This window comes from Vulpes vulpes, chromosome 10, assembly GCF_048418805.1.
Source record: "Vulpes vulpes isolate BD-2025 chromosome 10, VulVul3, whole genome shotgun sequence".
NCBI classification, from domain to species: Eukaryota; Metazoa; Chordata; class Mammalia; order Carnivora; family Canidae; genus Vulpes; species Vulpes vulpes.
This window is the reverse complement of record NC_132789.1, coordinates 89,723,947-89,795,280: the sequence shown is the minus strand read 5'-3', so window position 1 is coordinate 89,795,280 and position 71,334 is coordinate 89,723,947. Positions and strand designations below refer to the sequence as shown.

Below are 71,334 nucleotides of genomic sequence, written 5' to 3'. Positions count from 1 at the left end.
ACAACCCTAAGAAGTAGGCATCCTCATTCTAATTTTACAGACGAGGAGACTAAGGCAGCTTGCCTAAGTTCACTTAGTATATGGTGCAATCATACTACCCAGATTTTCAACAAGATATTTGTAGCATCTTCTTTATGTGCACTGATAATCCACTCTCTCCTTTTGTCCATGCAATTGTGTAATTAGAGGCTTGATGGCAGTTTGGATTTCAAGAAAAATTGGATTCAGTATAAGGAAGGATTTGGACATCTGTCTCCCACTGGAACCACAGAATTTTGGTTGGGAAATGAGAAGATTCATTTGATAAGCACACAGTCGGCCATACCATACGCATTAAGAATACAGCTGGAGGACTGGAACGGCAGAACCAGGTACTGTTCAGAAAGGACTTCTAGTTTTTGTTGTAGAGACAGTCCGGAATGTGCACTCTCTGACTATCAATAGACTGATAGCAAAGACAGCCTGACAAATGCAAAGAGCGCATCCAACCATTTTCCCCCAGAGTCAGTTTGGTTCTTGGGCCGTTCAAAGAGGTAGGTCTCATCCAGGTCGGAGAGTGTTTTGGTACAATCTCCTTGCCCTGGAACCGTATAGACTAATACCTAATGATTACTGAGCGCTTATTATGTACCAGACATTGAACATGAAATCATAATCTAATCAAAATAACTGTTTCATGAGGAAGGTACTATTATTAATCTCATTTTACAGATTACCTTTCCCTAGGTCACATTGCTGGTATATGGTAAAGATTAGATTCGAACTCAGGTAGTTTGACCCTTCAGCCTGTCCTCCTAATGACTACTCTGGTTGAAAAGTGAATCCAGATTTTTTAAACTTCCTGGTGCTTTAATGACAATTCATTCAGTCAATCCATGAGCTACCTTAAAATTAAATCAGCTAGCTCCTTTGGTGAAAGTCCCTTCTCTGGCACAGCTCCCTGGGAGGTTTGAGCACAGCTTTCCTAATTAAAATTCAGGAAAAAAAATCTAATCCTTTTGCTATGTCTATGAAATAATGAAATATTTTTGCCTCCAAACAAGTATTTTTAATTTTTTTTTTAAATCAGAAAGTATCATAGTCAGCAGACCTTCTCCTGTAAGGACACTTCCCAATTTCCAAGTATTGGAGATTAGGGAAGAGGCTAAATATTTTCTGAAAATTTCTATTCATGCACCAAAGCCCATTCTTTCCTGCACCCCATAGATTTCTGGCCCATATTCACAATTTTTTTCCAGGGAAGTATCGCTCTCTGATCCTACAGCTTATATTTTGTGGGCCACACAGGAACCATTTCTTTCATGTGATGCTCTAAGAAACCCTCCTTCTTGTCACTATCATACTGCTTTGGGAAAGAAAAATCCCTTTAGCACCTTATCCTTCATGAATGGCTAATAGGGCTGTAACTCCTTCAAATTTGGTGCATTAATTAATGATCACTCAGTGTGTGCAATGCTAAACACTTAGATAAAGGTGGAAAATACAAAATGAATCAGATTCATCCACACACCTGGATATGATATTAGGACTTTATAGGAAAAATGCATTAAAATGGCTGATATTTTTAGATGTCACTGGGATGCCCTGAAGGCTTCTAGATTTATGGGTGGTGTTGATGAGCTCTGAACTGGCTCACACATCCATTGCCTCTTGCCAGATTTGCTGACAATTAAACTCAGTGAGCACATTTCAGACTTAAGAAGCAAAGTTAAAACATCCAAACAATTTTCCTATAAAAAAGGGAACTTCTGAGATCCCTAATGAGGGTCTAGATATGATGTGTATATTCCCTTCTTTATAGTACTGCAGACTATGCCATGTTCAAGGTAGGACCTGAAGCTGACAAATACCGCATGACGTATGCCTACTATATTGGTGGAGATGCCGGAGATGCCTTTGATGGCTATGATTTTGGCGATGACCCTAGTGATAAATTCTTCACATCCCACAATGGCATGCAGTTCAGTACTTGGGACAATGACAATGATAAGTATGAAGGAAACTGTGCTGAACAGGATGGATCTGGTTGGTGGATGAACAAGTGTCATGCTGGCCACCTCAATGGAGTTTATTACCAAGGTATGGTTTTCTTTCTTACATATATGAATTAGTGTATAGTCTATATTTTTATAAAAGGTTAAACATAGAAAGAAGAAAATTAGAAATAATTAGTGAAGAGATTGGGGGCTTATTATATAGTTCTACACTTTAAACCAGAATTGGATAATACTAAACTTATACCTCAAATCAGCCCCTCTATTAGAAATCCACCCAGTTGACACTTTGTGTTATGGTATCTCATCTAGATTTACCATATATATGATCTGGATGGACAAACATTATCATTTTTTAAAAGATTTTCATTATTTATTCATGAGACACACACAGAGAGAGGCAGAGATGCAGGCAGAGGGAGAAGCAGGCTCCATGCTCGAAGCCTGATGTGGGACTCGATCCTGGGACCCCGGGACCATGCCCTGAGCCAAAGGCAGATGCTCAACCACTGAGCCACCCAGGCACCCCAAAATTATCATATTTATGCTTGTTAACACATTAGCCTGATGCAGCTTCCCATGAGCTATGTGACAGATATAACCAGTGAGCAGTAAGCAGGTGTCTGAAGGACTCGAGTTAAGAGCAGGGAAGTAATGGTAAGGGCATGGTTCCATGGAAGCTTGAGATTCCAACCTACAAAGTGTAGGCACTTATTTTTGAGTGGAAGTAGCAAGCTGTAGTTTGCTCTAAGGCTGGAATACTTCTAAACACTGGATTTAGCTGACAAATTATTATTACTACCCAGAATTATGTGTTGGGGAAGCCCTACTGATACTGAAAGATCCATTACGGTAGACAATCTCACTTCCTCAGGGTATTGGACTAGCCAATAGATAATTCATAACCCTCTTAAAATCTATTTAAATTTACCTTTTGATTTTTGCAACAATCTCCTCCCCCCACCTTTTTAAAAGAAACTTAACATATCTTCGCACCTACAAACCACGTTATTAAAAGACACTCTCGGAGGGTGTTTAATCCACATGACACAGAATAGCTATGTTGATAGCCTGTGGTACAACCCAGTATTGGACTCAGATAATCCTTTACAAAATTGTGTAAGATCTGGTGCCCAAGGACAAGGAGAAGTCAAATCGATAGTCTCCACTGTATAATGGAGATGTAAAATAACTTTCCAGAATTGTTTTTTAAAGTTGTATACTCTCCAGTGAAATTGTGTTCAGATAACCTGAGGTCATCTGATCAGGAATTGTGTTCTGACATTCTAATTGCTTGTAGAAAGATAGCTGATTCCAGGATGGCTAAGCTCAGGAAGAGAGTCTGATCAGGGAAATGGGGGTTCTAGCCCTGTTAGTAGAGAATACACTTAAGTATGGATGTGATCAAGAAGTACAATGTAGATATAAGAGGTTGACTCATAATAAATGTAGTTCAATTGTAAATCAGGATTTTAGGAATCTTTAGGGATTTTTCAGATAATATAACACTATAAATTTGATGTACGTGACAGTATATTTTGTAATATACCATACTTTACGGACTTTCAGAGGTAAGGAAATTCAAGAACAATTATATGTACATCTATGATTTATTTTAGGTGGCGTTTACTCAAAAACATCTACTCCTAATGGTTATGATAATGGCATTATTTGGGCCACTTGGCAATCCCGGTGGTATTCCATGAAGAAAACCACCATGAAGATAATCCCATTCAACAGATTAACCATTGGAGAAGGACAGCAGCACCACCTTGGGGGAGCCAAACAGGTTGGACCAGAACACCATGTTGAAATACACTATGACTAAATCATTTTATCCTGAGAATTAACTTAATTTTTGGTAGTCCGCAACGTTTCAGAAACATTTCTGAAAGTCTCTTACTGTATTTATTAATTTTAAATACTTTATTAAGAGTATTTAGCCTTACTTGGAAACTAAAACTCACTTTGGATTATATTCTCAAATCACTGAACTTGGAGTTCTTTAAAATTTGTTTATTTAAGGAGATAACATTTTAGCTTATCACTTAAATATATAATAATAAAATTATTGACATATTTTGTATTTTAATAATGTCATTTTTGTCTTAGTGATTCATTTGTTTTTATTACTTCTTAAATATTTTGGTTTATACTAATAAAATCAGAATAAATTCTAACATTTCAAATGCCTAAGTATTTTTTCCATGGTTTTTACACCCAAATCATTCATATTTAATCATTCTTTTTAAATGGAGAGGATTATATCTTTTTATTTTTGTTTTGCTCATAGGCTGGCGACATTTAAAAGACCATTTCAAAAGTGATCTGCTTTTTTTAAAGGACTTTACCTGAACAGAAAAATATAATATTTTTCCTTTGGGACAATGGACTTACAAAGCCTCACTTCATTTTAAGAGTAAAAAGAACCCATGTTAAGAACTCCACTATCAGTTTTATGCTGGTGATAATTTATCTACATGCCATTTCAATAAACATTTTGTTTCCTAAAACTAGACACACGGTGCCTTTTACTGATCGTTAAAAACCATCACTTTCCTTCAATTCAATAATTCCAGTTGGACAATCATCAGTAGTTGCTGAATTCTTAGTGTATGCTCAATCTTATGCTTGACTCTGAGGGAGTTATAAAGAAAATGGAAATCATGACTTTTGTCCTCCAAGAGATATAAGACAAATATAGAAGAAAACAGTTTAAGCCTGAGAGACAAAAATTAGTATAAGAACATAAACACAAGTCACATTCACATAACCCAAAGTATAACTGGAAATATAAGGTTGGGAATTCTCTCAGAAAAGCCAAACCCCTGTAACCAGATGTGGACACCCTGAGAGGACTGCACACAACTCAGAGCAGCGAGCTTTAGGGAACGATCTGCTTTGTCTCTCTCTAGCAACTGATGAGGTGAATGGAATGGAGCCATTACATCATTCTAAATCCAGGGATATTGAGGTTTTAGCAGGCACAAAGGAATTGGCAACTCTGGTGAGGAATAGCAGAGTCTATGTAAGTCAGCATAAAGTTGACCATGTAAAGAAACTGACAGATTTCATGGGCAGAGGATCTGGTTGTTTTATAGTCCTTGGCTTTGGCTTCAGATTCTCTTCCTTTTCACAAATTGTTTCCCAACTCTCTCCCTTCCTTGTTGTCACGAGTCCTGTTTTTTAAATATCTGAATGAGGAGTTAAAAGCATTATATCAACTTCAAGGTATACAGCCAAATACCGGTCAGGCTCTAGGATAAGAATATTGATTCATTGTTTGCAGTACTCATCCATTTAAGTATGTGTGAAGCACTCATTAACCAACACTTACTGAGCGCCTTCATTGTACTGGCCACTGCGCTGGACAGTGGGGATATTGCACATAGTAGTATTCTCCTTCCTCCCAAACCTCTTCTATACCATCCAGTTCTCAAGTTGCAAATGACCAAGGGATTCAAGTTGCAAATGACCCAGGGACTCATCTTCCTGTCTTCCTTATTTTTCCTCCCCCATACCATCAAGCCTGCCAAACCCAGCTGCCAAATAGTTGTTATATTCTTCTTCTTCTCTATATCCATGGCCATCATTTTTGTTGGGATATACAACATCTCCTGTCAGGAGAGTGGCAATCATCGCCTTCCTGTCCTCCATGTTGCCTTCAACCTTGCCTCCTCCCACTTCCTCATGCTTCAAACCACTTTAAAACTCAGTCTACCCTTCATGAATCTATAAAAGTCTCTGGGTGAGCAATTTGGTCACAGATAAGAGGAGTTGTATTAATAGTCACAAGTTTTGTTGTGATAATAACACTTCAGTGATATTTACCCAAGAACATTATTTTTGGAAAAGAAAACAGCTATGTAAAGAAATATAATCTAGCCATATATCTAGTAAGTGAAAAATTTAGAAAATATTTAAGAGTGGAAGAATGGATAAACAAGATGATTTATTAGTACAATGGAATTGTATGCAATGATTATGTAATAAGTATAATATCTCTATATGAACATGAAAATATTTACAAAATAATAAGTGAGATTTTAAAATGAAAAACAATTCTATCATGATAATTATGTATAAAGCACCTATGCGGGATCCCTGGGTGGCGCAGTGGTTTGGCGCTTGCCTTTGGCCCGGGGCGCGATCCTGGAGACCTGGGATCGAATCCCACGTCGGGCTCCCGGTGCATGGAGCCTGCTTCTCCCTCTGCCTGTGTCTCTGCCTCTCTCTCTCTCTCTGTGACTATCATAAATAAATAAAAATTAAAAAAAAAAACTAAAAAAAAAAAGTCTTTAAAAAAAAAAAAGCACCTATGCATATATATTCTGAACAAAATTCAATCTTGGCATGTATACAATCTTTATACACATTTATTCTCCCCAACCAATCTAATGTAAGATTTAATACTAAAACATAAAATAAATATAAAGAAATCCAAAATTTTCTGATTTTTCCCATGATCATTTGCCCAGTGCTTCTTCTAAAATATCAATTATAATATTTTTTCAAAAACATTTTAGAGCTCCCTGTTTTTGTGAGTGTTCCCAATATGTATTTGGTCTGTATGTTGGATAATCCAGCATTGATTGCTAAAGGGGGGCTGACTGGTAGAAAGGAACTTCTAACTTTTTCTTTATATACCTCTGTATTTGATTTGCTATACTGAGTGCATACCACATTTAAAATTAATTTTATTTTATTATTTTTTAAAGATTTTATTTATTCATGAGAGACACACACACACACACACAGAGAGAGAGAGAGAGAGAGAGAGAGAGAGGCAGAGACACAGGCAGAGGGAGAAGCAGGCTCCTCCCAGGGAGCCAGCTGTGGAACTTGATCCTGGGACTCCAGGATCACGCCCTGGGCCAAAGGTGGCTCTAAACCGCTGAGCCACTCGAGCTGCCCTGAAATTAATTTTAAAAACCCAATGAGATAGAGAAACACAGATGAACCACAAAATCCTATTTGTTTAGTTACTAACATTCAGTGGTAAATATCAAAGGGCTACAGTTTAAGAAATAAAGCATGAGAAATACTTCCAGATTCAGTTAGATCATGTCTCCATAAATAAAACAGAAATAGAAAAGATTATTTTGCTAAACTTAAAAAATAAATTTACTTTTAAGGTAAACAAAGAGTTTAATATTCATAGAAATAGATTATTTTTCTTCACAGCTCAAGCAATAGATCACTTACTCAACCCTCTCCCAGACATAAAAGAACTAAGGGCACAAAATAGGAAGGCTAAGTGCAAAGCACATGTGCACAGTCTGAAAAACCTACAGAAGTCAGCTTCCAGAAAGGAAGGTCCTGTACAGGTGTCCTGGTGCCATGACTGTAGATCATGCAACCCTCAAGTTTGATCCGGTCAGCAGTGGAATGGGATAGAGAGGCCAGACCAAAGTTGGTCGAGGCAGGCTCCTGGGTGGGGTTCAAGGCCGCAGGGGGAGAGAGTGCGGAAGTCTTACCCAGGGGAGCACTAGCAGGCTTTTGGGGGGGGTAAGGGGTTGGGTCTGTGGGGGGAGTAAGAGGTTGGGTCTGGGGGAGTGAGGGGTTAGGTCTGTGGGGGGGTAAGGGGTTGGGTCTGTGGGGGGAGTAAGGGGTTGGGTCTGTAGGGGGGCTAAGGGGTTGGGTCTGTAGGGGGGATAAGGAGTTGGGTCTGGGGGCGTGAGGGGTTGGGTCTATGGGGGAGTAAGGGGTTGGGTCTGTGGGGGGGTAACAGGCTGGGTCTGTAGGGGGGTAAGGGGTTGGGTCTGTAGGGGGGGTAGGGGGTTGGGTCTGTAAGGGGGTAAGGGGTTGGGTCTGTGGGGGGGTAAGGGGTTGGGTCTGTGGGGGGGTAGGGGGTTGGGTCTGTAGGGGAGGTAAGGGGTTGGGTCTGTGGGGGGGTAAGTGGTTGGGTCTGTGGGGAGGTAAGGGGTTGGGTCTGTGGGGGGGTAAGGGGTTGGGTCTGTGGGGGGGTAAGTGGTTGGGTCTGTCGGGGGGTAAGGGGTTGGGTCTGTGGGGAGGTAAGGGGTTGGGTCTGTGGGGGGTAAGGGGTTGGGTCTGCAGGGGGGTAAGTGGTTGGGTTTGGGGTCGTAAGAGGTTGGGTTTGTGAGGGGGTAAGGGGCTGGGTCTGTGGGGAGGTAAGGGGTTGGGTCTGTGGGGGGGTAAGTGGTTGGGTCTGTGGGGGGGTAAGGGGTTGGGTCTGTGGGGGGGTAAGAGGTCGGGTCTGTGGGGGGTAAGGAGTTGGGTCTGTGGGGGGTAAGGGGCTGGGTCTGTAGGGGGGTAGGGGTTGGGTGTCTGTACGGGGTGGTGGGTGTTAGGGCAGGTCACTGGTGGAATGGGCCTGGGGCGATAACTGCCCATGCCCGTCTATGGGGTCTGGGCGAGGGGCGGCCCCGGTTTCCCCCAGGTCCTGTCTCCCCCAGGACGCGTCCTCCGCGGCCGCAAGATGGAGGACCCGCCGCCATGTTGTTGGTGCCCCCGATGCCCCTGGGTCCCGCGGCCCGACGGCAGCGACAGGCCGAGTTCCCTAGTCAACAGGCTGCAGGGATCATGCACTGAACAGATAGCAAGATTTTAAAATAAACCTCTGAAGTGCTGTAGCTTTTTTTTTTTTTTTTCCAATTCTCTTTAAGCTTAGTAGTTACAAAGATTATGTTTCAGATTTGTAGGTGGGTTGAAAATGAGGGCAAAATGAGGAATATAAGGGTAGACAACACCTTGAGAGCTTTACAAGAGCTAAAAGGTTTTTTGACTCACTCTAAGCAGTATAAACTAGCCACGGTATTTGTGGTTTGTGGTATCTTCTGTTTATTCCGTTGTAAGAGTGAAAAACAAAGTACACACTTAACCCTGGAGAAAATATAGCTCCCTAATAATTTCTTTTCTTTTCTCTTTTCTGTTTAAATATATTTTTTAAAATTTATATATTCATAATAGAGACAGAGAAGCAGGCTCCCTACAGGGAGTCCAATGGGGGACTCGATCCCGGGACTCCAGGATCAGGCCCTGGGCCAAAGGTAGACGCTCAACCACTGAGCCAGCCAGGGATCCCCTCTTTTCTTTTTTTAAAAGGATCTTACTTATTGGAGAGAGAGAGTGAGACAGCACAAGTAGGTGGAGGGGCAGAGGGAGAGAGAGAAGTAGGCTCCCCCTGAGCAGGAACACACACGCACGCACACCCCAACATGGGGCTCCATACCAAGACCCTGGGATCTTGACCTGAGCCAAAGGCAGATGTTTAACCACTGCTGAGCCACCCAAGCACCCCTTCCTGATGATTTCTTATCAGTTAGAGGTAGCTCCAAGAGTACAGGAAAGATAGTAAGAAGAGGTAAAGTAGATGGATGATAATAAGCTGTTGATAAAGGGACCAATAACATGGAACAGACTGGGGCGTGTGTGTGTGTGTGTGTGTGTGTGTGTGTGTGTGTGTGTGTCTCTCCCTTAGAGGCAGAGGTTGAATTAATCATAATCCTGGTAACACCATTCTCACTCATCTGTGCTGGATCACTCTCTTGACGATTGATTCTCTTCTATTCAAACTTCCTTTTCTTCTCTCTCTCTCTCTTTTTAAAAGATTTTATTTATTTATTCATGAGAGACACAGAGAGCGAGAGAGGCAGAGACACAGGCAGAGGGAGAAGTAGGCTCCATGCAGGGAGCCTGAGGTGGGACTCGATCCCAGGACTCCAGGATCATGACCTGGGCCAAAGGCAGATGCTCAACTGCTGAGCCGCCCGGGCGTCCCTTTTCTTTCTACCTCCTTAACAAACAATCATTCCAATGGATCTAACGTGCTTATCGGCATGCATTCCTATAAAGCATGAATTGGTCTGTTGTTTATGTATTTTTAAATTATATAAAAGGCATTGTGTTATAAATCAGTGTTATCTGGCTGGTTCCCAAATTCTTTGTTACTGGTCTATGTTAAGATAGGTAAGAAAATTGAGGATTAGCATGTAGAAACTTTTGTCTTATATTATCTTTGCTCAAATTATATTCACTGAACTGCAATTTTATATCTTTGGGATCTAATAATAAATGTTAGGGCCTATACTTTATACATCCTTACTTTTTAAAAATGTTACTCTTCTAGTAATTTTTAAATTTCATTTTAGGATCTATAGGTCTGTTAATTGTTTAGACATTTAACAAAACTGGTCCTTTACTGCAAATACTTTGAGAAACACTGCCAAGGTCTTCATTGTACTTGCTATCTTTTTCATTCAACACTATGTTAAGATCTACCCCTAATCTAAGTACTTTATAACTTCTCTTGATTTTCTTTTGAAGCCAAGGGTTATAAAATAAATACATTTTTTAAAAAAAGAAAGTGAATATTACTTGGTTTCAAATCTTGTGATTTTATTTATTTATTCATGAGAGACACAGAGAGACAGGCAGAGACACAGGCAGAGATAGAAGGAGGGTCCCTGTGGGGAGCCTGATGTGGAACTTGATCCCAGGACCCCATGATCATGACCCAAGTCAAAGGCAGAGGTTCGACCACTGAGCCACCCACGTGCCCCCTAAATCTATTTTTAATTAATATCTAAATTCGTTGCATTATAGTCAGATAACATAATCTTATAATGGTTTTTCTTTTCTTTTAAGATTTTATTTTTAAGTAATCTCCACACTCAACGTGGGGCTCCAACTTACAACCTCAAGATCAAGAGTAGCAAGCTCTTCCAACTGAGCCAGCCAGGTGCCCCTTGATATTTTGGTTCTGGAGAGAGAGATTTCACAAGTTATTCTGGGACAGAGGAATTATCAGAGATTTAATCGATCCCCTGAAAGTGCACATAAATCATACTCTCCAACAATGATCTACATACCAGAAAACTATTAATATTTTTTTCCCTTAAGAAAGAAAACAAAATAAAGATAAACAGTGATAAACATAAGCTCTGGCCCTGTAGCCATGGCCCTGTAGCCATGGCCCCTTACAAGTACTAAATAGTAGACTTGACCATTGACTTGTAGAACACTTCTCAGTATCGGGTTTGAAAGACTTTTGGGAAGGCTGACTGGCACAATTTCAAGCTTTTGCTTATTCAATTTGATTGGGAAATATCTGAAGGTACAAACTGAGATAAATTCTGAATCGTGACATTTAATCGGGTTTACAACTGTATCAAAAAGGTGTTTCCCAAAAAAAAAAAAAAAAAAAAAGGTGTTTCCCAAATCCAATTCCAGTATTCTTGCCCCACCCCCCCACCTCCACCTTTCCCAGATCCTTACCCAGCTTTTCTTTTACTGGCAACTTCAAAAGCCCAAAACGACCTCTGGTAGAAGGGAAACCTCCCTAAATAAATCTGAATGTTGACTCCCCCTAGATAAACATGGATAGATTCCACTCTTGTGATGAAAGTGGACTCTTCCAAATCATCAGGGGCAAATAGTTAAAGTGTGACTTTAAAAAAATTGACCTAACTTTAAGAGACCTTGGACTGGCAATGTTTTCCTTCCTAATTTGCTCTCCTTACATCACAAAGCTGTGGTAAGAGTCAAATGAGAGAACATGACAATTGCTTCAGAAATAAAAAAAATAAATAAATTGGATTTTGCTGTTAAGATTGGCATTGCTGCATGGGATTTGAATCCAGTGCCAGTTGAGCTTGGCAATATAATTTTAAGACTTTAATAATTCTTGCTTCTATTTTATAATGATATATATATATCATATATATGTGTGTATTTTTGCAAGAAAGTTATAAAGATACTGCAGAGAGTTCCATATACTCATCACCCAGTTTTCTCTCCTGCAAACATATTACCCTGATTCATTTGTCAAGTCCATGAAACTAACTCTAATGTTACTATTTCCTAACTGCCACACTTTATTCCCTTTCATCTGTTTTTACACCAATGTCTTTTTTTCTGTTCTAGGATCCAGTCCAGGATATAACATTACATTTCATTGCCACATCTTCTTCATCAACTTTCTTAACAGTTTCTAAGCCTGTCCTTGTTTTTCCTGACACTGACAGTTTAGAGGAGTATATTCTGCTATAGTAGTCAGATATTTTGTAAAAAGTCCTCCAACTGGTGCTTCTCTGCTGCTATTCTCAATATGTTTTGTTTACCTAAGCAAAACTTTACCCAAATGCATTCCTTAAAATGTCTTGGTTTTACTATGGAATGACCCATTTAAAGTAGGTTCCTGGGACACCTGGGTGGCTCAGTGGTTGAGCATCTGCCTTCCGTTCAGGTCCTGATCCTGGGGTCCTGGGACCGAGTCCCACATCAGCCTCCCAACAGGGAGCCTGCTTCTCCCTCTGCCTATGTCTCAGCCTCTCTCTCTGTGTCTCTCATGAATAAATAAATAAATAAATAAATAAATAAATAAATAAATAAATAAATCTTAAAAAAAAAAATAAAAAGGTTCCCGGGGCACCTGGGTGGCTCAGTCGTTAAGTGTCCAACTGAGTTTCCAGCTCAAAGTCCTGAGATAGAGCCCTGCTTCCAGTCCCATGCTCAGCAGGGAATCTGCTTGAGGTTCTCTCCCTCTGCCCCTCCTGACTTGTATCACCAGTCTCTCTCTCAAAAATAAATAAATATATAAATATTTTTAAAAAATAGTTCCAATAAGAATCACAAAGAAATTTATTTTGATAATTAATTTATTCATACTTTTAATATAATTTCTTGCTGTGAAAAGTCTAAGTTACCTAAAAATGCTATTTCCCCAGACCTTAATATATCATTTTAAATCAGTACCAACTGATATATCTTGTTTGATAATCTTTAATACAACCACAGTGAAACCAGCAAAGAAGTGTACCAAATTTAGTGGACTTAAGTTGTATGATGCTAGAATGAATCCATGTTGTTGATATTAACACATCAATTAATTATTCATCTGTATAATGGTTTTACCTTTCAAAAATAACACATATTTTAATGCATGCTCAAAACAATTTGATAAATTTACTAAAGCACATTGTAAGTATAATTAATTTATCTTGAAAATGAAGTATTTAATGGACAACACAGTTAAAAAATGACAAGAAGTAAAAAAAAAATGACAAGAAGTAAAGCAATGGGAAAAACATAGGGACCTCACTTTTACCCATCTTTCTTCCTCTCCCTCCTTTTTCCTCCCTCCCTCTCTCTTTTTCTCTCACACATACACACATGTCACATACACACATACTCAAAACTACTTGATGGAAACCTGATTAAAAGTGCTTAAGTGGGTCACCTGGCTGGCTCAGTTGGTAGAGCATCCAACTCTTGATCTCAAGGTCGTGAGTTCAAGCTCCATATTGGGCATGAAACCTATATTGAAAAAAAAAAGAAAAAAATATTTAAGCAGAAGACCATGAAAATAATGCATCAGGACAGAGAGGGAGAGAGAGAGAGAGAGAGAGAGAGAGAGAGAGAGAGAGAAAGAACTATTAATATATTTTTGGAATGTTTTAGAATTTGATTTCAAAAATACTAAAAAATCATTCCATTAAATGGCTATTAATTTGGAGACCGTTCAAATGTAACAAAATAGATTTCTTTTCTGCATAAGTAGATTAAAGAGAAAACTGCAGTGTGACAGACACATACGAGATCAAGGAAACCATTTTTTTCTCCCTCCTCAGTTTTGTAAATCCAGTTCAGAATCATTTCTGTATGTGTAAGGAAATTCCCATCTTTTCTCTAGAGCTATAACTTCCAGGGAAACCATCTGGAACCATCAGGGTACTGATGAGTTCTGAAAGTAAAAGTCCCATTAGTTACTCTTACATATATCATCAACCACTCATTCACCTTTCACAGTAAACAGCTTGGTTAAAAAACAACTTTTGCAATACCCTTGAATGCAGCAGACAAATAGAGAAAATCAGATACACAAAACTAAGTAGCCTTCCCATTGTTTCCCAGTGAATCCTTTATAGATTTAGTCTCTGCTGTAAGACCTGAGTCAGAGACCCTGAAAGAGACTGTACCAGAATTGCCGAAATTTTCATAATTGAGGCATCTCAAATTTTAGAAATTAATTTTAGTACTTTCTAACTCTGCATTTAACATTGTTTTGATAAAACATGTCCTGTCAAAGCGCCATTATCTTCTTTTTATTAGGACAATAATAAAATTACAGATTCATATAGATTTATGCTAGATCATAGAGTGAGGGCAGCCCTGGTGGCTCAGTGATTTAGCGCCGCCTTCTTCCCAGGGCCTGGTCCTGGAGACCCAGGATCGAGTCTCACATTGGGCTCCCCACATGAAGGCTTCCCTCTGCCTGTGTCTCTGGCTCTCTCTCTCTCTGTGTGTCTCTCATGAATAAATAAATAAAATCTTAAAAAGAAAAAAGAACATAGAGTGAATATTTTTCAGAAACATCTTGCATTTTTTAGACCTGAATTAAGTGTGATATTTTAAGAAATATTTTATATGAAATGTAATAGAAAGTAATACAGAAAAGATTCTCTGTTCTGTGTTTCAACAGTACTTTGAATATACATCACAGAATTTTTTCTAATGTTTTGCATTAGGTTAAACCATATGAAATTGCAGGTATTCATCATTTGGATCTACAAAAATGCAATTTTATGTGGTTTACCTTCTTGGTGGCATATGTATTTGATTTGCTCACCAATTTTTTAAAGATTTTTTTTTAATTTATTTATTCATAGAGACAGAGAGAGAGAGAGGCAGAGGCACAGGCAGAGGGAGAAGCAGGCACCATACAGAGAGCCCGACGTGGGACTCGATCCGGGGTCTCCAGGATCACGTCCTGTGCTGAAAGCCAGCGCTAAACTGCTGAGCCACCCAGGATCCCTATGTCACATGCTTTTAAAAAATGATACTCCTTGTATTATTTGTCTCCTGTTCATCTCTTGGATTCCTGGCTAGACAAAACCTACTTCTCCATAGGTTATAATACAGCTTGTTCATGGGAGGGAGGGCCCAGCCTGGTAGGGTTCAGTCCTGCAGGGTCAGGCCAAAAGAACGCCTCACAAAAAATTCCTGGTTACAGAATTCTAGCACTGCAGAGAAGACATGGGAACTTTCAATTTTGTAGCACTGGGACATTCTAGGAACAACAAAAATGACCATTTCTGGGTCTTCTAATGTGTATATCCAAGTTATGTGCCATATTATATAATTCTCACAGGAACCCTGCAAGATAAATATTGCCATCCTCATCTCACAGATAAGTAAACTTGCTCAAAGAAACAAGTTTGGCTAAATCTATGTGACTTAGCTAGAATCCAGATCCCATTCTCTGCAAAGGCCATTCTTCTTCCACTGTACTGTGCTGCCACTGTGACAGCCTTTCATTCCTCCAACAAATACTTATTAGTGTTTACTCTAGGCCTGATTTTTTTTTTAAGATCTTATTTATTTATTTGAGAGAGAGAGAGAGAATGTGCGCAAGAGAGCACGAGTTGGGGGAGGGGCAGAGGGAGAAACAGACTTTGCTGGGCAGGGAGCCCCACATGGGGTGGTGACCTGAGCTGAAGGCAAACACTTAACCGACTGAGCCACCCAGATGCCCCTCTATGCCTAATCTTGTACTAGGCAGTGTGCCTTGGCCTCATGAAGCTTAGTTTAGGGGGACACAAACAAATAACTTCCCAAAATATTCATTTTCTTGATAATGTGATAAAATATGAAGGGATAAATACATGAAGTGATAAAATATATGATAAAATATGAAGAGAAACAAAACTTTGTTAATGGTATGGCTGTTCTGTAAGTAAGCTGGTCCAAGAAGGCCTCTCTGAGGAGATACCGTTTGAGAAAACACTTGGATGTACTGATTCTTTTTTTAAAAAAAAAATATTTATTCATGAGACATGCAGAGAGATAGGCAGAGGGAGAAGCAGGTTCCTCGCAGGGAGTCCCATGTGGGACTTGATCCCAGGACCCCAAGATCAGGAGCTGAGCCAAAGGCAGACACTCAACCACTGAGCCACCCAGGTGCCATGGGACAAAACATATTAAACTGTATTTGTCATTTTTCTGAAATTCAAATTTTACTGGGCATCCTGGTTTTTTGATGTACAGATTCTTGAGGGAATCATGGAACAGCAATGAGAAAAGCTAAAGATGGTACCTTGGAAATGCCTTGATGTGGCTCAGAACTGGGGCATTCCACCAAATGAATGCTTTCTGTTCAAACTGTTTTCTGTTAACTTACTTTGAATTCGATTATGTTCAACCGAATCACCTGAAGCCCACCAGGTTACTCTCTAGGAGCATCTTCCATATACTGTGTTCACTTCCCAAGAGGAACACTTCCTGCGAGCAGACAAAGTCACCTGAAGAGGTCAGGCCTCCCTCAAGTTTCTATCCATGCCTGGCATTTTGCCAGTTTAGTCACTGCCGATTGAGAATAACTCAACTTTCCATGGAATCATTGTCTTCCAGAACCTGGATGGGCTCTAGGGTTCCCTTTTGCAGCTGCCTCTAGAAATCCAAGAAAGCAACATTAGGAGTGAGCTTGATCAAAAGAACCTTCCATAGAGCAAGCAGTGAAGGAGGGTGCTGCCTTGTACCAGGACTTTCATGCACTTACAGCAAGCTTCACATGCCTATAGTGCCTGAGGGCATGGCGGGTCAACTTTGCCCTCATGTTTTCTTGCTCAGTGAGGGCCCATGCCTTTTGGGACAACAGAAAGACCAATTAAAATATGTCCATTCTCAACACTGTGATCCAGTGAAGGATAGTACTCCTACAGTGATAAATGCCATGAGTGGTACATGGTCTAAAGAAGTATGGAAGAGCAAGAGATTGCTTTTAATTGGAGAGATGGAATCAGGTATGATGTAAAGTGTCTAGCAAACTCCGTGGCACTTAGCAAACACTCAATAAATATTAGGTATTACTATTATCAGAAATGACTTCACGTAGGGAGCAGAATTTGAGGCAAAGTAGGTTTGCCAGAAAATTACAAAATGCACAGTTAAATACGCATTTCTGATAGCACTTTTTAGTATATGTATGTCCCAAAGATTGCATGGGACAAAACATATTAAAATGTATTTGCCGTTTTTCTGAAATTCAAATTTTACTGGGCATCCTGGTTTTTTGTTTGCTAGATCTGGCCAAGGACAGTTTTCATATGAAGATGAAAAGCAGAGAGAGTAGACTGGCATGTCCAAAGACACAGGCACAGGAAAGAAGTGGTATTTTTTCATGGCACTTTATGTTCTCTAATAGTTGTTAACACTCACTGAGTACTTCCTACGTGGCAATCACTGCTCTGAGGGCTTTACAAAGATCAACTCATTTGTTCTTCATAAAAACATGCAATTTGCCCCAAAGCCCAGAGCTGGGAAATGGTGTAATTGAGATTATGAACATAAGATGTTTGGCTCCAGGGTCTACTGTCTTCATCATATTGGATAGAGGAAAAGAATCCATTCAAGGTAACTTATAGAAGGACTTCAGGGTCAGCCTATCACTACTGTCATTTTTTGAAAATTTATTTATTTATTTATTTATTTGTTTATTTATTTATTTAAGAAGAGGGGGAGGGACAGCGGAAGAGGGAGAAGCAGACTCCCTGCTGAGCAGTGAGCCAGAAGCAGGGCTCCATCCCAGGACCCTGAGATCATGACCTGAGCCGAAAGTAAGAGTCAGATGCTCAGCCACCTGAGCCACCTAGGTGCCCCCACCACAGTCATTTTTAAAAAGTCAGATCATCCAACCATAATTCCTACACAAAGTGAAATATTTGCCAAATCTCTGTTTGCAGTGGGCTACTGCTAGCCTGCCTCAGCCACCCTCCATATTGTCTCAAGTACTCCAAGTACTCGAGCAGAGGTACATCTTCCTATGTTTTCCTCTTGCATTTCTAAAGTCATCCTGTTCCTGGAATGTGAGGTTGTCCTGGAATTGCCCCAAGGTACCTTTGCAACAGCTTATCAAAAGCAAACAAGCATGGGGGAATTGAGCAAGAACTTTGGGACACCATCCATAGAGAAGCAGCAAGGGTTGTAGAGCGCATGTGGACTGTCTAAACAGGACAAAGATAATGATTAATCAAACCTCCTTGCAGATTTAAATAGCATAGGAACTAAGAGTGGAGGCAGTCTTCCTTTCTTTCAGCTGGAGAGCTCCTCAAGTGCGAGCTCCACCCTTAAAAAAGATGTTTTCTGCGAAGATCTTGTGCCTGGTCCTGAGTGTGGTGGGCACAGTCTGGGTATGGCCGCCTTTACTTTCTCTTCTTGCTTTCTCTCTGGTGTTCATTCTGCAAAACGCTTGCAGGTCTGAGTCAGTCTTAAGTTTGTCCTTACACACTGTTGACTTTATAAGCTCTAGGCCATGGAGGCAAGTTCCTAGATGAGTCTGACACCTCAAGAGTAAGAGGGAGACTTAACTGGGCCAATGGATAGAAATTCACAGGGGAAGCTTTGGGATCTGTAATTCAGCCTTACAACATTGTTTATTTGTTTTGAGGGAAGAAATCTTTGCCATCTTTGTTCCAATAAAGCCTTGGGATAGTTCATGCTAGCTAACAGAAAAAAGCATTCTTCTGATGAGAATTTTAGAAATCTAATGATTAATTTATTGCTAGTTGTCCATAATAAGCAGAACAGTGGTTTAATGTAGTTTTCTGAAAGGTTGTTTGTGGGTGTGGGTGTGTGTTTTTAAATAAAAGCAAATTAGTTGTCTTTGAAAACATCTAAAACAATATTTTATTACATAATACATAGTCGGGAGACATTAATTGAGAAGGCAATATCCTTTTTATGGGAAGGAATCTTTTAAAATAATTACTAAATATTGCTATAATTTCTAAAGTTTGACTCCAGAGACCTATAGAAAAGAAGAGAAACTTCATTCAAGATGCTTTTGAAACACTTAGATCTTATAAAAACATGATAAATATGTTTAAGAAACTCAATTACTTTCAGGATATGAATTATTCCAATTTTTTTCTTTCCCTTCACCACTCATAAATCCTACTATCAGAGCAAAAGAACTAAAGAGGATTTCTAACCTAATATTCTTCCTCATAGTAAACTAATAAGTAAAAAATTTGGAAGACTAACATCATTTACTAACATGATATGTTGGATATCTCTCCCTTATTGACATAAATATTGAATTTTGCCTATTTTTATTGTTGTGCCATTTTATTCTGAAGTATGTCTGAGTTTATAATTTTATTTCTTAAAGATATTGTACTTGTTCCTTTAAATAAACTGTCCTTAATTGCTGATTTATTTATTATTATTATTTTTATTATTAGGATACTTTAAAAAATGAGACAGCAAATATTAGGTAATTATAAGAATGAACTAAAAAAAAATTATAAGAATAAACTATTCAAGGGAGTACCTGGTTAGCTCAGTCGGTAGAGGATGTGACTCTTGATCTCTGGCTTGTGAGTTTGAGTCCCTACTGGGCATAGAGAGTACTTAAAAACAAACAAACAAAAAGAATAAACTATCCGAGATTAAAATAGTCATAGCAAAAATCCTTGGTATGTTAGTGATACAAAATAAAAATAGCTAAAACTTAAAACTTATCTTGATTTATTAGGATGTAAAGTCTTATTGGAAGAATATTTTTATGTCCTATTTCACTTCATAGGTCACAATAGAAATTTTTTTAAAAAATCTGTATTTCTGATTAGAGGGTGCTCAAAAAAAGTTGTCAGTCCATTATTTTTCTTTCAGTCTACTCTTTTGCATTGCAAAAGGAAATTATTAAAATTTCCTTTATAATTCCTTTATATTAAAGGAATATTAAAATATTAAAATTCTTTTATAATTAAAATTATAATTATTAAAATTATAAAAGGACATTATTACATGAGCGGGTAACCTCAAAAGCATTTTCCAGTCCTTATTGGCCACATTTGTATCCTTGATATGTTCTTGCTCAAATTACGGACCCATAAGACCAAAGTAGAAACTTGAAGGAGAGAGAAATTAAACTAGGATAGTAAAGATTTTGTCCTACTAAAACAGAAATTATAAGAGAAAGAACTCTGAATTTTCCAAATACCCTTCCATCTCCAGACATTACTGAAAATGAAAAGGTAAATTTTAATTACTTTTGTTGATTCAAATATTTTCTCTTCTATAATAAATCCTTTAAGACACCTAGCTTCATTAAATGCTTGTTTCGTGTCCAACACAGTTAAAAAATGTCTATACCCTGTCTCCTTCAATTCATACAACTCCATGAAGTAGGTATTCGGATTTTCAATCAAAATGTAAGAAAAATGAAGCTTGCAGAGGCCCCAGAGCTGGTGCTCTTAATCTCTGGGAGAACCCTCCCCTCCTTGGGATTTACAGGCTTGACAGTGTCTTCTTATCTGCCTAATGCTGTTCTCTTTCGTGTGTATGAATGAATCCGTAAAGACCACAAATTCCAAGGAAGGTGAATTTATAGCCGAAGGAGGAGGTGTACGTGGCCCAAGAATTGTGGAAAGACATCAATCTGCCTGTAAGGAGACAGACTGGCCCTTCTGTTCCGATGAAGACTGGGTGAGCAATGGGCATGGGGAGGGGGATAATCCTCCCCTGTGGTGCTAGAATTGTGCACAAACTGACCCAGTAGGTCACAGAAAACTTTTCCAATGGGTAATAATCTAATAACTCATTACATGCCAAATTAAAAAAGACAATTGGAAAGTAGCCTCACCATGAGAGCACTATTTAAATTACCTCCCAAACCCTGGGTCATTAGTGGGATTAATAGCTTGGATTTTAGTTGCATGTTCCAGCAAATGCCAGGAACCTGAGTATTATGGCTTCAAGATTTTGTGGAGCCTAATTTATGGTTAAGTGGACCTTCATTCCAGAATTTCTCTATGACCTATGACTAGTTCTCTCAAACCACTTTTAAGTCAATAGATGATCAGAGGATGTTGGGGGAGGGAGGGGCAATGGGAGCCACATGGAAACTTTTAAAATTGTACTGGATTCAAGATAGAGGCTTTAATATAATTTTCCCCTTCCCTTCCAGAACTACAAATGCCCTTCTGGCTGCAGGATGAAAGGGTTAATCGATGAAGTCAACCAAGATTTTACAAACAGAATAAATAAGCTCAAAAACTCACTCTTTGACTATCAGAAGAACAATAAGGACTCTAGTTCATTGACAGCGAATATAATGGAACTTGTGAGAGGGGATTTTGCCACTGCCAACAGTAAGTAGTAACATCTGGGCTTTGACTTTATAGAGCACAACACAGAAACAACCAAGGCCCTAAATAAATACACTGTCTCCTTATGGCAACTTCCAATTGTATTCCAAAGTACTTAAGATAGAAACACATGCCTTCGCGATACCCTGAATTTTAAGGAGGGGCTTGCTTTTTGTAAAAGGAACATTAAAAAGGTCAGTTTAGAATTAAAAACAGTCAGTTTAGAATTGTTTAAAGTCATGGAACTCCTGGGTGGCTCAGAGGTTGAGCATCTGCCTTTGGTTCAGGGTGTGATCCCAGGGTCCTGAGATCGAGTCCCACATCGGGCTCCCCACAGGGAGCCTGCTTCTCCCTCTGCCTGTGTCTCTGCCTCTCTCTCTCTCTCTCTCTCTGTCTCCCAGGAATAAATAATCTTTTTTAAAAAAATTGTTTAAAGTCACAAAATTAAGTCTGAACTTTGTATTGAAGACTAGAATTTATGTATGTTCTTCTTTTAAGAGTATATACTGAAAATAAGATGAGCAAAACCTTTTGAGTAGATCTTGTTTCTGTCTTATAGAGGATGGAGAAAACTGAGAGATCAAGGGACTTACTCGAAGACACAAAGCTATCATGTGATGAGGCTGGGAGTTCAGTTTACAGACTCCATCAGGCTGTCCATGTTTTGTTTTTTTCAATTTAAGATATAGAATCATGCTCTATATTCCTCACAGAACTATGACTAAGTCTCATTAGGACTAGGAAACACTGGATTTGCTCTGGGAATGGGAAGCAAGTTTAGTGATGGCCTAGCTCCAGAAGCTTTGACTCTTTATACCTTTAGGGGACACTTAACTAATTTAAAATCAACAGTGCAACAGCAATGGCAGGAGAGTGATCCTATTGACCTGAAAAAAGAAAATCTCAGGAACAATTTCAGATCTATAGGTAGGAGGGAAAACTCAGAAAATCCAAGACAATGTTTAAGTATGTTATATTATTTAGCAATATGTTTAAGTCCCATGGTTAAGGATATGATGAAATAGTTGAAATGCAATCACATTTAATCTCCTAATTTACCTTTAAAATTCCAAAGAAATTTCTTCCGCATTTATTTGGGTTACTAATTGCTAGTAGACAATCTTAACTGACAGCTATGGATGACTAAAGAATATAACATTGTCCAAACATCAAATGCCTATTAGATTGGGAGCTAACAAATAAAGTGTCCAGAGAGCAAATTGTTATTAAAAGGGAAAGGATATTTGTGAACAAATTTCCTTCTTTTGCTAGCTATTATAAGCAAATCACTTAGCTGTTCCTTCACTATCCATACTCTTTATTTTTTCCAGATAACGATAATACATATAGCCAAGTGTCAGAAGATCTGAGAAGCAAAATTGAGATCCTGAGGCGCAAAGTCCTAGAACAAGTACAACACATCCAGCTTCTACAGAAAAATGTCAGGGATCAGCTGGTAGATATGAAACGACTAGAGGTAAGCAAGTATGTGGCTCTGACATCAGATTTCCTTGTCTTTGAACAGCAGGGTAAAGGAAGGCGATAGTCATTCACTGAAGGCCTACTGTATGTAGAGCAAAGTGTTACATCCATTATGCACCTACAAAGCAGGTATTATTTCCCCCACTCTACAGATGAAGAAAAAAATCTCAGTGATATAAGTAAATTTTTCAAGGATACACAGTTAGTACATTTCAAAAGGAAATATTAGGTCCCCGCTTGTCTTGTTCCAAAGCCCTGACAAGGCCATGCCTCTGGACCTCTAGTCGTAGTCTCACTAAGGATCAATTCATCAGTGCTTCCTTTCAGAGGGAATAGCATCTTACTCTTGATCTATTTTAAGGCTAAGGTGAATCCAAATAGCTCCTATTGCTTATCTGGCCTAACTTTACAAAACCTAATGTCTCTTCCACTGAGGGCATGACATACATGAAAAATAAGAGTATTGATTGGTAGGTCTCCAAGTCAGAGAAATGAACCCAGTTCAGTTCCGCTAAGAACTTAATAGGCATATATTTTTTTAAATTTATATCAACCTCTTTTCTTTACCTTTCTCCCCTTCTCTCTAGGTGGACATTGATATTAAGATCCGATCTTGCCAAGGGTCATGCAGTAGGGCTTTAGAGCGTAGGACAGATCTAAAGTACTATGAAGATCAACAGAAGCAACTTGAACAAGTCATGGCCAAAGACTTACTTCCACCTAAAGACAGGCAATACTTACCACTGCTAAAAACGAGCCCAGCTCCAAATATGCTTCCCGGGGACTACAAGAGCCAGCTTCAGAAGGCCCCTCTAGAGTGGAAGGCACTCATGGAAATGAAGCAGATGAAAATGACTCTAGAGAGGCTTGATAGAGATGGGAATGCCCGAGGAGACACTCCATCTCATGGAACAGGATCAGTGCCTGAAAGCCCTAGGAACCCTGGGAGCTCCACCCCTGGAAGTGCTGGCACTTGGAACCCTGGCAGCATGGGGCCTGGTAGTGCTGGTACTTGGAGCACCAGGCCTGGCAGCACTGGGCCTGGCAGTGCTGGTACTTGGAGCTCCGGGAGCATCGGGCCTGGCAGCACTGGACCAGGCAGTACCGGTACTTGGAGCTCTGGGAGCACTGGGCCTGGCACCACTGGACCGGGCAGTACTGGCACTTGGAGCTCCGGGAGCACCAGGCCTGGCAACACTGGACTGGGCAGTACTGGCACTTGGAGCTCTGGAAGTTCTGACTCCGAAAGCTTTAGGCCAGGTAGCATAGGGCATGGGAACACCAGGCCTACCAACCCAGAGTGGGGGACATTTGAAGAGGTGTCAGGAAGTGTGACTCCAGGGTTAAAGAATGAGTTCCACACAGGTAAATTGGTCACTTCTAAAGGAGAGAAAGAGCTTCTTATTGGTAATGAGAAGGTCACCTCTGGTAGCACAGCCACCACTCGTCACGCATGCTCTAAAACTGTTACTAAGACCGTTATAGGTCCAGATGGTCGCAAAGAAGTGACAAAAGAAGTGGTAAACTCCGAAGATGGTTCTGATTGTGGTGACTTATCCCATGCTTTTGCTGGCAGCCTAGATGATCTCCATGCTAGGCACCCTGATCTAGAGAGTTTCTTTGGCACCTCAATTGTTAAAACACCTCCAGGTATACTTTTACCCTCTCGTAAAGAGTTTGACCATAAGACCCACATTATGGGCTCAGAATCTGACATATTCACAAACATAGGGGCACCTGAGTTCCCTTCCAGTGGTAAAACTTCAAGTCACAGCAAACAATTTGTGACCAGTAGTACGACTTACAACAGAGGAGACTCCGCATTTGAAAGCAAGAGCTATAAAGGGGCAGGTGAGGCCGGAACGGAAGCAGAACGTGAAATCTTCAGAGGAGAATATAGCATCAAAAGAGGCCATGCTAAAGCTCGCCCTGCCAGAGGTATCCGCACTTCTCCTTTGGGGAAGCCTTCCCTGACCCCCTAGACTAAGTTCTCTATTCTTGCAATGCCTCCCATGGCACCTTGAACCTCTTTCCTAGCCCTCTATGACATTTTATAGAAATTACACCTTTTGTTTGTTTGTGTTTGGGGACTAGACTGTAAGTTCCATGAGGGCAAGGGTTTTGTCTATCATGTGTATTCCTAAATGCCCAACAGTGCAGAGAGTCATCACTCAATAAATGCATGTCAAATGAATGAATGAATCCCTCCGAAATTCCATTTCAAGTTTGTCTAACCAAATTCTTTCGCTATTCAAAATGTGTGCTCTTGCAATTGTCACCCAATTCATTAATCGTATTTTTAGTGTGTGTCTCAGTTGACATTGAGATCAGGTTAAAAACAAGTTATATTATGACCAAATGATGCCTAGATATCTTTGGTGGTTACTTGCTCTTATCAGTACCGGCAAGTAAAATTTCAAATCCATTGGAGAAAATCCCCTTTGCAATTTATAGGTATAAATGTCACTCACTTGCATGAGTTTCATCCCAGTGTAAGTGTGTCCTTTCCCCATGGAGAGAAGGAAGGAAGGAAGGAAGGAAGGAAGGAAGGAAGGAAGGAAGGAAGGAAGGAAGGAAGGAAGAAGGAAAAGAAAGCCAGTATCTTCCTGTCTTCATTTAATCTGGGCCATGCCTATCTTTGTAAAGTTAAATGAGAATAAGTTCTTCCAACCAGCTTAATTTTTTTTTTAGACTGTGATGATGTCCTCCAAACACATCCTTCAGGTGCCCAAAGTGGTATTTTCAATATCAAGCTACCGGGATCCAGTAAGCTTTTTTCTGTTTATTGTGATCAAGAGACCAGTCTGGGAGGATGGCTTTTGATCCAGCAGAGAATGGATGGATCACTGAATTTTAACCGGACCTGGCAAGACTACAAGAGAGGTTTCGGCAGCCTGGATGACAAGGGGGAAGGCGAGTTCTGGCTAGGCAATGAACACCTCCACTTACTAACCCTGAGGGCCTCTGTCCTTCGGGTTGAATTAGAGGACTGGGCTGGGAACCAGGCTTATGCGGAATATCACCTGAGGGTAGGCTCTGAGGCAGAGGGCTATGCCCTGCAGGTCTCCTCCTACGAGGGCACAGCAGGGGATGCCCTGGTGGAGGGTTCTGCAGAGGAAGGAACAGAGTATACCTCTCACGCGGGCATGCAGTTCAGCACGTACGACAGGGATGCAGACCAGTGGGAAGAGAACTGCGCAGAAGTCTACGGAGGAGGCTGGTGGTACAACAGCTGCCAAGCGGCCAATCTCAATGGCATCTACTACCCTGGGGGCTCCTATGATCCAAGGAACAACAGTCCTTATGAGATTGAGAATGGAGTGGTCTGGGTCCCCTTCAGAGGTGCAGATTATTCCCTAAGGGCTGTTCGCATGAAAATCAGGCCCCTGGAGACCAGGTAGGAGTAGAAGTGAGAGTAATCTGTTTTCTTTGTTTAGTGAGGTGAAGGAAAAAAAAATGGGGAAGATAAAGTAGTTAAGATTCTTTACAATCCACTAAAAAAATTCACAGGTGCTATTTTATTATTCTTTGTACTGTATCTAAATGTAACTGAGACATATTACTGCTTTAAAGAATAAAGTTATGTGAGCTTTTTTATCTTGAAAGGAACTCTGGGTTTTCAAGTTTCTCTAAGGGTACACCAAGGAACACCAGGAAGAAGAAACTCGATGGATGCTCCTCTCTTTAACCCTTAAGGGTGTTCTTTTGAGCCCTCCTCTCCTCACACCACTCGAAGTCATAGGGCCACTGTAAAGAAAAGAGTTATTGCATCCATTTTGCTTAAATGGGTTGAAACCAATATTTTAAGTGACAAATCACTGAATTGAACAATAGCTGGCCTTGGTAGAGGGACTTAGAGACTACGAAATACATCCATCACTTCTGTTAGCAAGCAAGTCCAGGAAGGCAGGAGAAGCGTTCTTTCCTAATAGAAACAGAGATCTATTCTTTATGCTTTTCGTGAAGACCATAATGCACATTTAATTTTTTCCCCAGAGGCTAACGAGTCTCTTTCAAAAACACATGGCATGAAAAAAAATGCATTTAAAATCCTTTAAACGTTTTTTAAGTATTCAAAAAACACTACTACTGTTAATGAATTCATAAATTCAGTGTATTTACACTGGTCAGTATTTTATTTGATGTATGTCACATCTTTGATCTTGGCAGCCTTGGCTCCTGCCCCCTCATTTTAAACTTATATTCTTTCTAGAGGACTACTTGCCATTTGCACTTGAAAATGTATTAAAATACTCCAAGCACACTGGGCTCCCGGTACATTGCTCTCCTTTGCATAGTCTTTACTCCAGTTTAACTACATCCTTTATCCTAAAAGAGGAAGAAAGAAGGAAAGAAAGAGGAAGCAAGCAGGCAATCTAGGGATAGGGGCCAGAGCCTGGGGAGCAGATGGACGATGGACATAAGGGCTTGCAAATGAGTCACATAGGAAACCCCAGCATTCTTGCAATCCTTATGTGCAATGAAAAATCCTTAATACAAATACACCTCCAAATCTCTGAATAATTGGATAAGAACTTCTTTAGAATTAAAAAAAGTTTCATTTATTTCAGACCTGGGAGTTCCATGTTGATCCTATGCCTGCCTCATTTACTCACACATATGCCTCCACGGAATTTGAGTTGGCAGTAGGAAGTATTTTATTTTCCGGAGTGTCGCACTATTATGGACAGTCAGGTCCCCAAATGAAAGTGACTCTGAATGTGAAAGGCCATTCGTTTCTCATTTATTTTGAAGACTTTGAGTTTATTGGCAAAAAATGGGTAACCCCTTTTAATCTAATAAACCAAAGCCAATATTCACAGAATTGTGATCATTAGAGATATACTTTAGTTGTGAGAAAAGACACCAGACATCTGTTTTCCATTTTACCTTTAACCTATCGCTCCATTTCCCTTCTTCCTGAAGTTAAATATTAAAGTAGCTTCTCTCTCATTCACAATGGAAGCCAACTTTAACTTGGTTTTCACTTGGTTACCACTCTCTTAAAATTTCTCGTTTTAAAGTCAACGGGAACTTCATAGTTTTTGGGGGTTTGTTTGTTGTTTTGAAGATCTTATTTATTTATTCATGAGACACACAGAGAGAGGCAGAGACATAGGCAGAGGGAGAAGCAGGCTCCCTGTGGGGAGCCCTTTGGGGGACTCAGTTGGAGGATCCTGGGATGATGATCCCAGCCAATGGCAGCTGCTCAACCGCTGAGCCACCCAGGCAACCAGAACTTCATAGTTCTAAAATTAATGCCCTACACTCAAGCTGCCCTGTGTGTGACATCTTTTAAACATCTGCTGTTTTTGTTCCCACCCTACCTCTTCAATCTGCATTTTTCTCTTGGTTTTTGGTGTACCATTCTCATTTGTCTCATGGTCTTTTTGAGCAGCAATTCCTTCTTAACCCACCCCTTAAATGTAGGAGTTTCTCCTTACAGTAACATTAGCGCTCGCTTTAATCAGTTGGGATTAGGTTTAATGCATGTGGCTTAAATAAGACAGAAACTTCTTTCTTGTTCACAAAAAAATGTATAGTAATATCTCCCCTTTGTGTCTTCAGGAAGCCATCATCCTAATAAAAGGGTTTCATCTTCAAGTTTACCTCATGTCCTGTCAAACACCATGTTCTGTGGCAATCTGGAAGATAGAGGGAAGACAGAGGGAAATGGAGTATCTTCTCTCTTTTAAGGAACTTTCCAAAATGTTCCATACAGCACTTTTACTTATGTCGTACCAGCCACGGCTTAGTCACATGGACATACCTAGTTTCAGGAGAGGCTGAGACACCTTGACAATACAAGACTACTACAAGGCTATCCTAATTTTAATTAGGATTCTGTTAAAAAGGAGAATACATGTTGAGGTAGGCAATTAGCAGTCTTAACCAGACCATCCCTTCTTTCTCTGTAAGTGAAATATTTTCTCTTTGGTTGATTTGACAATCACCATAGCTTCCATCAGGAGGTTGGTGGTGGCCTAATTTAAAACTTTGGTCCTGGCCCCTGCGTGCTGGGAAAGGGCTAGGCCCGCACCTCATGGACCCTGTGGAAGCCCCAGCCCCCTTCCAAATCCCCTGCTCCCTGATGCCACTGCTGCCTCAATAAATCTGCTCATTTGCAAAAAAAAAAAAAAGAAAAAAAGTTGGTGCTCAGTGGTTGAGCACCTGCCTTTGACTCTGGTCCTGATCCCAGGGTCATGGGGTTGACTCCTACATTGGGCTCCCCACAGGGGGGCTGCTTTTCTCTCTACCTGTGTCTCTGCCTCTTTCTGTATCTCTCATTAATAAATAAACAAACAAATAAATAAAATCTTAAAAAAAAAGTCTCACCTACTCCAGGATTCTACAAAAGAGACTTTAAACAATTTCTTCAAATATTTTTATTGTTTTATTCTTTTGCCTTTAAATATTTAATTAACCTAGAATTTATTTTAATATGTTATGAAGAACGTGTACTTTTGTTTTCTTCTAGATGGATAGACAGTTTTGCTGGGACCAGCAAGTAAAGTATTCTTTGCTGGTGGAATAAAAATGCCAATTTTGTCAAATAAAACAAATCTATACATAAACTCTCTCCTGTGCTTACATCACTTTGCTCATCTTTAAAGTATAACTTTTCAGTGAACAAGTCTCCCTCTTACCGCCCCCCACCCCCCACTTTTTTTTTAGGCCAAACATTTTTTTTTCCTTTCAGTTTGTACTTCTTTTGTTTGTTCTAGGGGCTTCAGAAAGGTCTTTCTTAATTTTTAATTAGCTGCTTTTTTAGGCGTGAGTCATCTTTCTTTTTCCTACAGCTCTGACCTCATGTGGAATAAGTGAGTCATCTTTTAATTATTAATTTTCAAGTATTTAATTACATAATATCCTTTTTTTTACTAATTACATGCTTTTATATATATTTTTAAGATTGTATTTATTTATTTGAGAAAGAGAGAGCAAGAGCGAGCCAGCAGGAGTGGAGTGACAAGCAGAGGGAGAAGCAGGCTCCGCTGCTGAGCAGGACCCCCACGTGGGGCTCCATCCCAGGAGCCCGGGATCATGACCTGAGCCAAAGGTAGATATGCCCAACACTGAGCCACCCAGGTGTCCCTTCTTATTTCATGCTTTTAGAAACAAATTCTACTTGTTAAGTATTAATATTGTCCTCACTCACAAGTTCTTGTTTTTGTGTGTGTTTACCTATATATCTTTACCTGTCCTTCTGTTTAGAAGCCTTCCCTAAAATAATAGATGAATTCTGAAATTCAAATTTATTTTAAATTTACTTTTTGTTTTATTGTAGTCTCCCATTTAACTGTTTTTCCTGTTGTTCTTTCACTTCTAAATTGCATTTCTTAATTAATTTAGAAGGTGTTGTTATAAATAATGAACTTTAAAAAAACTGCTTCTATTTTACATTTTCCTTTAACATTTTTTGTTTGTTTGTTTCTTCTTTCCTGAACTTCTGCTGACTTCCTCATGATGCTTTTCTCCTCTGACCCCATGCCTTCTTCCTCTGCAAGCTTTATTTAGGTTATACATTTCAACAGAACCCCTAGGTGAATGAATGAATAGATAAATGAAGGAGTCAAATGGACATGAACCTGAAGGTTTTGCCAGGAAAGCACATGGATTTTAGATATTCCTTCCAGTGAGGAAAATGCTGAATTTGGGCTTTTGATCCTAAGTAAGGAATGGAATAAATGTCCAACTGTGTTTTAAATTTACATCTAGATGATGGGTCTCTGGCAGTTAGCCTGTAGCTGTCCTTCATGTTTCCTTCAGCACGCTATGGTACGTGAAGAAGATGGATTAATTAATTGCTCTTTTCTTAATTGCAATTACTGTGTTTTATTTCTACCACTTCACACAAGGTCTGGTACAAAGTAATGACCCAATAAAATGTTTGTGAATTAACGAATCGAAGTGTTAAATGGAACTGTAAAGGTCATCCATTTCAACTCCCTCCTACTAAATGCACAAATCCCTTCTATTTCTGTTGATGTCATATTTAATCTTTTATTAAAAGAGATTATTCACATTTTGGTTCATGTGTTCTGTTTACGTATTTGCTTTCAGATTCTGGAAACCCTTTAGAATAAAGTATTACATTTCCAGGAAAAATTTTTAGAATACTTTTGATCAGTGGTTACTAGAGTTTCTTTAAAGGTAAGAACATTTTATAAATTGATTTATCTAGTGAGAAAATATCAGCTTAGGGAGGTTAAATCATGTGATGATAAGGAGCATAAGGGGGATGAGGCTCACAACAGTATTCTTATAGGCTCAAACCCTATACGTTCCACACATCATTTATTATGAGTTCTTGGATGATGATACTGTAGTTTTGGATAAATGTAAGAATACAGTTGACCCTCAAACAACACAGGTTTGGACTAAGTAGATCTACTTATACGCAGATATTTTACAGTACTGTAAATATATTTTCTTTTTGTTATGATTATCTTCATAATAGTTTCTTCAGCTTATTTTATGGTTAATAATAGTGTATAACACACATACCAAATAGGTGCTAATTGACTGTTAATGTTATTGTTAAGGCTTTTGGTTAGCAGTAGGCTATTAGTAATTAAGTTTTGGCAGAGTCGAAAGTTAAACTTGGATTTTCTGTTGTGTGGGAATCTGAGCTCCTTATCTCTGTATTGTTCAAGAGTCAACTGTATTACACATACCATTTAATTGTAATTATTTTCCCAGTATTATTGTTGCCCTAATTACATTCTGTCATGGATTCTCCTTTCAACCAATAAAATACATTTTCAATATAGTTAGTAGACATTAGGGAGGTAGCTGGTGAATCAGAACAAGACCCATCCAGGTAACTTCACTAACCTCAAGTCATACCTAGAAAAGCCTGAAAGAAAATGATACTGTATTAATGTAAGTACATGTGGAAGGTGAGAATCATAAGCTAAATATTTTTTATACTTGTGTAAAGTAGTACAACATTTACTATTTGCTGTAACAGCTTGAGAAGTAACAAAATTCAGATTTTGGTAGTGATGGATATTATAAAAGTTGCCTGTAAGGTAACAAAATTTTCACAGAAACCATTTTGGGGATATATATTGTATCTATTTGCTCATTATTAATTCATCTTTATCCTCTTTTTAATTGAACTTCAAGTACTTTGTAAATCTCATTTATGGAGAAAAACCCTGAATTAATTGTGGGTGGGGATGGCAAGGGCCTTAAACATCACAGAAGGTAGTACTATGGTGAGGGATTTGTACCTGGGGAAGAGAATGTCCTCCATTTCCACATAGTAAAAGCAACACTTCCCAACCATAGAGGCAAGAAAATTTAAGTTAACATTCCAGGTTTAAGCTAAGAAATACTCAGTTACTAGACAATGGTCTCCCTATTCATCACCTCATTGCTGAAGGTGCTACGTGCTCGTTGCAACATAGCATTCTGAAAAATATTTGCTAAATCCACCTTTGATTCTGTCTACAATAGGTCTATGACCTCAAGGTTGCAGGCCTGCATAAGCTCTTACAAAACTACTTAAAAGTATCTCCTTTGGAGAGATAAAGCAAGTGTAGCAAACAATTAGTGAATCTAGGTGAAGGACATAGAGGTATTCATTAAACTATTCTGGCAATTTCTCTGTAAGACCAGAATTTTTCAAAATAAAAAATTGTTGAGAAAATGAATATAATTCAGTAAAAAAAAAAAAACAAAATAAAAAACTTATCACCTAGTGGTCACAGCTTGGCTGGGAGGAGAGAAAGGGTATAATGGTTAATATTGATTCCAGTCAAGACTATTTGCATAAGCATATGACTCTTTGAGTCTAACTATTTAGGAAATAAAATACTTGAATAAATGGGGGGTAATATCCTATTCGTGATTGCTATCCTACACGTGTAAAAAATGGTTAAGAATTCATATAAAAGATTATTTAAAAAAAGATTATTTATGCTGATAGAAAATTAGCATTAGGGTAAAGATATGAAAAGTAACTCTCAAAAGAAGATAGACAAATGGTCATTAAACATTTTAAAAATCTCTTACTCTCACTGGTAATTAAGATATTAAAATTAAAGCAATTGTCAAGATTTTAATTACAGTATTCAGCATTATTGAGGGAGAAGAAAAATAAAACAAACACCTGTAATTCTATCTGCCAAAGGTAAATTGATACCATTTTTCTTGAGAGTTATTTGGTAATATATATATTTTAAAATCTTCAGAACACCAATCCCTTTATTTCCCCCAGATATTCTGCTTCTAAAAATTTACTCTGGAAAAAGTAGATAACAATATATATTATATATAATGCCAATTATATACATATATAAAGTTTATGTAGAAGGATGCTAACTTCAGTATTATCTTTATTAGAAAAAATTCAGAAAAATCTAAATTTTAAGTGACAGGGACTTGCTTAAAAATTAGAGTATAGTCACATGATGGAAAATTGTAGAGCCATTAAAAAGAATTTCCAGAAAATAACATTAAAGAAGAACATTAAACATATTGAGTAACACGGAACATTTTCCATGACACAATGTGAAAAATTCAAATGCTAAAACATGTACAGAATCACATGAAAAACATAAACTAGGGCAGTAACTCTCTTCCTGTTAGTTATAAGTGGTTCTACTTTTCCTATATTTCCCAAAATGTCTGCAAATAATGTGTACTACTTCAATAACTTAAAGCCCCAATTATTGTTAAAATAAACAGAAATTATTCTGTTTGCTAGTTTAGTTGTAATTATGCACCAACATATTGCGCCTTAGTGCTGAGTTGAGCAACAGTAAAAGTTCAAGCAGGGAACATCAAGCCACATGGCCCGGTTGTGGGGTGGGGGTGGAATTCAGAAATCAATTTCACCTCAACAGACAAACAGTAGGTAGCATTTTTAGGTTCTTTCTACACTGAAAAAAACGAAGAGTTCAACCGTGAGAATCACTTGAGTTGAGAGATCACAGAGCAGAAACAATGGTTCCAGCTTTTGGAGACTGTGCTGTTTAAACCAAAGTCAAGTTTTATTTTTTATTTTTTTATTCTTATTTTTTTTCCAAGTCAAGTTTTAAACATTCAATCATTTTGAAGATGATCACTTGCCCTAAATATTGCCTCAAATGGTGGTCACCATTTGAGTGAAAGAAAGGCTCCATGGGAAGGATGGGAGTCTCAGGTAAATGCAGATGTCAGTTATTCTAAAATCTAGTCAGGGATCAGAGTCTCTTGGAGACATTTATTTAAAAATGCAGATTCCAAGGCTTTTTCCATTTTGAGTCTATGATGTAATAAACCTGGGTTGATACCAGGATATCCATATTGTAAATGAGCTCTGCAGGTTTAGATGGTCAGGGTACATGATGCCTGGTGTGTAATGGTCAAACAACATCAGCTAAGCTACTGCAGTTGGTGGTGTGTCCCATCACCTACCTTTTCTGGCCCACGTGGAAAAATCTGTGTTCAGTTTACAAGATTTTAATTACAGCATTCAGGATTATTGAGGGAAAAGAAAAATAAACACCTGTAATTCTGTCTGCCAAAGGTAAATTTTTACCATTTTTCTTGAGAGTTATTTGGCAATATATATATTTTAAAACCTTCAGAACACCAACACTGGTGTTGGCTTTCCAACATTGGTTAGCTGTTTTCTTTTTTTACTTTTGTTTTTTTAAGATTTTATTTATTTATTCATGAGAGACACAGAAAGGGAGGCAGAGACATAGTCAGAGGGAGAAGCAGGCTGTGAGACTTGATCCCAGGACCCCTGGGATCATGACCTGAACCAAAGGCAGACGCTCAACCTCTGAGCCACCCAGGCATCCCTACTTTCCTTAGTTCCTAAATGCAGAGGAACTGGAAATTTACCTCCCAAGTATATATATCTTCCTAGCTTTTTTACATACTTTGTCTTTTTTTTTCAAGATCTTATTTATTTATTCATGAGAGACACAGAGACAGAGGCAAAGACTCAGGCAGAGGGAAAAGCAGGGTCCCCTCAGGGACCCCAATGTGCTACTAGATCTCAGGACCCAGGATCACCCCCTGGGCCGAAGGCAGACACTCAACCATGGAGCCATCCAGGCGTTCCATCACTCTTATTCCTAGAATAAAATATGTTATGGTTCTCCTGCTGCAGTGTGGGATTAATAATTCCCAACTAATCTTTTTATTATCTTCATAAAAGTCACGAGTTAATCTTTTCTGAAACTGTTTTATGTATCCTAATTCGGGGACACTACTTTTATATTGTATTCAAATTTGCGATGCTTGAATGGACAAAATCAGATACATACCATTTCTTACCAAATGATAACTTAAGAAGGCTTACTTCTTTCTAGATAGACTTAGATATTACACATCATCCAGGTATGGTCTCTGTGTTCCTGCTATTTGTACATTAACTAAGAATTGACTATCAGCTTGTCTACTTTAACTGGTTTTTTGTTGTTTTCTGTGGCTTTCCTTGAAGCTTTATTAGATCTTCTGTGAGTTCCTAAGGGTTTGAGCAAAGGTCTAAGGGATAATTCCTTCGGATTGGGCTCCTGCCACCTTCCCATCCTTGATCCAGTGGGCTTTTGCTATACTTGGTCTTGCAGTAAAAGTTCTACTTTTAACTATTTTCAGTATTAAGTTTCTGTGACTTCATTGGAAAATGGGTTCTATACAGAAGAAGGAGGGGAGCTATCCCAGACCTTGATAATCATCGGATTTAGTCATCCAATATTTATGAATTTATAAAAATCATGTTTTCTGACAGGCTGATGATTCTGGAATCAAAGGTGTGTAGGAGTTCACCACTAGTAAAGGAGAAAGGTATGTAAAACATAAAAATTGGAGTTAAAGTGAGGCTTAAAAATGAATAATAATTTGTCAGATAGCATTGGGGGAAAGAGGCTATTAACAATGGAAGCATCATATAAAAGGGCCTGACATTCTCTGGGATGGTGGAAAATTCACTGTGACAAGAACGTAGATGTGTAGTAAAGGGGGCAGGAGACGGTGCTGGGACCAAGCAGCAAATCATTTTCACTCCTGGTCAAGGAATTTGTATTATAGCATTTAGTTTAACAAAAGCTACATTAAGCAGGAGGTAACTTGGTCAGAATGTCCTGTTTTTAGGACCATATATGTGATGGTAGAGTAACAGAGTATAGGTAAGGGTGAGACAGAGTTTATGGGAGGGAAAACAGGTAAAAGTTGAAGTTAGATTTGATGAGGAATGAAGATGGTGACAGCATTTGACTTCCTCCTCTGATTTCTCTTGGATTGCTAATTCATTCACGAGAGCATCCGTCCCCGCCGGTCTCTCAAAGAGCAGGGTACAGCTCCACTACTCAAATGCATCCCTTCTATTTTCAGCATCATAAACTTTAAGAGGACAAGTGTGTGCCTGCCTGAGTCTGTGAAGGAAAATGTGTCCTTACAGCTTAACACGGGGTGTTGACAGATGTAACTTTAATAGAAACTAGAGGCAGCGAGTATGCAGAGAGGAGTCACAGGGGGTCAATCATCCAGCAGCTCGGCATCGCGGCAGGCGGGACACCACGGAGCCAACGACCAACGGGCAGCCCCGTCTCATTTCAGGGAAACTGGCACCCAAGGCCCCTGTCTTCAGCACAACCTGCTAGGCCTGAGGGAAGTCCAAAGGCTGATGACGGCCCCGGGCGGTCCAGCAGTTCATGGAGGTGTCTGTCCATGCTCCCAGCCGCTACTCCAGACAACACCTTCTGTCTCCTAGTCCTCGGCTCGGCTTGAGCCGCGCCTCCACGTACTTCTCTTGAATTCCAAGACCGATTCCATCTTTCAGGTGCGGATCACTATAAAGACTGACAAAATGCTCTTCTGTGAAATGTCTGAATTACCTGCTAGAAAAAAAAATGCTCATTCCAAAATACAGGTCTAGTAGTTGAATTTGTTATAACCAACCAGTGTACCCAGTATGACACAGTCCCTTGCAGCCCCGAGGCAACTACCATTGTTTGCTAAGTTGACCATTCTAGATGGTAAAATAAAATGCTGTGTGTTCAAAAAAAAAAAAAAAAAAAAAGAAAGAAATTAATAGAAATTGATAGAAATTAATAGCCTCTGCCTAGATGCAAAGGTAAGTGGACGAGCTTCAAGTAAGTTTCCATGAAAATCAGTGGCAGTGATGCTGCATTGGGGAAGGAGAAACTAGGGGTATGGGGTTGCCCAGGGCAGTTGGAGTCAAATGATGGAAGAATGGAAGATAAAGGAAGTATTGAATTGATATACTTATTTCTTGGGGAGAAGTTGCAAGAAAAGAAAGCCTATTTTTACTTTAGTTCTGATGTTACCACGTGAAAAACAAAGATCTAATTGAGGTCAATAGGCCTAAATTCCAGGGACGATAGGCAACAGCTGTTTCCTACCCCACTATTCCTCCCAAAATACAAATGATGAAGACTGGACCCTGGTTGTCCTACTGGGATGTCTGATCCCAAAATCTTGCAAAATGGCAGTGTAGTGGTTTTTCCATGGTGCAGAGTGAGATTTTGAATCTTCCTATGTTCAATGACAGTTTATTATCTATTTAAAGTTGTGATTGTTTCTGTTTTCTTACAAGTTCAAAGCCTAACTCATTGGTTATGTGGATTGCAAAATAAGAATACATTAATTTATTGTCACAGAGACTGGTTTAATTAATAAATCTTTTTGAAAGTTTTTTCATGTGTGACAGATCTTAAGTAATTAGTCTTTAAAGTGGACTTCCGAACAAGGACAGAGAACTCCTCTTCCTAATTTGAAACTTTCTACAATCAACTGAAATTGAAATTACAAACACTCTTCACAATTATCGTTTGAGTTAGTTCTTGATCAGATTTTATAAATGAAGAATACAAAAGAAACTCATGTGCCATTTTTAATGTCATTTAGCCTAAATACTTTTCCCAAAAAGTCACACTCACAATTCTTTGATAGTTTTAGGGGGATACAATGTGTGAAAGAATATTCCAATGGCATAATATATAAAAACATTGTTACATATAGAAGAATAAAAATAATCTATGTTTTGAGGGGTTATTGCCGTGGGAAGAAGGGTCTGATCTTCATAGACATCTTCTTCATTGAATACCAGGACCCCTTCCAGTTCATCCATACCACTCCATCGTCTGTGCCATGTTTTGCCATGTCCCAGCTGTAATGTCCACCCCAGTAGTATCTGCCATTTGGATTGGCTGCATGACATCTATTATACCACCATCCACCACCATCTTCTCTAGCACACTGTTTTTTGGGATCTGCAGTTATCCTGAAAGGAAATGTTTGGGATTATTAGAACTGCAGTGCTATTGAGTTATTCTTTGCGAAGCACCTGCAGAAGGGGGCTGTGTGCAGTACGGGTTCTATAAGTAAAGTCAAACTAACACACAAAAGGCCTTCTCCGCCCTATAGCAAGAAAGAGATGGGTTCAACGACATTTGTTTCTTTAGACTGACATATCAGTTTTCAGCTACACTAGTAGAACCCTGGAAAACAAAATGAAGGTTCCAACGTACATGTTGGAATATACAGATATAGAAATTTATCTAAATGCTCATTACTCAGAAGGCAATTGTGCTGTAGTTTGAGGTCTACCTTTTATCATTCTTTTTTTTTATTTTAAGATTTTCTTATTTATTCATGAGAGACAGAGATAGAGAAGTGGAGACATAAAGGCAGAGGGAGAACCAGGCACCATGCAGGGAGCCCGAAGTGGGGACTCGATCCTGGGACTCTGGGATCACCCCCTGAGCCAAAGTCAGACACTCAACCACTTAGCCACCCAGGCATCCCCACCTTTGATTATTCTATGACCTTGGGTAAATTACTTTGTCTCTCTAAACTTCATCTGTCAAGTGAGAATAATAATGACAACCTTATAGCAGAAATGGTTTAGAGTGACATATGAAGAGCTCAGTATGGTGGCTAAGGCCCAGGAAGCACCAAAGAAATGATTGTCATTAATAACATGAGCTATCATTAATAGCTCCAATCACAGCATTTGTGGTGGCTTTTAAAGCAGAGGGGGGAAGACACCATACATACCAGCCATCATTGTCTCTGTCGTACGTGCTGAAATACATGCCATTGTGAATGGTCATGGTTTGGTTCTCTCCAAACAGTTGAGAAGCTCCTTCTATGAGGGCATTGCCAGCTGTTCCCTTATATTTGCTCACTGAGAGTTGGTATTTGTTGGCCTCATTCTGCATAGTGAATCCTCCATAGAGGGCCTTCACCTTGTCGCCTTTCCAGTCCTCCATTTCAATCAAAAGTTCCGTGGGTCCCATGTTGGTAAGCTGGCTAATTTTATCATTCCCAAGCCAATATTCACCTATAGGAAATATAAAAATATAAAATCTCACCAAAAATAACACCTTTGGAAATTAAAAACTGCCTTTCTTCCCTTATCTTTGGTTTTCATGTTCTTTTTGTAAACTCCTCCTATCCTCCTAAAACTCCTAAAAATAGACTCCCAACACTGTGTTTTCTAAGCAGAAAAAAAAAAACAAAACAAAAAACTTTTCAACAGGATGTTTTATTTTGTTCTCCCAGTTTTTACCTGGTAGACCACAGTATTTTTTCCCATCGGCACTGGTTGCAATATTTCCAAATCCTTGTTTATATGGATCCCACGTCCTGCCAAAGTCAACGCTACCATCTTGACGGTTCTGAATCACTGTCCATCCTTTGGTTGAAAGAAACAAACATGCCACATATTAACCAATAACAAATAATCTCACTTTGAGGAGAATGTCTCAATTCCTCACCTATTTAATTTACTTTATGCTCACCTATGTTTAGTGCTTCAAAATGGATACAATAAAGAAATAAATATGAAAGGAAAACTTAAAATCTTTGGAGACTACAGGCACTTTTTTATCTTACTCCAAATTGTGAATCATAGATATTTTACAACCTTTAGAATATCAGGTTAAGTTCCAAATCAAATGGCTCATTGCGAGTTATGTTAAAGCTAGGTCTTATTTCTCGGCGTTTTATGGTATCAAAATCATTACAGCATAATAGGTCAACCACTACCCAACACTTACCTCCACTGTCTGTGGTCATATCACAGTATACTCTGTATGGTGTGATAGAACTGTGAGGCTGAATGAGATACATTTCAGATGTTTCACCTCCATTTCTAATAATTTCCTCACATTCTGCAAACATAAAATAACATATTGTATTCAGGGAACTACAACATAATTCCTTGGTCTTTAGTCATCAATTTTATAAGATAACTGATTACACTGGTTACTGAGGAATATTTTATTTTTGACATTTGAGAATGAATTATAGAAACTGAATTATCTTTTTACAAAACCAAACTCAGTTTTCAGCTCTATTACCCAAGGGGATGAAATAAGCCCTTCTCCAACCTTTATGTCCTAGGATATATATAACTTGCCAGAACACATGGAATGGGGAAACTCCTACACACACCTATCCAAGCAAGCATGTGCATTAGCCAGGTGGAGCTACCACCATGGTTACACTACATCCTGTTCATCAAAAACTGGCAAATAGGGATCCCTGGGTGGCGCAGCGGTTTGGCGCCTGCCTTTGGCCCAGGGCGCGATCCTGGAGACCTGGGATCGAATCCAACATCGGGCTCCCAGTGCATGGAGCCTGCTTCTCCCTCTGCCTATGTTTCTGCCTCTCTCTCTCTCTCTCTGTGTGACTATCATAAATAAATAAGAATTAAAAGAAAAAAAGACAAAAAAAAAAAAAAAACTGGCAAATACATTTGGCTAAGTCCGAACACGGCATGCTAGGGATATCTTCATGGTGTTGCTCTAATGTCATTAGGATTGGTTAGGGAAGAGCCACTAAGCGTTTTGAAGTTCTATTTTTAGAGAGGATCTATTTTGGAACCCTCTGGAAATATGTTTATTAACTAGTTACCTTTGCCAGACACCACAGGAATATTGCAACTGACTGTGCATGGAGTGCGGCAGTATTCCATCTGAGCTGAGACATCAGATTCTAATTTTTGTATTTTGCTTCTCAAGTTTTCCAGGATTGCACGGAGCACACGAAGGTTAGTTGGAATATTGCTGGTCACAGTCTCCTCTATATATAAATGGTGCTTTTCCAGCTCTGAGGAATACTCATTTATTGCATTTTCATTATCTGGAAAAAAAGAAATCACATAGGAATGGTAAACATTTTCTCCCAATAAAAAAACTAGGAGTACACAAACATATAGTTGTGATTTTGATTTGCTGAGAATAATCTAATAGACACAGAACTAGTCAGGCAATCATGATATGTAATTGTACTTAGAGGAAATTATTTGTCCTGTGACATACACAAATTAACATAAAGACTAATTATTACACTAGTAATTTACTTAGGAGTAAGCTAAAACTTATGCCTAATAAAAAATACAATAGGTTCTTTATTTCTCTGGTGAGGAGAAGAGGAGAAAGCAGTGTTTAGGCCTTCCATCTTTGAAGTTCAACATTGTGTGGATTGGATACGCTTGATTTATTTATCCATCTCACATAAGTACTCTAGAGGTTTGAAATTTATAAGAGGGTTGTCATGATACCTTTGAAAAATGTCCTGAACTGGATAAACTACTCACTGGGATGCCTACAACAGGCTTACTCACTAGCTGATTCCTAACCATCCAGCCAACAGCATACAACATTCAGATCTCAGAGTTTAAAGGTTTGGTAGTGCTAACTGCAATACAATTGAGTGCATCATAGATTACCCTCTTATATTCAAACCTTAAGTATGAAATTTATAAATACTAAATTTGACTCTGAATATTGTCTTCTGATTCACAAATTTCTTATAGAATGAAAATAAGAACTCGTGGAGAAATTTGTTCTCGTAGAAAATGATTCTAGCTAAGAAGAAGTGCTGAACGGAGCCTACATGGCAAGCTGTGGGTAAAGGAGGTTAAGTGAGAAGCTTAGAGTAATCAGGCTCATACTAAGAGCAGTGGGAGCTATTTGGACTCATCTAGAAATGTTGGACTTCCCAGAATCATGCATGCCCACAGCAGTCCAAGCAGTTCCAATTTTATAGGAGTATCAAAGATACAATACAGGATATCTACCTCTTATTTGCTTCTGCCTGCTTTTCCACATGTCTTTTAGCAGAGTTATATACTGAAAGGTGCTAGAAGAGGACTGGGACACAGACTCCACATTATTATTTAATTCATCTATACTTTTTCTGATTGGCCTCTCCTGTTTTACCAAAGTATCTTGCAACTGACATCCTGTAGGACACAACACTCCCTGCAAACAAAGAAGATAGCAGGCATTAGATAAAGGATTCAGATTATGAGTATTTGTGGAAACAGCACACAGTGAAAATTCAACGATATCATTAGCCATTATAAAAACTTGTAATTTAATTTTCTGTATGTCTGTCCCGAAAATCTAGAGTTCCCGTCATATTCCTATGAAGATTAAAATTAGTCCTTACCATAAAATAAATATAACTAGACTATGAAAATTTTATCATCTGACCAAATGAGGTGGGCAAAATACAAAGCTAAAAACAATATGCATGTGTCCTAATTTACTATCTTGGGATCATACTAAAGAAGACTAAGGAAGCTTTAACCCAAGGCCCAATATGTTTTATAATTATTTCCAAAATAAAGGAACAAAATAATGATGATGATGTGGGTCAAGGCAACATTGGGAAGCCATGATGAGACCCACGGGACTCTCTGCATGGGAGACCCATCACGACAAGAAACATCAGTGCACTCACCAGATCTGGGTCAGCATGAAGACAGCCCCCAGCATCAGGGGCTTTTCTTTCTAATTTCTTTTGGCTGGCTACTGGTTTGACTGGACGAGCTCGATAGCCACCTCCACTGATGGGAGGGGGAGCAGGTCTCAGGCTGGGAGCCTCTTCCCTCTTCTTGTCAAGGGGCCGATGACCACGGGCATCCACAGTGGACTTCAGAGAAAGAAATAAAATGGAAAGTGTTATCATAGATATGACATGTAACTGTTCCAATACACTCAATTCATCCTTTAGGTTATTGCATGATTAATGGTTTGCTTCTGGTCTATCAGCTGGCTAGTCTTTGTTGGTAAATAGGCTGCTTATGCATCTTCAGGAACGAGAGAAAGAAAAACTGTGTGAAAAGCTATTGCACCTGAGGGTGTTTTTATAACAAGCCTTCAATTAAAGCTGCATCAGATTATGAATAGTAATGACCTCAGATTCCTAATCAGATTCCTGATACATGGAATATACAAAATAGTAAGGCTTCCACACTGTCAGAAGGAATAAATATTGTCAAACTATCTGGATTACTAAATCCCTGTAATCATTGTTCATTATTTTCCCACATTCAGTTTTTAGGAATTGATTAAATTGCCTAACTCCTATATAATAATATTTAAGAAGCAATACAGATTTATTAAAAGTGAAATTTACTTGGGATTTATTTGTAATAAGACAATCTTTGACTCTAGCACATTTGAAGAGGAACAAGGTATTCTGGAGTCAGATGGTTTGGGTTCAAATCTCGACCCTACCACTTACTAGCTACAAAATCTTGGGCAAGTTATTGTATCTGTGTTCCAGTTTCCTTATGTAAAATAGGGATAATAATAGTAACTCCTGTATAAGATGATTGTAAGGATTAAATGGCATTTCATATGATACCATCCAAAGAGCACATGACACATAGGAAGTACTCTTTATTTCTATTGCAATAGCATATGATGGATACTATAGTTTAAATGGCTTCTCCACTAATTTCAATATTATTTTGTATCCACAAAATTATTTCTAAAGCCATTCTCTTGAAATTTCCTACATGATTTCTTTATCAAACACCATAATTTTCTCATATTTAAAATAATTCTCAAGGTTTATGGTTAAAATTATTTGCTAACTTAAAATATTACATTCAAAGATAATGACGTGGAAAATATACAATGCAGTGTAAAAGTGTTAGCTGGGATTAACTATATTGTCATGTGGTCTTTGTCAGCAATTACACTTTTAGGGGCTTAATTACAATAACAATGACTAGATTTGAAGCAGAGGCTAAACTCTGCAGCTATTTTGTGAGCCTAGAAGTTATGCAATGACTCTATTTTGAATTTTACTGTCATTTATTCATTAAGCTAAAATAATATTTAACATTTAGTAAGAATATGGTAGGCTTTAAACCCAGACAAGTTGTCTCCAGATTCCACCCTGCTTAATCACTACAGTATCGGGGTAAGTGCTATGGGAATAAAAATAATAATATGTGAGGAGTTGGGGAAAATGTACATATTTCATGTGGTCCTGGTCTGTCCTACCAGGAATTTTATGAAATGTGATTCACTTGTTTGTTGCAAATCAAATTATAATAGAAGAAAAATATTTCCTTTCTATTTCAGAGTGCCATTAGTGAGGTAGCATTGACGGTCTAGCATTACTACACATGGGAGATTAAAAATATTTAAAGAAATTATATGGATATTTAGGTTCGTGAAGATCATTTAGTGAAATAATTGAACTAGAAAATCCATTTGGGAGCCTAATCTAGTAAACTATCTCTGAAAGGATTAGCTTGTGAGTAGAAATGTTAAAGTGCTTAGCCAAGTATTTACCAAAGTTTACTCTTACACACTCTTTACATTTTTCTTACCTAATGCAATTAATCAGACAACTATCTTTTTATCTGTGTGATTTGATAATTAAAACAATTTAGATTTCCCTTCAAATTCACCAAATGATCGGAACAAATCACTTCCTTTAAGTATTATTGTGTACTCTTATTTCCAGTGTGACGGACTATGTTATATTTGAGAAATTTGATCATGATTTGTTTAAGAATAAAATAAAAAATTTTAAATATTTATCTCCCTCAATGCATTTCTGTATTTTTGTTGTCTTCAAACCCACAGAAATAAATCAGCAAAAATAGTAGTTGAGGAAAAACTGTTCTACAAATGAATAAATTATACTGAACTATGTTTCATACCCACTAATAATAACAATAAATATTACTTATGATTTAGATTTTCTCACTTGAAAAAACCCAATTATTTCATTTTCTATCACTGCACTTGGTCTATTCTGTTTTTAGATTAGTTTATAATTTTCACTCATAGGTCACCAATATATTTCAGGAGCTATATATTACTTTCCTTCACCGAACAATAATCTACCATAGCTTTTTTCTTTTAAAATACTGCTTTTTCATTACTTTATAGTCTGCAAAACTCTCATATTTGTCCTTATAGTTGCAATAACATATTGCTAGAACTAAATCAAAATCACAGTACTCAGGATAACAAGTGAGAAAAACTATCTTACCACAATTCTCTCTTCTTCATCCTGGGAAAATAAAGGTAAAGAAACAAAAAACAAGACATTATTATTTGGTTTTTATGTAAGAAATACTATGTAACATTCTTTAAATAAAATGGGCCCCTGAGATTGACATTCAGCTTCATAACTAAAATCAATGTTAATTTCATTAAAATATTCACATGATTACATTGTTATTTTTTATATTATAGTATTAGTAATAATATAAAAATTAAAAAATAGTCACCGTATCGTCATAATACTGAGCTTGTGACTTAACAATAAAAACACACAATAGTAGCAGTAATAGATTCTTCATGCTTTTAAAATTTTTGAAGTTCCAGGAAACCATCCTTTGCCGGTGGACTTTACTGAGATCTTCAATCCTATATATAGCTGAGTCCTTTGTGAGGTATCACTTTAGCAAAGGTTACCTTTCTTAGTTAATATTTAATGTTTTGGTTCACTTGTTGGCTGAACCATTTTATCACTTAAGCAACATCTTCCCAGCAAGACTTATTTACTTGTCATACAGCTATTCTCTGTTGGCTGAATTTAGAAACACCAGAGTTCTTCAATTCATTTAATTGGACAATATGATGGAAAACTTGGACATTTCTCAAAGAGATGTGTATCACCTTTCCTGTAAATTAATGCAGATATTGCACAGGCTCACAAAGAATGTGTGAGGAAATAAATATTTTTCATCTAAACACAAAAATCTGGACCTACTCACAAGAAATCCACCAAAACTGAGTTCACTAAAAGTATAGCACAACTGTTTATACCTTGAGGCAATCAGGTAATTAAATTTCAAGAGGCCAATAAATTAAGAATAGTATTATATCATCATGTGTTTATCTTTTCTTTTAGACACTAATAAGAATAGTAAAATTTCAACTCATGCCTTATGCTCTGATAGACAAACCTCAAAAAGAAAATGTCACCTTCTTTTTGCTCTCGCTTCTTTCCACACTTTGTCTTTAGTAATATAAGTTAAAATGTTCAAAACACTGCTAAAATAATTAAGAGACCACAGATTCCTAAATCAAAATCATTATTATTGTGATTGGGCACATAATTAACATTTTATTTTTACATTACATTATTTATATTTTATAGAATATTATGTTGTTTATAAAGACAATGTTATTTTACCATTAGTGAAGCCTTCATACATATTTCAAATAGAGGCTCAGACACTAAATGTGGTCCATTTCCTATCATTATTTCCTGTAAGCCACCAAATTCCTGTCTCTCATCTTTTTATTTATTTGTTGCAATCAGGATTAGCAACTCCTACAAGAATCAATGAGGAACTCAAAGTCAACAACACAAATCCCAGCAAGTGTGTTGCTTTGTAGTATTTTCTATGTGTGTATGTGTATTTGGTATGGAAAGTGAAACATTCTCATGACATTTAAAAAATAACTTTTTGAAAGATAGCAGGTTATCTGCTAAATCAGGAGAGTGTGTTTTCAATTGAAGTATGGTTGGCATATACTATAATATTAATTTCAAGTATGCAATATATTAATTCTACAATCATATACATGTTAGGAAATGCTCACCACAGTAACCACCTGTCACCATACACAGTTATTATAATATTATCGATTCTATTCCCTATATTGTACGTTTCATCCCCATGACTTAGTTTATAATGCAAGTTTGTGCCTCTTATTCCCTTCACCTATAAATCATGCTTGGAAGCAGATTCTTGATAATGGTATGAGACCCATGAAATTACGTTCTTCTCTTGCCTGCAGAGATTGCATTCCCAAATTCCTTTAACTCAAATATATAGAAGCAAAGTATTGAGTTTTGATTAAGTAAATTATTTCCCTGGATTTTTCCAAATTTGTGTACCATTAATTAGTACTGAGTAAATATTTTATTTTAAGATCAGCTTAGTTTTAATTTTTCTTAGAAGAATACATATCTGACCATAAAAGCAAATTATGTGTGTACTAATTAAAATAAGATGCGAGAACATTTCTCTTCAAAAAGTAACTGTGTAAAAGCTCATTTTAATGACCTGGATGGGGTCTTATATTAATGATGTCAGATTCTTGCTGATTTGAAAAGATTGATATGAAAACATGCAATTTTTTGAGGTAACATTATCAGATTATTACTTCATTTTCAAGCCCTGAAACTAGCAACAGAACCATTATTTAATTTTCAGAAGTTTGTTAATTTTCAAGTTTTTTCTGTCATGTAACAAAATCTTGTATAACATTAAAATGAAAATTCCTTTAAACTCCCACCTTTTTCTACTCTGGCATTCTTGCTATCATCAACAGGAAGGTGGAGGATGGAAACTACTAGAATGTATGTTCTATAGGAATAGAGACTTAATGTTCATTTGACATATAGTTCTTGAAAGCCTTTTATGTGACAGGTAGTGTGCTAGAGGTTGGGGACACATTTGTGAGCAGGATCGACATAGCAGGCATTCAAAAAAAAAATTGTAGAATGAATGAGTGAACTAACCTTTACTGAAACATGCCTCAGAAGCCAAGTCCTGATAATCATTTATCTTACTTAATTCTTGAAACCATTAAGTTCTTTGGTGATGAAACTGAGGCTCTGAGAGGTTAAGTAAACTACCCAAGGCATACGGGTAGTAAATACCACCAGTACCAGAACTTGACCAGGACTGTCTGAGCCTACAGTCCATGCCCTCTGCCCATTATGCCATATTGCCCAACAAAATATAAACATTATAAAGAATCTACCAGTAGCATTTTGGTTTGTTTGTTGTTGTTATCTTGGCCAGCCCATTGTCTTGGGGCTATACTGTCTTGGACTGGCACCCTCATTCTTAGCCTTTATTTGCACCCTGATATGTGGGTGTGGGTGTGGGTGTGGCTATTCATGTTTGTATGAAAGGCATAACCAGTGCAGTGATAACAACTGTGAGCTTTTTAAGTTCCAGGTCTTATTAGATATTTTTTTCCTACTGAGTTACATATAGCTACACTAACACTCAAAAGTGCCTAATATTACAAAGTAAATTATCATATTTTCAAAGAGAAAAATTTATTTGCAGATATTCTGCTTATAAAAATACATACTTTAAAAAATGTTGATGCTATTGGTGGAGGAGGAAGGGAGTACTATTTGTTCAGTTATATTTTCGGTCAATAGTGCAGTCAGTGTTCTTCCTATTAGCTGATATCGTTACATAAATCAAGGATAGTAAATCAGTGACAGAGATTACAGATAATCTGTCCTGCCTGGAAGCTCTGTGGCATGAAGGGCAGACATGTGGGTGCTGATCGTCAATGCACTAGATAAATAAAAACTTTTATTTTATTTTGGAGTATTTTAGTACATGTATTTCACTATTTCTTGAATTAAGCATATTTTCCATAAAAGGTACTCAGGATTGAATTAATGGCATAGCAGACATTTATTTTTGACTTTTCCAATCCAAGAATAACTGTCTATTTTCATTGATTCAGATCTTTTTTGAGGGGGGGTGTCCCTTAAATATTTTTCTAGGTCTTGCACATTTTTCATGTTTTCCTGTTATAAATAAGATGATTCCTGCCATTATATTTTTTAACTGTGTATATGAGAGCTATTGAATACTTCATACTCCACTCTCTTAGTGAATTATCTTGTTGTTTCCAATAGTTTTTCCAGTTGATTTCTTCTTTGCTTGTTTGTTTTAGGTATGCAATCGTGTCATTTGCAAATACACGTAGCTTTACTTCCTTATTTCCCATGTTACACGGGTATTTCTTCTTTTGTCTAATCTCATGACTAGTATTTTCAGGAAAAATTAGGTGGGGATAATAATAGTGATAGCAAGAATTCTTGTTTTGTGGCTAAGAGAATGTTCCTAAAGTTTATCTAAAAACATAAAGCTAGCTTTTGATAGTTTTTTTTTTTTTTTTAATCTTAAAAGTGCCTAAATTACGGTGTAAAAGTTTCAAATAGGGCAGCCCTGGTGGCGCAGCAGTTTAGCGCCGCCTGCAGTCCAGGGCATGATCCTGGAGACCCTGGATAGAGTCCCCAGGTGGGCTCTCTGCATGGAGCCTGCTTCTCCCTCTGCCTGTGTCTCTGCTTCTCTCTCTCTCTCTGTCTCTATGAATAAATAAATAAAATTTTTTAAAAAAATAAATAAAAGTTTCAAATAATCAAAATGTCTTAATCCTCTTAATTATTGATGTCAGGAAGTTTTTCTGCTAAGTAAGCCGTTTTTAAAAAGATATATTTTTTAAAAAATAAAAAGATATATTTTTACAAATAAATTAGTATCTTTTAATTTAATGTCAGAACTAAACTAGATAGATAAAATGTGGTACTAACTTATCTAAATATAGTGGAGAACAATTCATTTTCAGAAAATTTATAATGATCAGAAAGACAGACTATCCTCATACAAGCAATTCTCTGCCTTACATACAGGAAAGGGTTAAGGTTAAATTAATTATTGTTGAAATAGTAGTATCTGTTCAGGAGTGAGCACACAATATACACACACAATACAATTACGTACAATATTTTTCACGACAGATTTAATACTTGCAACCCTACATCAAAATTAATGTCTCAGTACCTTCCATCCCCACGTTTAAGTGTCTACAACTTAACACCTTACTTATTCAATCATTCAACAAATATTAAAAGCCTACCAGTTTTGCAAGTTATCCAGATACGGGGTGTGTGATAATTTCACACCACACTCACCCCATATATCAATTGGGGAATACAGATAATTAAACAAATATTACCATCAAACATGGTAGTATACGAACTCAGCTGAGACAACTAGAAATGCCACACTGCTATTTTTTCTGTGTCAGCAAAAACACTGACACAGTTTTGCAAAACAGAAACAAGATAAATTATGAATCGTGATCATGTTCAATACGACACCTGTTTTTGTGACATGGGATGAGACTTCACAAAGTAGGAGCAAAAACTGAGATAAGCAACACTTCCCTCCTCTCTGTCACACATACACACCCTTAACTAAGATATTTATAACTGACAGTGCAGCTTTATTATGTCCCAGGCCTTTCCAGGCATTGATTGGAAAAATAGCTCCCTCACTGTCTCCTTTGGTTCCAGAAGCTGTTCTCTTAACTCTATTACTAGGAATCACTTGCTAACACTACCTCAGCATTTGGGCCCATTCTTAGCATTGTAATAAAGACCAAATCCTGGAAGAAATGCCCAAGTATTCTTTTTAACTGGTTCTGACCTTAGAAATCAAAAAAGAAATGATAACTTCCACTATCCCTCCCTTCTGAATTAGAGAAGAACTACAAATTTCCTTAGTTCATAAGGAAAAGGACAGACTTTGTCAAACAAGTCTACAGAATATTGTATGAAAAGAGTAGTTAGTGTCTGCAGAGATTATATTTAGCCTTCTAAACTGAAAGAAACAAGAAGAAATAATATTCATCTTTTTATAAGTATAAGAATGAGAAAACACTTTTAATGAAAAACCTGATAAAAAGATGAAAAGGACACTAAATCTATAATCATGTGACCCCCCTCTTACTTATTTAAGGACAAAGGACACAAGTATTTGAAACAGAATGAAGGGATCTCATATCCTGGAGAGTTAAAACAAACAAACAAACAAACAAACAAACAAACAAACCTAGATTAACTAATAAAAAGAGGCCCTTCCTTAAAATTTGTACTATTGGTTTTACACAAAGTTCATATTTACATTAATAAATTATTCACCATACTTTAGGTGGCAAACTCCTGTCCTTAGAAAGATAAGGGAAAGCCCTTATTAGGAAAATCCTCCTATCATCAGAAAGAGCAATAGTGACCTCTACTGCTGGAATAAGGCAGCTCTGAGTGTACACCAGGACAGAGATTCTTAACCTTTCCAACGTCCTAGATTTTTTTAGGAATCCAAAGAAATCTGTAGATTCTTTCACCAGATAATGAAACAAACAAAACTCAGATTCTGGTATAAATATAAAATTTTCATGCAACATAGGTAATTCATAGATCCATGAGCTACATAATTGGGGAGCTCTATCTAAAACTTTTGGGTGTATAATATAATTCTACAGATTCAAGAGAACTTTTTAAAAGAAACATAGTCTAGTGCAATTTATCTCAACTATTACAACGTTTGATGAGTCTGGGTTTATACAATTTTTTCCTGGATGATTAACATGTTAACAGGCCCAACTAGACAGTTATTATATTGCCATAGATATATTAGAATCTTGTTTACATTTCTATAATTTCATCACTTTTAAAAATAGTATTCTTTTGTATAGTTATCACTATCTATGAGGAAGTTAAAATATGATGTAGGTTCCCAAGTACATATTGCACCATTATAGAATTTCTTTGTGAGGCCCACCACCAGTGGCTATTGCTGCAGAAACTCAGTAGGCCAAACTCACTCAAATTCAAACAGGATTGTGTTTTCAAGTAGAAACATGACCTTAATGTTTTTGATTAAGAATCAATGTACATCCAATGAGATTAGCAATTCACATTGATATACTCTTGATAGGATTTTATTTATTTATTCATGAGAGACACAGAGAGAGAGGCAGAGAAACAGGCAGAGGGAGAAGCAGGCTCCATCCCTGCAGGGAGCCGGATGATCAGGGACCCCAGGATCACCTGGGCCGAAGCTGATGCTCCCCCACTGAGCCCCCCAGGTGTCCCTCAATAAGACTTCTTCCCTCTCAAAGCCCATGCGGTATGCTCAGAGAACAGTGGAATTGATTAGCTTAAGGAAGAAGCAGGGCCAGTGAAATATTTGCCTATCGGATTTACAAATGTTCAACTCCTGTTTGCATAGAAAAGTAATGGGGCAGGCTTGATCGAAAACTGCATTTTACCTGAGTAAGACAAGACAATATAAAATACTGCTACTTTGGCACCAGGATGTGCATAAATAAAAGTGGCTCGAGTCTTCAGTTGTGTCTTTCTTCCGCCTGCTTTGAAAAGCTGCCCTTTGATACTGTCGACGCCACCACGTTCATTAGAAGACTGGCTGAAAATCGTGCAGTTTTGAGAGATTTAAAAAAAAAAAAATCTATGCAGCGTAAAAATAAATGTGGGGATTTGCCGTACAGGGCTAAAACAAAGATCTTTGCAGACTTTCTCAAATGCAAAGTGTTCCGCAATATTCGGCCACCAAGTGTTAGCGGGACAGCATCAGCGAGCACAGGTGCTCTGAGCAGCCGAGGCCGCAGCGGCGCCCACAGGCTTCCAGGCCGGGCAGCCCCGCGGCGCAGCGGGAGCCGAGACGTCAATCAGGGGAGCTGGACGCGGACCGGGATTCGCTCCCTCCAGACCCTCCCTAGAACGGACTCCTTGGGTTCGCTGGGAAAAAATAAAATTAAAGGATCAAGCTTGGGGAAACACAGCGCAAACAACCACACCCCTGAACCGAACTACTTAAGTCTGAGCCGAAGGGTCTTCCAAGACCTCCTCCGGGACGCCGGTGAGCCCCGCCCACCTCGCCGAGGCCACGCCCCTCTGGAGAAAGCCCCGCCCCTCGATCCCAGAAGGCCGCGGGGCGGCCACCGCGCCTGCGCGGAGGCCTCACTTCCGGCGCCAGGGCGCTCGATTCCGGAAGGGACTGCGCGGCGGCGGCGGCGGCGGCTTCTGTGTTGCTGACTGGCGTCCCTTGTCTGTTGGAGCGGCGAGTCACACGGCAGCATCATGGTCGAGGTAAGGTGGCGCTTGGTGCTGAGGGGTCGTTGGCTTCCGCGGTGTTTTTTCCTTGGCGGCGGGCGTGGGGGGGTGTTCGCGGTTTGGGGAGGATGGAGGCTGCGGAGCGGGGCTGTCTGGCCGAGGCCGGGTGGTCTCTGAAGGTTTCCAGGGGTAGAGGAAGGCCGGGTGGGAGCCCTGGCTGGACGTTACCCCCGGCCGCGAAGCCTGACTGAGTTTCCACGGTCCGTATTTGGCTCTTGAGCGTCCGGTCTCGGCCGGGCCCCCGGAGGCGCCGCGTCCGGCCCCGCGGGGTCCCCGCCTGCAGAGCAGCGTCAGGGGCTGTGTGTCCTGAGGCGGGCGGTCTTCCTCCAGCCCTGCCCCCAGGAAGACCTGCCATTTTGAAGTTTTGCATCAAACTGTTAGCCAGCCTTGCCCGTCTCATCTCAGAAATACTTCTGGAGCCTTGTCCAGACCCACTGCCTTCGCCTTAATTCAGATCCGGCGTCATCCTTCGTCTGCACGAGAGTGCATTAGCTCCCTGCTGGTGTTCTCGCTTCCATTTCTTCGCCCTCTGCAAAATTGATCTGTTTAAGATATGTTGATCGCGTTTTTTTTTTCTGCTTAAAATCCTTCGCTGGCCAGATGTCACTAGAGCAAAAGTGCAGACTGTTGCAGTGATCCTTTAAAAAAAAAAAAAAATCCTTAACCTAATCTGCACCTTGTCTACCCTTGCAACCTCATCCCAGCCTCACAGTCCACCCTCCAGTGGAACATGCACAGTTCTCTTGCAGCTCCGGCCATCATTGCAGCCACCAAACCCCTGTGTACCTGGCATTTCCTCTCTGCCTGGATTGTTCTCACCTCTGCTCTGCACGAGGCTGCATTTCTGCCTAAGGAATACCTCAGAGAGATCTTTCATAACTATCCTAGGTTCTTTCTCGGCTCGCTTCCTTCATAGCACTTGTCAAAGATGTGTTGCTTATTTTTTTTGTTTTCTCTTGAGCACTGGGACCATGGCTGCCTTGTCATCATTCTTTTGTTAGCTTCTAGCACAGTGCCTGCCAGACACATAGTAGGAACTCAGTAAATACTTGTTTGAATCAATGGCTAAGCTCAGGCATCACTAATTGGTATACCTGGGGCTCTGGCCATTGAGGAGCTTCCTCCTCCTCTCTGACCTTGACTACTTCTATCGCTTGCTACAAATAGCTGTGGTGAGTGGTACAAAGCTTTTTACATATTTAAACGTGTAAAGTGTATGACTGCTTTGACTTAATTTGGGTTGTGGTATGTGTGATTTGTAGCTAGATATGTGATTCTGTTCTTTCTTTTTAGGAGGTACAGAAACATTCTGTGCACACACTTGTGTTCAGGTCATTGAAGAGAACCCATGACATGTTTGTAGCTGATAACGGAAAACCTGTGCCTTTGGATGAAGAGAGGTAGGTATTGTTCCTTTTCAGTTACTGGAATATGTAACTTCTAATGTTGGGGGAAGAGAGCAGGGAGAGGGGGAACCTTTAAAGCTTAGTGAGTGATACTAACACTCGTAGGATGTCTGTTCGGTAATGAATGGTGTTTGGGCATGATTTAAGCTGATTTAACTTTTTTTGGCCTTGTCTTTCACAATAAAAGCCCCATTAATTAATTGCATTTATAAATACCCAGTAATTAGGAGAGTCCCTTTTAGGTGTTTTATTTTATAATCAATCACTTTGTATGTGCTTTCAGCTTCCCGCTGCTCTCAGAGCCTTGCTGAGCTGAAATTGTACCTGGCCAGTACCTCTACTCCCATCTTTTCTCGTTAGTATGATGAAGATTTTTGAGTGGTGGCATATTTTTGGTTCTACATCTCCAGCTCCAGTCTGGGATTGCATTATGTGCAGTGTTCCTTCTTTGTCCTTTACCCTTCTTTTAAAATCTACTTAATTCCTAAGACAAGCATTTATATTTAATTTATTAAGTGAGCTGTTCTTAAGACTAATATAAGTGCATTTCTTTAAAAAATATTGAACTAATTAACTACTTTGATTAGTTCTAATTGGTCTTTTTAGATACATCCAGTAAAGGTTATGATAGAAGCTTTTACTGTGTTTTTATATTGACACATTTGAAGGCAAGTGTATTGACTGAGGTTTTTAAAAGGATATATTAGTTTCTATATGTTTTTAAATCAGACCCTTGGTAATTTATCATGAAAGGTTATATATTTATTGGTTAACAAATTAAAATGCTACTTAGACTTAATGGATGCTCTGTGGTGGATTGGGAACAAAAAAAGTGTGGAAATGCACTTGGAAATTCCAAGCTTTTTAAAATACTATTTAACTTTAAAAACTTCATAGAATTTTTTCTACATGATTAGGCAGACCTAAGCTATTTAAGTACTTGTGTTCTTGGCTGTCTATATTTCTTTTGGCTAATATATTTAAAGCACTCAAAGATACATTCTTATGTTCATAATTTTTAAATAGTCACAAACGGAAAATGGCAATCAAGCTGCGTAATGAGTATGGTCCTGTGTTGCACATGCCTACTTCGAAAGAAAATTTTAAAGAGAAATGTCCTCAGAATGCATCGGATTCGTATGGTCATAAGCAGTATCCTGCCAATCAAGGTGAGGATGTATTATCAGAAATGTCAGGACTTACATGTGAATTTTCAGAATGAAAAAATGAAATGTTTTAGTGCCCATCCCAGGAAAACTGAATAGTTTTAGTTTAGCTCTATTCAGTTTTTATGGTTCTATTCAGCCATACCCTATTGAACAACTATACCAGTATTATAACGGAAGTCTTGATTTCCTCATTGAAGTAGTGAGTTAAGATTATTGGTTGGTGGATTTTTTTTCTTACAGGAAATAAAAATGTGATAGAATAATACAGAAATTCTTAGGATGTACAGGTGGAGACTAAAGGAAAAATTTGTAACATACGGAAAGACCGTCTGTTTTGGCTGTCATTCAGAAAGGTGATTCTAAGCACTAAAATTGTAGTGAATAAAGATGATCTAAGATTCCTTTTTTTTTTTAATCTAATATTCCACAGAAAAATCATTTGCATGGGAGAAAAACCAGAGTGGGGGTTGTTACTTGCTAGGATGATCTCTCTCCACACCATTACAATTATACAAGCTTTCTTGACATCATATTAGCAAATGATCAAGGAAATAGGTGTGTACATAGTCCTCAGAAGTCAAAACAAAAGTCAATATATCTTGGTTCTGAGGTTTTGGTTTAGCTGGGAAAATTTGAGAAATTTAGTTGGTGACTTAGCATTCATTAAAAGATAATACTTGTATGTAAATTTGCCAATGATAATGATGATGATTCTTCTCCCTTTCAAAGGACAAGAAGTTGAATATTTGGTGACAGGTACACATCCGTATCCACCAGGACCTGGTAAGCGAGCTATTACGTACTGAAAATATCTTACGGTTGTTTCCATGAATGAACCAATACTATGATTCTAATTGCCTGTAAAATGCAAGATAAGCTCAGTACCCAGGCATCCAGGCATAGATGAGAGTTATTAACTCATATTCACTTTCATACCTGTTCATTCAGCAAACATTGTTAAGCACCTAGTTTTTCAGGTGCTGTGCTAGGAATTCAAAGACAGTAAGATTGTTCCAGGCTAATATAGAGATTAAACAGACATGTTATCACTAAACTTACAAAAGTGAAAGAAGGGATCCCTGGGTGGCGCAGCGGTTTGGCGCCTGCCTTTGGCCCAGGGCGTGATCCTGGAGACCCGGGATCGAGTCCCACGTGGGGCTCCCAGTGCATGGAGCCTGCTTCTCCCTCTGCCTGTGTCTCTGCCCCTCTTTCTCTCTCTGTGTGTGTGACTATCGTAAATAAATAAAAATTTTAAAAAAAAAGCAAAAAACAAAAGTGAAAGAAGTGTTAATATAGAAGCAAGTGTGATGGAAATGTCTATTAGCTGTCTGTGCATGTAGATGATTAGTACATAGATGGAGTGGCTAGTATAATGGAGTGTAGAACAAAAAGCTTAACATATCTAGGTTCTAGTAATTTTAGAAGACCGGATTTACCGTATTGAAAGTACAGGCAAATTGGTACTTCTTGTTTAGTGATTTACATTTATTCTTGAAAACAGTGTTTGGGAATTGCTTGATTTTTGTATCTGAAGGTAATATCCCAATATGATAGAAATTTAACTTTACTGTGTTAGGTATGTTAATACCAAACTGCTTGTGATTAAATCAAATTTGAGTTATATGGTTTTAACTTCTATTTATTATTAAAAAGTTAGAAATAAAAGACACAAAATGAGAAATGTTTGTAATATGACTACCTAGAGATAATCATTTTTCTTCTTCCAGTATTTTATTTTAAACTGATATAAATGAAATCATAGCAACTAAAGGGAATTGATTTTTTTTTAAACAGGAGTTGCTTTGACAGCAGATACTAAGATCCAAAGAATGCCAAGTGAATCAGCTGCACAGTCCTTAGCTGTGGCATTACCTTCTTCTCAGACCAGGTATGAAGTATTATGCTTCATGAAGTATGAAGTATGTATGCAATTACAAAGATTTTGAAAGCATAATTTGTTCTTTACGTATTTTTCTCATTTTAAGATTTCTATATATGTGACATTTTCTTTTATCATTGCTTACAAAAATTCAAAGAGTTGGTTCTGCACAAGACATGACTGGAGACAGTCACTTAGAATGTGATACATCTTTTGCCTCAGGGTTGATGCAAATCGTAGTGCACCTGCTGGAGGTGAATACCGACATCCAGGGACTTCTGACCGTTCACAGCCTGCAGGGATGACTTCAGTAAGTTTCTCTGTGTCAGATCACACTGCAGGTTTCTAACTTTTGGAACTTATTTCCCTTTATCCCGAGTGTCTTAGGTTATATATTAAATAAATGAAAATTTTCTTTGCTTGTTGTTAAACAGCAGCTGAGTGAGCTAGTTAGTATTTCATTAGCCCTAAAATTTAAGTTGCTTGTGATTTTGCATATTTTTTAGAATTTAAAATTCTAAATTGTGTCTGTTGCACATTGTATCTAATAATTATTTTGATGCAGATAGTGTGATGTTGCTCTTTATTACCCACTGTTAATAATACAAAGAATGGTATTCTCTAACTTATATTAGCATGTGTTAGATACGAAAATCTTTTTTTTATTCAACTCTAAGTTGGTTTACACAATTTGAATTGAGTGCTTTAGTAATGTAATATTCACAGGCTGTACTAGTATCTTAAAAATGTTTAGAAATGTAGAAGTTTATCAATTGGTAAATAAATGCCAGTTAATGTCGTTACTGGTAAGAGTAATTATGAAACGAAAAACTTCAAGTACCTACTTTATTTTATTCTGCCACTTGAGTCACTGCAGACTGAATGAGTGAATTTGTGGTCTTCCCACTACATTTCTTCTTTTGCATCTATTCACAAATCTCTGCCCATGGTTTTTGCCTCCGTAGGAGGAGGTGAAATACAAGCTTCTTGAGGGCAGGAACTTTATGGACTTAAGTATTTTTTGGGTGGATGGCTGGTTGCTAACTGTTGATGGTACATCAGCCAGGATACCTCTTAAAATAATACTTAAACTTATCTCCAAAGACAAGGAAAACAAGGCAAAAATGAATTGTTGGGACTTTATCAAGATAAAAAGCTTTTGCACAGCAAAGGAAATAGTCAACAAAACCAGAAGACAACAGATGGAATGGGAGAAGATATTTGTAAATGTTTTATCAGATAAAGAGCTAGTATTCCAAGATCTAGAAAGAACTTAGCAAACTCAACACCCAGAAAACCATTAATCCAGTCAAGAAATGGGCAGAAGACATCCACAGACATTTCTTCAGGGAAGACATACAAACGGCCAACAGGCACAAAAAAAATGCTCAACATCACTTGGCATCAGGGAAATAGAAATCAAAACCACAATGAGATACCGCCTCACAGCAGTCAGAATGGCTAGAATTAACAGTCAGGAAATGACAGATGTTGGCAAGGCTGTTGAGACAGGGATGCCGGTAGGAATGCAAGCTGGTGCAGCCACTCCAGAAAACTTTAGAGGTCCCTCAAAAAGTTAAAAATTGAGCTATTTTAAGACCCAGCAGTTGCAGTACTAGGTATATACCCCCAAAATACAACTGTAGTGATCCAAAGGGGCACCTGCACCCTTTGTTTATAGCAGCAGCATCTACAATAGCCAAACTATGGAAAAAGCCCAGGTGTCCATTGACAGATGAGTGGGTAAAGAAGATGTGGTATATGTACAATCGAATATTACTCAGCCACCAAAAAAATGAAATCTCATTTGCAATGATGTGGATGGAATGAGAGGGTTTTACATTAAGCAAAATAAGTCAATCAGAGAAAGTTATATGATCTTGCTCATATATGGAATTTAAGAAACAAAAGATCATAGGGGAAAGGAGGGAAAATAGAATAAGATGTTACCAGAGAGGGAGATAAACCATAAGGGACTCTGAATCACAAGAAACAAACTGATCGTTGCTGGAAGGGAGGAGGGCAACTGGGTGATGGGCATTAAGGAGGGTACAGATGTAATGTGCACTGGGTGCTGTATACAACTGATAAATCACTGAACTCTGTTTCTGAAATTAGTAATACACCGTATATTAATTAATTGAATTTTAATAAAAAATGAAAGTATTAAATATTTTTTTGGAAGCTAGTTTCTCTTGCTATTAAGTTGAGATAATGTTAAAATACAACAATGAAAGGCAGTGACAATCCACTTAAAATTACTCAAATAATAATAGGAGCTTACATAGAGCATTTACAGAGTGTAACAATATTTTTACAGTAATTGTCTGAGGTAGGCAGTGTTATTTCCATTTTACAAAGCAAGCACAGAGGTTATATAAGTTTTACTAGTCAGCTAGTAATTAGCAGAGCATGGTTTATGAACCCATACACAATGTTATGTGCTCTTTTTTTTTTTTTTTTTTTTTTTGTTATGTGCTCTTATGAACCCATGCACAATGTTATGTTATGTACTGTTCAGCCTCTGAGATTTTTTTTTTTATTTTTACAATTAAAGTTAACATACACAAGATAACAGTTCTGATTAGAAGTCTTAGTTATGCAAACATTTTCTAGTGATTCAAACATTTTAACTGTCTTTTCCTCTTCAATTAAGGAAAAAAAACCCTCATAAATCCCCTTTTTGAGTTTTTCTTTTTAGAATTAACACACAGAGTTAGGTATGATGCCTTTAACAGTAACATAATCTGTTCTATTTGTAGGCAGTTATGGAGGCTGGCAACGCTAAGAACTCTGCACTGATGGCTAAAAAAGCCCCTACAATGCCCAAACCCCAGTGGCACCCACCATGGAAACTCTACAGGGTGAGTGAATCTGTATGGTATTCCATTACAGGAATGATGATTGCTTTCCAGTTACTAAGAGCCAAGGAATAGAATCAGGAGGAAAAGGATTGAATATGAGAACTGATAAAGTGATCTGAGATGGGTTGGGGGGAAGGTATCAGGCAGTCTTAAAAGACGTGAAGACTTCTTTAAGTAAAAGCTATGTGTATGTTTCCTATATAAAATACTGACCGAAAGCTATTAAACACGGAGAACAGATGAAATAATTTTTCTACATGTTTGAAGTGTTTAATATGAATCCCAGGAGGAAAAATAACATATAATGCTATTTCTTTAGCCCTACTGATTATCTTTTTAATTATAGTAAATTAAAGTGATTCAAAATATACCAGATCTAAAATGAAATGTATGTAGTAGGAAAACTATAGCTATACATAATTAAATATATGTATTAAATTTTAGTTTTCTAATTATACACTAAAGTAGACTTTCTTTTGGTATACCAACCTAATAAATTTTAATAGATGTATAAATTTGGGTAATCACTTCTTTATACACTCAGTATAAAGAAGTTCCATCAGCTCAAAAAACTCCTGTGCTATTATTTTATACTTATAACTTTCCCTACCCCTGGCAGCTGTTCGTTTGTTTTTCATACTATTTTTGTGGGATTTTTTTCAATTTTGTTATGTAATGGAATTATACAGTATATACATTTTAATACTGACTTCCTTCCTTAGCTTAATGCCTTTGAGGGCCCTCCAAGTTGTATTAATATATTCCTCTTACTTGCTAGGTAAATATTCCATTGTATAGGTATATCATAGCTTGTATATGTATTTATTGTGATTGAAGGTAATTTATAATTTTAAAATCTAAGTGTCAAATAATTTTATAAATGTATTTGAAGATATGAGGAGGGGCTCTTCAAACTTGACTTATATGTAATGAGTTGAAGTTGAACAAACTAGTGTAATGAGTCCACCCGTTCTATGTTTTTGTTTTATACAGGTGATCAGTGGACATCTTGGCTGGGTTCGCTGTATTGCTGTGGAACCTGGAAATCAGTGGTTTGTAACTGGATCTGCTGACAGAACTATAAAGGTAATAGGAAGGAGGAAGAAAAAAATACAACTTTGTATTTACTACGTAATTTTAATCTTTTATTTCTGAGGTGGGAATTGCTGTTGTAGTTTCTCTGATTTCTGAGACCTGAGTATGGGGTAAAATTTATTATCTTTATCAATTCAGTGTTCCAATTAAATATGTTTGGAAAGTGGTATTTAAATAACAGGCTTTTCCAAACCGAACATACTACCACTAATTTCTTGATATTTTATCTCCTCTGGCTACAAACTTAAAGCTTACTCATATATAAAAAATGTGGAAAATATAGAAAAGTACAAAAGAATACAGACCCATATGTAATTGAACACTGTCAGATAATTTGAACAAATTTCTTTTTAGTACTTACTTCCATGCATATGTGTCATTACATTTCCTTCTGAGCTTTCTTCCTTGTGTATAAATGTGTATCTTTAAAAAATCATCATGGGGGTGTCTGGATGGTACAGTCAGTTAAGCGACTGATTCTTGGCTTCAGCTCAGGTTGTGATCTCAGGGTTATGAGATCAGGCCCTGCATCGGGCTCTGCACTCAGCGCCGTACCTGCTTAAGGCTCCCTCCTCCTCCTTTTGCTGTCCTCCCCACCCCCCATCCCCATGCACATGTGCATTCTCAAATCTTAAAAAAAATACATAAATAAAAATTCTTGAGTGTTATATAATTTAGTACTCTGCTTTATTTCCACTTAACATATCAGAGGCATATTTTTGTGAAAAAATGAACATCTTTTTAAATGGTTTCACAATCTATCAGATATTCTATAATCTATTTTCCTATTGGTAGACATCAAAGTTTTTAGTTTCTTGGTGTTCACTATCACAAGTAATGCTATATAATTTTTGTGCCTAAAGCTTTTTGCCATATTTTAAATGATTTTGTCGGACAGATCCCCAGTAATGGAATTAATGGGTCCAAGATTTTTGTAATTGACACCCAAAGTACAAATATTTTCCAAAATGGGTGACTTGATATTTGCAGTGTATTACAGGATCCTTTTTTAACACACTGATTGTGTATCTTTAAAAATATCTGTGGGGATCCCTGGGTGGCTCAGCATTTAGCGCTGCCTTCAGGCTGGGTGGGGTGTGATCCTAGAGATCCGGGATCGAGTCCCACATCAGGCTCCCTGCATGGGGAGCCTGCTTCTCCCTCTGCCTGTGTCTCTGCCTCTCTCTATCTCTCAAGAATAAATAAATAAATAAATAAATAATAAACAAAATATCTATCTATCTACTCACGTTAAGCAGAAATGGTTACCTAATCTTCTAAAAACCGCACAAAAAAAATTTATAGTGGGATTCCTAGTAAAGCTATTAAGTTTTTTCAACATGTATATATTTTTTATTGAGGTATAATTGATATACAATATTATTGGTTTTAGATATACAATGTAATGATACAATATATTGGTATATTGTGAAATCACCACAATAAATCTGGTTAACGTCTATCACCATACATAGTTACAGAATTTTTTTCCTTATAGTGAGAATTTTTAAATGTTGAGTGCAGTAGTATTAACTGTAGGTTGCCAGGCTGAACATTATATCTCCATGACTTACCTATTTCATAACTGGAAGTTTGCACTTTTGACTCTCTTTTAATTCATTTCCCCCACTCCCATCCCCACCTCTGGCAACCACTGATCTGTTCTCTGTATCTGTGAGCTTGGTTTTTATTTTTATTTATTTATAGAGTTCACATACCAGTAAAATCACCTAGTATTTGTCTTTCTCAGTCTGACTTGTCACTTATTATAAATATTTTCCCAGTTTGAACATGCTTTTTAATTCTGTGTTTTCCCTGCTTAACAGAGGAGATCATGGGAGATTGTTTTGCAAATTTTAAAATTTTTCTGTGTTTACAACTTTCACTTTTTGAACACTTAATTTTAACATTAAGATTCTAAAAATTTGCTTTGGAATAATGAAGAAAAATATTTTTTGATTGCAGATCTGGGACTTAGCTAGTGGCAAATTAAAACTGTCATTAACTGGGCACATCAGTACAGTGCGCGGTGTGATAGTAAGCACGCGGAGCCCTTACCTGTTTTCCTGTGGAGAAGACAAACAAGTCAAATGCTGGGATCTTGAATATAATAAGGTGAGCTTAGAGTTAAGGATTTAAAACATAGTGAATCACTGTTTTTCTTTATAATTATAGAGATTTTAACTTTCCCCTTTATTTTTAGGTTATAAGACACTATCATGGACATCTAAGTGCAGTGTATGGTTTGGATTTGCACCCAACAATTGATGTGCTGGTAACCTGTAGTCGAGATTCAACTGCACGGGTAAGTGGAATAGAGTTTTGTGTTTATTTGTAAGTATATCGCATCTTATTTGGTAATGGAGTCGTATATTTGTAAATATGTTGCATGCATATTTGGTAATAGAGTCATGCATTTACTTATTAGAGAATTAAAGATAGTTGCCTTGACTAGCAATAGCCTGGTCTCTGTTTCTTGGCTCATGTGTTTTTCCACCTTCATTTTCAGTTCTGTGGCCTCATGTTTATCACTGGGAGTGCCCTGCTTCTGAAATGGGACACTCACATGTTCCTTTCCATCACTACAACATTTTCCATTAGCTTTTTCCTTCAGTAGTCTTATTGTACCCATTCTTACACTTTTAGTACCCTGATCCTTTAGTTTTTTGGGTCTTTTTTTTTTTCCTGTCAGCTGCCTTCTATCTATATTCCCCAGCCAGCTTACAGATCATAATCTTTCTTTTAAACAATTTTTCATTACATTCAGACACAGTTGTCTAGTAAATTCCCAGCCTTGAATTGGTTCACTTACCTGTCTGAGATATGAATGCCTATTTTTTCTGAGAGTGTGTCCCTTGTGTTTTTATAGATTTGGGATGTGAGAACTAAAGCCAGTGTACACACATTATCTGGACATACAAATGCAGTTGCTACAGTGAGATGTCAAGCTGCAGAACCACAAATTATTACTGGTATGATTGATACTTTTTAAGTTTACAGTATATTTGCTTATAAATGCATTATGATTATACATATACTCTTCATATTCACTATGACTCTTCATTTTTGTAGATACATTGTTTCTGTGCATATATGAAACTTACTGTGGTAACATTTCATTTGGTTTTTATCTCATACCCTTTACATATCATAGAATGTATCATACACAGTATCATGTGATGTCTGACTAGAAAATAGTGCTGTTAGATACATTCAGACATTGTTTCATAGTGTCAAAATTACTTGTTTAGGAAATTGAAGTCAAAAGACAAAATAGAGACCAATAACCTTTAGAGCTAGTTTGAGTTTGGTTTTGCTTATATAGTAAGATTAATAATACACCTTCACTCTGAGACCAGAAAATAATTTCTTTACTTGATGTAGTTTGTTAATTAAGAATCGTTCAGGTTTTTCCTTCCCCCTCCCCTCCAAGGAGTAACTTCATGTATTTGCTTTATTTGTTACATTTGTTCCAGCTGTTCACTGGACAATGCTTCAAGTATTTACTGCATTTTTTTAAGAATTAAATTTAAAACCAATCTAAAAGTTTAGAACTGTAAAGTAATTAGGCAGGAGTTAGTATGACTTTCATTTAATATATATATGTCTACAGAAGACTGATTCATACATTGTTGTGTTTAATTTTTGCATTATTTGTCCTGATGTGTATTTTGTGGATGTGTATTTTTGTTATAGGAAGTCATGATACTACAATACGATTATGGGATTTGGTGGCTGGAAAAACAAGAGTCACATTAACAAACCACAAAAAATCGGTCAGGGCTGTGGTTTTACATCCAAGACAGTAAGTGTATTTTCCTAATTAGCTTTTCTTTTTTCTTCAATTTTTAGTATAAATATGGAAATACCAGCATTATTACTACCTGGTAGTCGTTTAGCCACTGTTATTTCCAGGCCTGTGCCACTTACAAACATGGATTTCTTTCATTTTTCCTGTATAGTAGTTTGCTTCATGACCTATATATATATGAAGAAGAAAATTTTCTACAAGGTGAAAGATGTTAGTGTCAGATGAGACAATATAAATAAATCATGGCTAAAAGCTGCACGTCAAAGTAGAGGCTTTTGATTTAATGTTTAGTAGAAGATGGATTTAATGTTTTGACAGAAACGTTTATACTGAGATGTACATAGAATAGTTTAATTCATAAAGGAGGAAATAGTATACATAGAAAAAAAAAATAGTAGGACCCGTGAACATACAGGGTGTCCATAGAGGTGGAGCATAATATCACAGCCTGTCTCCTAGAACACATCACCCTGACGCTTTTCTCGTCACATTGATATTTCTGTCTACCCCCTCCCCCTTATCCATTATTTCTTCCCTCCTTCCTCCCTTTTTCTGTCTTCCTTACTCCCTTCCTCTCCTCCGTTTCCTTTTTCTCTCTCTTCCTCTTGCCCTCTGTTTCTTTCCTTCTTTTTCGTTCTTCCTGTAGTCCCCTTATCTCCCTCTCTTGCTCTGTCCAAAATAGCTTCATAACCCCTTGCCCTCAAAGTGAATTTAGGGGTTTGTACATTTATTGCTTTAGCTCAGTGTAGAGCACTGGGGAAATGAAAAACATTAATCTAGGACATTTAAATAATTTGAAGATCTGATTCAACTTGGAATAAATGTCTTTGTATTTTTACCTCGTGGTATGACAAATAATATTTTGCTACAACTATAGATCCATAAGCACACATATAGAATACAACTGTAAAAGGCTTTTTTGAATTCTTTATTTTATTTAACTTGATCTCCTTTTCATCTTATTTTAGTTATACGTTTGCATCTGGCTCCCCAGATAATATAAAACAGTGGAAGTTCCCTGATGGAAGTTTTATTCAAAACCTTTCTGGTCATAATGCTATTATTAATACATTGACAGTGAATTCTGATGGAGTGCTTGTTTCTGGAGGTAAAATAAGATTTTAATAATAAATATGTTTTATCCTGTCATTTTTTCCTTTAGTAAATGAGTAAACACTTTAAAATTTCTAAGTCATCCCACCTAAGTATTACAACAGAACTTGCCTGAGTAGTGTGTTTTTGGATGTTGTTCATATATGTGTTTATGCATACATGTAATACATGCAGTATATTTCATAGTTTAGTTTTCTTTGTGTTCTTACATGATAAATCTAACGTATTCATGCTGGGAATTACCTAAATTTTGGTTGTGTATTCTGGAATGAGGCATCATTTTGTGGTGCTTTTTGGGCTCTATAATTACTGAATTAAGCACAAATGAAAGTAGGCACACCAATATTAAGAGAAGCTTGAGTGCCTATGTCGTCTTTTTTTTTTTTTTTTTAAGATTTTATTTATTTATTCATGAGAGACAGAGAGAGGCAGAGACACAGGCAGAGGGAGAAGCAGGCAAGCTCCATGCAGGGAGCCTGACACGAACTCTATCCCAGGTCTCCAGGATCACGTTCTGGGTTGAAGGTGGTGCTAAACCATTGAGCCACCCGGGCTGCCCAGTGCCTGTGTCTTGTATTATAACTTTATTTAATCTTAGTTGTCACGGTGCTTGACTCCTAGATGGTGCTTAAATGTTTGTCAAGCAGAATTGTTCAAGGATACCAAGTTTAATTAGATTTTTTCCTTTAAGCTGACAATGGCACTATGCATCTTTGGGACTGGAGAACTGGCTACAATTTCCAGAGAGTTCATGCAGCTGTGCAGCCCGGATCTTTGGACAGTGAATCAGGAATATTTGCTTGTGCTTTTGATCAGTCAGAAAGTCGGTTACTAACAGCTGAAGCTGATAAAACGATTAAAGTGTATAAAGAGGATGATACTGCGGTAAGTTCTCTATCACATGCATTTTGAAGTAAAATAAATCAACCATACCATAATTTTGCGAGTGCTTTTCTCATTTTAAAGATACTGAAATTTTCAGAAGGGAAAATAATCTTTATAGTATTGAAGTATTTATCATCTCAAGTAGTATCTGCTCCTAGATTTCTATATTAGTCCCATTGATACCAGCGAATCCATAAATTGTTTTAATTTTATCCCTACTTACTATAGTTATTGGGAAAATCTTACATCGAGAATAATCACAAATAAATTGCTATACAAATTAATTCTAAAATCATAAGCTTTGGTATTACTAGGTTACCTAAGTAGCAATTTTATTCGAGATGAAAAACCACGAACTGAATTTGTAGTGAACCCATTCATCCTTTATTAGATTCAGATAATGTCACTAGTTTGTCAGCTATTCCTAAAATTGTTAAAGAACTGCTAAATATGTAATGTCAGCCAATGTAATTTAGAACAGATGCCTTATTTTGTTAGAGAGTTATTAATATAAAGCAAATTAATAATACTCTGTTTTAACTTATTTACTTTTCTGTTTCCAGACAGAAGAAACTCATCCAGTCAGCTGGAAGCCAGAAATTATCAAGAGAAAGAGATTTTAATATGGCATTTTCTTCATGGTGGCTCCCATTTTTTGTTGTTGTTGTTTTTAAAGAATAAGCTTGGTGTTGATAAGGATATCCAGTCGTTTTGTGCTCTGGCTAGGAATATAAAGCAGAAACTCACATGCTTAAATGATTCCTGCTTCATATTTTACAGTAAACTGCCCCTCCCTCCTGTTTTTTTTTTTCCAAAATAAAAAATTGAAGTCCTAGGAAGTAAGATGCAGGTATCAAGCATATGGAGGTTTGTTGAACATAACTATCCTAAAGATAGAATACTTTGTCAGTTTTATTAAAAGATACCTTTTTAAAAAATACTTAAAAAACTGCTTACTATAATAAGGACTTGTTTCAAGGGAGCAGTTGCATTTGGGTTTTATTTTTATTTTTTTTACTTTAAAAACTAGTATCTGTGACTAATAATGGGGATTAAGAGATTGAAGTCTTACTTTTGTATGTTTATTCCAGAAACAGTTTTTGAGTGCATGTTCTACAAAGTTCTGCACTATTGAATACACTTCAGGAAATAGACTAAGATGAATCTGTCCTCCAAGACCCTAGTTAGTGTATTACAGAATGCTGTATTGGAGTCCCACAGAGGAAAAGACCATCGCTCTTTTCCAGAGAGCATTGTGGAAGACTTCGTAGAGTCGGGTATTTGAGCTGAGCCTTGAGAGGCCAGAGAGGGAAACTAGTATTCTAAGATGGGGCATACAGTGAACGAAACCAGACTTGTGAAACTAGGATGTGTTCTAGGAGCAAAGAATTGTCTGCTGCAGTTGAGTAATGAGTACAGCTGGTGGAGGAGAAAGCTCATGTTTGGAGTTCAATTTTATCCAACAAGCAGTTAGATTCCAACATAGGTATCAAAACCTGAAGAAATTAATAAGATACCACTGGTGGTATTTGAAGCTGTGGCATGGGCTGCAGTCTTTTGAAGGCTTTCTGGAAAAGTGTTATTTAGTTTCTGATACCTGTTCCCTGTAAATATGAGTTTTCTAAACCCTGCCCTTAGGATCCTGACTCCCCATCAGTCAAGAAAATTTGTCCACCTTCTCTTTCTGTAGGTAGGAAACACTTACAAGAACAATTGATGATAGATTTTTTTTTTCTAATTAAAAATCACACCATAAGATTGAATAAACCTTTCTAAATTATACATATCCCATCTTGCATGCTATAGGTGGGAGGATAATTTTATAACCTTTAAAGGGGGGGGTTCAGAGTATATTGAAAATGCTCAAACCATTTGGCAAACTTCATTAAAAAGATTAGGAAAATGCCAATAGGAATAATCTGACAAGTGTACACAAGTTTACTGTACCTTTGCTCTTCAATGAAACTAGCTCAGATGTCCTGTCAATAAGGGACTAATTTAATAGATTATGGTACCTTCATGCAATTTATTTCTATCCATTAAGAGTGAGGAAGGTCTCTGGACTAATAAGATGTCCAAACTTTACTCTTAGGTTAAAAAAAGTTGTGGAAGCATTTTTTTTTTTTTTTTTTTTGTAGAATAACTTGTTAATGCTATATATATATATATATAAAAATAATGAAATAGTAATACGACATTGTTACCAGTGGCTTTGTGAGGGAGTAAAATTGTGGGAGAACTTTCATGATTGGCTTTATATATTTCTATAATGTTTTAATTTTCTATAAGCATGTATTTTATAAACTTAAATAAAGAAAAATCCACTACACTTGCATCACTGAGAGATTCTCCTATACCTTCTAACAGGAGAAAAATAGAGGTGGATACGGTCCCATCCCTAAAGGCCAACAAGAAATGACTGCTAGTACAAGGAGGTGAGAAAGCTATCCTGCCTAGGATTAGATGTATGGAATTCTGAATAGCATGTAAGATAAGAAGTCCATTTCCCTGTTTCTGCTATCATGGTGTTCTCAAATCCTCTTGCAGAAATTTGATCTACCACATGGGTTCATGAACCCCATGGAATTTTAGGCAGAATTTCATGCATGTGCTCTTTTGTTTTACCTACTCGACAGAACCCCAGCCCAGGATACACCCGGGTCTCTGGCAGTGCCTGTCTTACGTACAGCTGAGCTGTGGAATGTTACCGAAGGACAGCAGCTGTACCAACTGAACTCCTATTTCATTTACAACCACATACCTCAAGTAGACCATTAACAGTGGTCATGACACACCTTCCTATAGTTCATGCTTTCTGCCTCCTGTTGCAAAGGATGAGCTCTGCCCACCTCAGAACAATTTCAGATGTACAGCATCACGAGACCTAATGCTCCCTTCTAACTATGCACTTACTCTCTTTTATAGCCGAACTCCCTGAGTTTTCATAACTTCCCATGTTCCTCACTTCCCATTCTCTCAACTGACTCCGGTCCCCAAATAATCAAATCTGTTAAACATTCTTAGAGAAATGGAAGAAATCTAAGTAGCATGAAGGAGTTGACAGGAGATAGGTAAAAAAGATACAGAGTAAGCCTGAATAGTGATGGGGGGGGGGGGGGGCATAAAAAGTAGAAACTAGATAAACCAATTACAGAAGAATCATACATATCCTAACAAAAGCAAAAGGGGAGACGAGACAATTCTGTCCAATTCCATGCCATTATATTTAAAAAGCGAAAGAATGGTTAATTTCAAGTAAAAATATATGGCTGATTCCAGAATATAGGGAAAACCTAAGTAAAGTATCCTAGATGAAATAGTTTGTCAAGGAATTAACCCCTCCACTACCACCCGCACACATCTCTAAGTGCATTAAGCTTTAAAGTGGAATTCTAATTTCAATGCACTATAAATTTTTATAGGATCTAAAGAGCTTTTATGTTCTAAAATGTGACTATATCAAAAATATCCAAGTCCAATGATGCACAAATGAAATGATTTCATCTTGCTTGCGTGAATATTGTTGGGAAAATCACTTCTAAAGGCAAAGAGTCAAGCAGCACTTAAGTGTATTCTAAAAGTGCAAGGAAGTTGGATTATTAGGAACTAATATGATTCACCATATTGGATTATATGGGGAGAAAAAGCATTTTCATAGATGGTAAAGGGACCTTTCAATATAATTTGAAATCCATACTTCATTATTACTATAGACAGATGATATTTTTAAAACTTGGTTAAATACAACTACTCTACCTTAACGATCAGTTGTTGATTGGGAAATACTAAAGATATTCTTACTAATGTCAGTAACAAGACAGGGATGCCCACATCCATGTTCAGCTTTTTAAAGAAGACTTCTGGACTCTCCTAACTTTTCTGGAAGTCTTTTAGAAGATGCAGAGGTATGGTAACTGGAAAGCACGAATGTAAAATGATTGTTCGCAGATAATTTGATTATACACCTGGATAATCTAAGAATTAATTGAAAAACTATTAAAAACAATAGATACATTCAGTAAGGGCTTGGTACAGAACCGGCACTCAGAAATCAATAAACAGATTTAATGAAAAAACCTCCTTGTATAAAATGGCAACAAGATTAATACAGTTAAAAAGAAATGTGCAAGTCCTGTGTGAAGAAACTTTTAATTCTATCCAATTAACTCAATCCAAATAAAATTACCTTTTAAATATATATTTTAGGACTAAAGCTGATTCCTAGTTCTTACAGAAAATTTTATTTTATTTTTTTAAAAGTATCTATTTATTTGTGAGAGATGCAGAGGCAGAGACACAGGGGAGAAGCAGGCTCCATGCAGGGGGCCCTGATGCGAAACTTGATCCCAGGTCTCCAGGATCACGCCCTGGGCTGAAGGCGGCACTAAACCGCTGGGCCACCGGGGCTGCCCCATAGAAATTTTTAAAAGCAAGAACACCTAAGATAATCCTGAAAGCACAAAAAGGGAGGGAGGGAACTAATACAGTATTAGCTACCTGAACAGTGGGGTGGGGTGGGGTGGGGTCCAGAATTAGACCCAA

The 71,334-nt window shown here is 37.7% G+C and overlaps 5 protein-coding genes across 7 annotated transcripts in view; 4 read left to right on the top strand and 1 right to left on the bottom strand.

Annotated features, from left to right (window-relative positions):
• Positions 1 to 4,512, top strand: part of FGG (fibrinogen gamma chain) — an 8,959-nt gene extending 4,447 nt beyond the window's left edge. The window contains exons 7-10 of one of the 2 annotated variants that reach the window (XM_026016631.2): positions 187 to 371; positions 1,802 to 2,079; positions 3,614 to 3,783; positions 4,288 to 4,512. In XM_026016631.2, the coding sequence (XP_025872416.1) occupies positions 187 to 371; positions 1,802 to 2,079; positions 3,614 to 3,783; positions 4,288 to 4,302 (648 nt within the window). In that variant the 3' untranslated portion in view covers positions 4,303 to 4,512. Of the gene's footprint in view, positions 1 to 186; positions 372 to 1,801; positions 2,080 to 3,613; positions 3,827 to 4,287 lie in introns of those variants that run through there. The other variant, XM_026016630.2, reaches the window with a different exon arrangement.
• A 13,379-nt stretch (positions 4,513 to 17,891) lies between these two features.
• On the top strand, positions 17,892 to 26,190 carry LOC112933460 (fibrinogen alpha chain). Its single transcript, XM_072724891.1, has 5 exons — positions 17,892 to 18,142; positions 20,316 to 20,441; positions 20,923 to 21,106; positions 22,435 to 22,580; positions 23,173 to 26,190. Exons 1-5 carry the CDS (start codon positions 18,089 to 18,091, stop codon positions 24,565 to 24,567), a joined length of 1,905 nt encoding a protein of 634 aa, XP_072580992.1. The 5' UTR covers positions 17,892 to 18,088; the 3' UTR covers positions 24,568 to 26,190.
• On the top strand, positions 25,420 to 26,190 carry LOC140594248 (fibrinogen alpha chain-like). The gene has a single exon (XM_072724892.1). It carries the CDS (start codon positions 25,420 to 25,422, stop codon positions 25,984 to 25,986), a length of 567 nt encoding a protein of 188 aa, XP_072580993.1. The 3' UTR covers positions 25,987 to 26,190.
• An 11,242-nt stretch (positions 26,191 to 37,432) lies between these two features.
• FGB (fibrinogen beta chain) lies at positions 37,433 to 45,288 on the bottom strand. Its single transcript, XM_026016633.2, has 9 exons — positions 45,111 to 45,288; positions 44,870 to 44,890; positions 42,311 to 42,502; positions 41,643 to 41,826; positions 40,475 to 40,702; positions 39,616 to 39,729; positions 39,126 to 39,251; positions 38,612 to 38,897; positions 37,433 to 37,835 (listed from the first exon to the last, which is right to left on the bottom strand). Exons 1-9 carry the CDS (start codon positions 45,213 to 45,215, stop codon positions 37,604 to 37,606), a joined length of 1,488 nt encoding a protein of 495 aa, XP_025872418.1. The 5' UTR covers positions 45,216 to 45,288; the 3' UTR covers positions 37,433 to 37,603.
• Positions 45,289 to 52,108: 6,820 nt separating this feature from the next.
• Positions 52,109 to 69,127, top strand: PLRG1 (pleiotropic regulator 1). 2 transcript variants are annotated; one of them, XM_026016600.2, is made up of 16 exons: positions 52,109 to 52,546; positions 53,864 to 53,970; positions 54,260 to 54,331; positions 55,003 to 55,145; positions 55,875 to 55,928; positions 56,940 to 57,033; positions 57,247 to 57,334; positions 59,787 to 59,888; positions 60,882 to 60,974; positions 62,949 to 63,098; positions 63,187 to 63,288; positions 63,853 to 63,955; positions 64,680 to 64,788; positions 65,763 to 65,902; positions 66,599 to 66,792; positions 67,356 to 69,127. In XM_026016600.2, the coding sequence occupies exons 4-16, from the start codon at positions 55,016 to 55,018 to the stop codon at positions 67,413 to 67,415; spliced, it is 1,419 nt and encodes a 472-aa protein (XP_025872385.1). In that variant the 5' UTR covers positions 52,109 to 52,546; positions 53,864 to 53,970; positions 54,260 to 54,331; positions 55,003 to 55,015; the 3' UTR covers positions 67,416 to 69,127. The 2 variants fall into 2 exon arrangements, with proteins under 2 accessions (XP_025872385.1, XP_025872384.1); XM_026016599.2 differs by lacking the exon at positions 54,260 to 54,331 and having other exon boundaries at positions 52,379 to 52,546.
• Positions 69,128 to 71,334: the final 2,207 nt, after the last annotated feature.

Coding starts and splice junctions, on each gene's coding strand:
- LOC112933460 (XM_072724891.1), top strand. CDS start 18,089: ATGTTTTCTGCGAAGATCTTGTGCCTGGTCCTGAGTGTGGTGGGCACA. Junction 20,442..20,922: donor TCTGTTCCGATGAAGACTGG/GTGAGCAATGGG, acceptor CTTCCCTTCCAG/AACTACAAATGCCCTTCTGG. Junction 21,107..22,434: donor GGATTTTGCCACTGCCAACA/GTAAGTAGTAAC, acceptor TATTTTTTCCAG/ATAACGATAATACATATAGC.
- LOC140594248 (XM_072724892.1), top strand. CDS start 25,420: ATGGATGGATCACTGAATTTTAACCGGACCTGGCAAGACTACAAGAGA.
- FGB (XM_026016633.2), bottom strand. CDS start 45,215: ATGGTTTCCTGGAACTTCAAAAATTTTAAAAGCATGAAGAATCTATTA. Junction 40,703..41,642: donor CAGGCAGAAGCAAATAAGAG/GTAGATATCCTG, acceptor CTTTTTTTCCAG/ATAATGAAAATGCAATAAAT. Junction 38,898..39,125: donor AAAATACTGTGGTCTACCAG/GTAAAAACTGGG, acceptor TATTTCCTATAG/GTGAATATTGGCTTGGGAAT.
- PLRG1 (XM_026016599.2), top strand. Junction 57,034..57,246: donor TTACCTTCTTCTCAGACCAG/GTATGAAGTATT, acceptor CTTTTGCCTCAG/GGTTGATGCAAATCGTAGTG. Junction 65,903..66,598: donor TGGAGTGCTTGTTTCTGGAG/GTAAAATAAGAT, acceptor TTTTCCTTTAAG/CTGACAATGGCACTATGCAT.